This window comes from Vigna umbellata, chromosome 6 (assembly GCF_029865625.1).
Source record: "Vigna umbellata cultivar VRB3 chromosome 6, Vumbellata_1.0, whole genome shotgun sequence".
NCBI lineage: Eukaryota > Viridiplantae > Streptophyta > Magnoliopsida > Fabales > Fabaceae > Vigna > Vigna umbellata.
In genome coordinates this window covers 14,249,039-14,304,741 of record NC_142170.1, presented here as the reverse complement: position 1 = coordinate 14,304,741, position 55,703 = coordinate 14,249,039, and the positions used below count along the sequence as shown (strand labels likewise).

The 55,703-nt window shown below is 31.4% G+C and overlaps 5 protein-coding genes across 6 annotated transcripts; 4 read left to right on the top strand and 1 right to left on the bottom strand.

The window, feature by feature from the left end:
- Positions 1-9,858: 9,858 nt before the first annotated feature.
- On the top strand, positions 9,859-17,067 carry LOC124831627 (homeobox-leucine zipper protein ATHB-15). The gene is made up of 18 exons (XM_047305679.2): positions 9,859-10,794; positions 10,897-11,056; positions 11,212-11,312; positions 11,415-11,505; positions 11,737-11,832; positions 11,913-12,026; positions 12,103-12,186; positions 12,348-12,503; positions 12,576-12,650; positions 12,854-12,960; positions 13,041-13,233; positions 13,705-13,890; positions 13,978-14,058; positions 14,724-14,858; positions 14,958-15,283; positions 15,739-15,844; positions 16,335-16,484; positions 16,743-17,067. The coding sequence occupies exons 1-18, from the start codon at positions 10,589-10,591 to the stop codon at positions 16,887-16,889; spliced, it is 2,514 nt and encodes an 837-aa protein (XP_047161635.2). The 5' UTR covers positions 9,859-10,588; the 3' UTR covers positions 16,890-17,067.
- Positions 17,068-18,654: 1,587 nt separating this feature from the next.
- On the top strand, positions 18,655-19,734 carry LOC124831630 (uncharacterized). Its single transcript, XM_047305681.2, has one exon. The coding sequence runs from the start codon at positions 18,738-18,740 to the stop codon at positions 19,299-19,301; it is 564 nt and encodes a 187-aa protein (XP_047161637.1). The 5' UTR covers positions 18,655-18,737; the 3' UTR covers positions 19,302-19,734.
- Positions 19,735-22,717: 2,983 nt separating this feature from the next.
- On the top strand, positions 22,718-23,667 carry LOC124831629 (Avr9/Cf-9 rapidly elicited protein). The gene has a single exon (XM_047305680.2). It carries the CDS (start codon positions 22,973-22,975, stop codon positions 23,567-23,569), a length of 597 nt encoding a protein of 198 aa, XP_047161636.1. The 5' UTR covers positions 22,718-22,972; the 3' UTR covers positions 23,570-23,667.
- A 12,453-nt stretch (positions 23,668-36,120) lies between these two features.
- LOC124830969 (putative flavonol synthase 4) lies at positions 36,121-37,832 on the bottom strand. Of its 2 annotated transcripts, none has more exons than XM_047304848.2 (3): positions 37,274-37,832; positions 36,510-36,867; positions 36,121-36,378 (listed from the first exon to the last, which is right to left on the bottom strand). In XM_047304848.2, exons 1-3 carry the CDS (start codon positions 37,714-37,716, stop codon positions 36,142-36,144), a joined length of 1,038 nt encoding a protein of 345 aa, XP_047160804.2. In that variant the 5' UTR covers positions 37,717-37,832; the 3' UTR covers positions 36,121-36,141. The 2 variants fall into 2 exon arrangements, with proteins under 2 accessions (XP_047160804.2, XP_087949440.1); XM_088093314.1 differs by having other exon boundaries at positions 36,510-36,840.
- Positions 37,833-42,749: 4,917 nt separating this feature from the next.
- On the top strand, positions 42,750-51,422 carry ABCG29 (pleiotropic drug resistance 1). Its single transcript, XM_047304844.2, has 23 exons — positions 42,750-43,045; positions 43,219-43,593; positions 44,538-44,747; positions 44,891-44,975; positions 45,097-45,256; positions 45,349-45,425; positions 45,507-45,560; positions 45,718-45,808; positions 46,338-46,639; positions 46,934-47,532; positions 47,634-47,794; positions 47,880-47,986; positions 48,079-48,232; positions 48,335-48,487; positions 48,608-48,780; positions 48,868-49,200; positions 49,293-49,583; positions 49,674-49,757; positions 49,852-49,985; positions 50,070-50,297; positions 50,390-50,561; positions 50,653-50,907; positions 50,993-51,422. Exons 2-23 carry the CDS (start codon positions 43,238-43,240, stop codon positions 51,260-51,262), a joined length of 4,449 nt encoding a protein of 1,482 aa, XP_047160800.1. The 5' UTR covers positions 42,750-43,045; positions 43,219-43,237; the 3' UTR covers positions 51,263-51,422.
- Positions 51,423-55,703: the final 4,281 nt, after the last annotated feature.

Here is a 55,703-nt window from a genome sequence, read left to right as displayed (position 1 = left end):
GCTGATGCCTTAAGCAGAAAGTCAGTACATATTTCTGCATTGATGGTTAAAGAGTTGGAGTTAGTTGAGAGCTTCAGTGATCTAAAGCTGGATGTAGAATTTGAACCTGATGGCATTAGATGTTGCAAATTGGTTATATCAAGTAGTATCTTTGAAAGAATTAAAGAGGGACAACTAGTAGACCCCGAGCTTCAGAAGTCAAGGGCTTTAATTGGTAGAGAACAAGGAAGAGATTTTAACACTGGGACAGACGGTCTTCTACGATTCAGAGGAAGAACATGTATACCAAATGATGGAGAGCTGAAAAGAGTAATTTTAGAAGAAGGACATCGCAGTCGTTTTAGCATGCATCCCGACATGACTAAAATGTACCAAGACCTCAAGGAGTCATTTTGGTGGTCAGGAATGAAAGGTGATATAGCTAGATTTGTTTCCTCTTGCCTTACCTGTCAGAAGGCTAAGATAGAACACCAGAGGCCAGGTGGTATGTTACAACAACCTGATGTTCCTGAGTGGAAATGGGACAGCATTGCCATGGATTTCGTAACCCATTTGCCACACACTGTCAGAAAGCATGATGCCATCTGGGTAATAGTTGATAGGTTGACCAAGAGTGCCCACTTCTTGGCAATTAATTTGAAGATGTCTATGCAGAAGTTAGCTCAGTTGTACATCAAGGAAATAGTTAGATTGCATGGTGTGCCTTCCAGCATCATATCGGACAGAGACCCCCGCTTCACTTCGCGTTTCTGGCAGACTTTACAGAATGAGATGGGCAGTAAACTCCAGATGAGTTCTGCTTACCATCCTCAGACTGATGGTCAGTCAGAACGGACTATACAGTCATTGGAGGATTTGCTTAGGACGTGTGTACTTGATCATCTGGGAGTCTGGGATGAAGTGCTGCCATTGGTGGAGTTCACATATAATAACAGCTTTCAAACCAGTATTGGAATGGCACCGTTCGAAGCTCTGTATGGGAGGCGCTGCAGGACACCTTTATGCTGGTTCCAGGATGGGGAGTTTGTGTTGACTGGGCCAGAAATAGTGCAACAAACGACTGAGAAAGTGAGAGTAATTCAAGAGAGGATGAGAGCCTCACAGAGTAGGCAGAAATCATATGCTGACAGGAGACGCAGGCCTTTGGAGTTCGAGGCCGATGACCATGTGTTTATTCGTGTGACACCTACTACTGGAGTAGGGAGGGCTATCCGTGCTAAGAAGCTTTCTCCCAGATACCTTGGGCCATATCAGATTACTAGACGTATCGGACCGGTCGCATATGAGATAGCTATGCCGCCCCAGCTAGCTAATCTCCATCCAGTCTTTCATGTTTCTCAGCTTCGGAAGTATGTCCCCGACCCTTCTCACGTGTTGGAAGCTGACACTGTACAAGTCAAGGAAGATCTCTCTATAGAGATGCAACCGGTCAAAGTAGATGAGAGGCTATCCAAACGACCAGATGGGAAAGCTACCAGACTGATCAAAGTCATATGGGACAACAGAACCGGCGATTCTACCTGGGAGAAAGAGGAAGAGATGAAGAAGTCATATCCTCACTTGTTTTCTGGTAAGTCCTAATTTTCGAGGATGAAAATTTTTGTTGTTGGGGAGAATGTAAGGACTTGGATTTGAGTCAGCAAAAAGGGGATGACAAGTGGCAAAAGATGAGAGGTTGAGTACTTTAAAATAAAATTACATTAGTTTGGAAACAGTGGGTTTTAACTCATTCCTCTTGTCTGAGAAACCATTCCTCTTCCTGCAAGCTCTCTCCTCCTCCTGCATCTTCTCCCTTTCCATTCTTCACACTGAACCATTAAAATCTTGATTAGGTGCTGCCCCAACGATCACAAAGTAGCGGGTGTTGCTCTTAGTCGATCAATTTTCCCTAATTTGAACCGGTAAGAAAACCCCCTTTCTCATGTGCCCTAGGGTTGTAAGCATGTGATTGAACTTGTTGCATGCAACCCATTTCGTTTTCTTCCATAATCTAGCTTCTATTTGGTGCTAAGATTCGTTTTCTATCATCAATTGATGATTTATAGGTGATTCTAACCTTTTGAAAGTGCAAGCAAGTGGTCTAGGGTTCCTACTTGAGCTTGGTTGTCTACACTAGAGGTAAGGGGAGCGAGTTCTCTTTTTGATTTTACTGTATGACGTGATTACATGGTGATTTTCAAATTGGTATGTTGTTGGAAGCATAATTTTGAATTTTGCTAACTTGAAATGCATGTATGGAAGTGTGAGTGCTACGTGAATGTGGTGATTGATGGATATGAACTGTTTGGGATGATTTTGAGTGATGAATTATGTATGTTGGAACTGTTTTGGTGTGTAAAATTTGTTGTGGTGTTGATAGGAAGGAAAATCAAGTGTCTTAGGGTCACTTTTGGTCATTTTAGAGGAAGTGAGGTAGGGATTTTGAGTAAATGAAGGTTGCAGTGTTCCTGGACTGTTTGGGGAGTCTAGACAAATCCATTGTGACTTGTTAGAAGCATAACAGTAGTTGAAAACAGGTTCCAAGTAGTAGAATTGGATTTGGGTACCTAAGTTGTGAAAATTGGTATTTTAAGGTTGAATTTGAGTATGAATCACTTTAGAATGGAATTAGGAATGTTTATAATCAATTAGGTAAGTCCAATTACAGATAAAACAAGAATTAAGGGTGTTAGAAGTTGATAAAAGTGGTTAGAAATGGTCAAGAGAAGTTCTGATACAAGTCTGCAGAATTCTGAGAATTCTGCAGAATTAAATTCTGCAGAATGTGCAAATTGAGCGTCCGTCCATGTCGGAGTTGAACGCTCGGTCATGCCATGCGCTGAGTGACGTTCGGTCAAATGTGGGCTTGACTTAACGTTCGTCCTTGTCTAGGGAGCGTTCGGTCTTAGGGGATGATATTAATGGCGTTCGGTCATTGGTTTAAGTAACGATCGCTCAAGTTATGGTTTAGTAACGATCGCTCAGGTGTTGGTTAGTAGCGTTCGTTCATTCGCTGGTTTAGTAGCGTTCGGTCAGTTGAAGGTTTAGTAGCGTTCGATCAGTTGAAGGTTTAATTAGCGTTCGGTCAGGGGTTGGAATTAATAGCGAGCGTCCATAGGTAGTAGCGAGCGTCCATATTGGTGACGTTCGGCCTAGTGTTTGATCTCACAGCGTTCGTCCATGGAACGCTTGTTTTAACAGCGTTCGTCCATTGGAACGTGTAGGGATGTTAGCGTTCGTCCTAGTGATGTTAGCGTTCGGTCTGGATCATGTGTTAGTGATAATAGCGTTCGGTCTTATACCCTCATGTAGCAAGTGTTAGCGTTCGGTCATGAGGCTTGATATTGAAGCGTTCGTCCAAATGGGGTTCGTCCAAGGGGTTAGGACGTTCGTCCAAACAGTGTCCGTCCACAGTTTTGGACGTTCGTCCAAACAGTGTCCGTTCAAGGTTTTGGACGCTCGTCCAAACAGTGTTCGTCCAGTGGTGATATTTTCCTTTATGCTTTCTCTCATTCCAGTAAGCTTTGTTAATTAAATATTTCGGTTACGATTTATGAATGCATCTTCATGTGATCCAGATTGGTTGAAAGTGTATGATTATAAGTGGTTTATGATGTACATTGTTGATCCAAAAGGAATATTATGAGATTTAAAATGGTTGGATTGAATCGGAAATTTAGATCTCTCGGTGAGATCAGTTAGTGTATTGAATGAATGTAAGAGGCTTCCATATGGGGGGTTATCCCTAACACTCCAACGGTCTTTCATTCTCACTTAGAGAGGATTGACGCGTGTGGTGGGAGTAGTGGGAGGTCCTAGGGTAGACGCTATCACTGGAGGTCTATTCCGCGGTAACGGATTAGCCTTGTGTATGGTCGGGTGGAACCCCTCGGCAATGGCTTTGCAAAGCAGTAGAGGCCATCACAAGTGCACAACCCGCCCCAGCTCTACATACATTCTATGTCCGGACGTGTCTAGAGTCTTAACATGATAGTATGCTTGTCTTGATGAGTTTTAAGAAATAAATGCTTATGTTTATGATGACTAAGTTGTTTACAAGTGTATGGATATTCTAGTAAATGCTAGATTGATTGAAAATGAATTGTATGATTGTTTGAGACCTAGCTCACCCTTGCATTTGTGCGTGTTGCATGTGTTTGCTTTCCCTCTTGCGATGATCATCCAATCATTTGGATGTGAGCAGTAGGTGAGGATGTACCTTTGGAGCAAGCTTTGGAGGTTGCGGAAGACCCAGCTCCTAGTGCTTAGGATTTCTACTAGCTATTGTGTTAAATAGCTCTTTATTTTGAAAGACTTCTAGCCTTCATTTTAGCATGATCTGTATTTTGGAGAATTATGAACTTGTACTTAAGTTTTAAAACTTCCCAGCCAGACTTGGATAACTGTACTCCTTAATTCTATCTATTGTGTACTCTTAACTGCTTTCTATTATTATAATCGATGCATTCTACGTATATACTTTGTTATATATTTTGGGATGTCACACATAATATACTTAAAAACATTTTTAAAAAACGTTCTAATTAACTAAAGTTGTAATACACAATTCAAATTGATTTCAAATTTTTAGAAAAATTTTTATAATAGTTTTTGTACATTAATTGATTGTCACATCAGACAAGTTTTTCAAATGTTTTATAAACAATCAATTATTAACTATAATTAAATTCTTGAGTTTCTTAATCTAGTTTTCAAAAATAAGAGTCTATATATTTTATTTAAAACTAGTTTCAAAATTAACTTTTCTTTTAATTAAGGTAAAAAATTCTATATTGATGAAATGAATGTAAAATTTTTGAAATTGTAGTTAAACAACTAAAGGTTTTGATGCAAGAGATTATTAGCAAAAAAGAATTATTAATTAGAATTATTATATATATATATATATATATATATATATATATGTGTGTGTGTGTTTCAATCATAATCATTTGAGTTATACTTCTCCCCATCAAATCCATTTCAATTCTTTAATAAAAACAAAATCCAAAATATCACAAACACGTTTCTCTTAAATTTTTTTTTTTAAAAGTTTAATCAATTGAGTGAAAGACATTCCACCTGTTTAAGAACTAGCAGATAAAAAAAGTTTAAATTGATTGATGTTAGGACAGAATTAGGAGTTAAAACTTGAAGGACTAATTATATAAAGTAAATTTTATTAAATCAACATATAGATCTTAAAATCCAAAACTGTATTTTCTAAAATATTGTTGAATACATAATAAAAACATATTTTATTGTAAAAACATAATTGTATTTTCTAAACCCTATAATAGAAACATATTTTAAAAAATAGAAGAAAAATATCTTTTATAAGCACTCGTTATTACAAGGACTATTATTATTGGTTCACCTTATAAAGAACTACTGTGCATTTATAATACAAATTGCTATATAATAAACTTCACCATTTATTACTGTATAAAAACATATTAAATTAAAATAAAATATATTTCTCTTTGATTTATTATTGACAAAGGTTAATAAAAATGATGTAAGATGGCTTGCACAAGAGTGTGTTTCTACTAATTGAAAATAAAAGAAATAAGGAATCCAAGAGAATTATTTTTATTTATGAAAAAATGCATTTAGCGAGAATACATTTTTCCAATTTTATCCATATGTAAAAAAAAGAAAATAAAAGTGGGGGCAAACTTAAAAAGAATTACAGGTGAGCTAAAAGGTAATGATAATCCATATTTAGCAAGACTATCTGCTACTGAGTTGGTTTCTCTAAACACATGATTCCAAGTAATGTAATCGACCATTGCATCCATATGAATTATTGAGGAGACAAGAGCATAAAAAGGATGACCTTGTTGGAGGGATCTCCTGTTAATAAGTTGTATGGCTGTTAGACAATCACTTTCAACAATCATATTTTTGTATCCCATTGATATAGCTATTTCCATTCCAAGCTTAATCGCGAATAATTCAGCCTCTGCTGCTGAGTCAACTCTTAAGACACTAGAGAAGGCAAAAAGAAATTCACCATCAGAATTTCTAATAATACCTCCCGCAGCTGCCTTTTTTCCATTATGAGTGTAAGCTCCATCACAATTAATCTTTATAAATCCCTTTGGAGGCGGAATCCAACGTACTAATCTTGCCGTCCTTGATTTATTTATCTAGAAAAAGTTTTTGTAAAAACTGATGAGTAAACTATAATGTAAAATGATGTAAAAAACGAAATAAACATAAACTTTTAACATCTCACTACAAATGAAAATAAAATAAAAACACTAATAACAGAATAACAATTATAATAATAAAAATAGCTTTTATATTATTGAAAAATGATAAGAAAAGCATGCTATGAATGAATGCCTTTTCTTCATTAAAATAATACATATAATATAATTAATATTATACATGGATTGATAAACAATAGAAAATCATTTCGAAAGAGAGTATAGCAAGCTTCAAAACTGGAATCACTTCTTAATATATAAAAAAATGACAACGACAAGCGCAACGGATAGTCTTGGATTAAAATATGACTATTGATTTATAACGAAAAAATAATTACATTCATGCAAGAAAAAGAACTCACCTCGTTATTGTCAAAGTTGTTGGTGTCAATCCACCAATGTAAGTTTGGACATTTTTCACCTTTTGAACAATTTCCATTCATCCAATCCATACATGTTATTGGTGATGATCTTTGGAAAACTTTAGTTTCTACCTCCATTGTTTGTAAAAATGAATAATATTTCTGTAAGAAAATGGTTGTATGGATCATGAAACTTGAAAGAAATGATGATGTACAATAGTGATGGAATACATTTCCTTTTAAATAAGAAAGAATGAAAGATAAAGCACAAGAAACCAAAGATAAAGCCCAAACAAATAAAAAAAATATAATAATTTATTAAAATCTTAACTTCTTTATTTAATAAACCAAGCTAATTTTAGATCCTAACAATAAATTGATATTATATAAGATAATTCTAATCACAATCAAATCACAATTTCTATTATAATATTATTAGATAGTTTATATTTATCAATTTATATAATTTATATAATTATAGTTTGCAATTTTGTTTAGAATAATTATATGATAATATTAGGAATTTTTGCTAGAAAAATTATATTAGAAGATTTGTAATTTTTGTAAAAAGAAAATACAAAATTTACAGTTTTTGTTAATAATGGTTTCGTTGAATATTTGATGTATGATAAAAATCTAATACTAAGTAATAATATTTTTTTGTGTAGATTCACTTAGACATTGAGATAACGAAATACATTAAATTCCATCATACGTTCTGACGGAAGAATTTAATTTATATTACACAATATGTAAAATAAAATAAAATATTTTAATATTTATCATAACATCGTGAATATAGGATCTTCATAAAAATAAAACAAAATTATTTTGATATTTATTATGTTTTTGCGGGTCATAATTTTCTTAATTTAATGCAAACATGTATGAGCAATTGTATTAAATATAACTTCATTGAAATAGTTGTTTAATAAATAATAAATAGATTATGAAATGGTTGTATGGATCATGAAACTTGAAGAAAATGATGATTTACAACACTAGTGTAATACATTTCCTTTTAAATAAGAAAGAACGGAAGATAAAGCCGAAGGAACGAAAGATAAAACCCAAACAAATAAAAAAAATATAATAATTTATTAAAATATTAATTTCTTTAATTAATAATTCAAGCTAGTTTTAGATTTATTGATATTATATAAGATAATTCTAATCATAATCAAATAATCACAATTTCTATTATAATATTATTAGATAGTTTATATTTATCAATTTATTTATATATAATATTAATTATATTATATATTATCGTGTAATTATATATATATATATATATATAATATAACTAATATTATACATTGATAAATAGATAGTATAATATTATCATAGAAATTATGATTTGGTTGTATCGGATAAGACATGAAAGTAACTTGGTTTATTCACTACAGAAATTAAAATTTTAATAAATTATTACATTTTTATTTCTTTATTTTCTACCTTTAATTTCTTCTTATTTAAAGGAAATGTATTCATCATCATTTTTAAAATACAACCATTTCTTATAGAAATATTTTTCATTTTTAAAAACAATGAAAATAGAAATTAAAGGTTTTCAAAAAGCATCACCAACAAAGTGTATATATGGGATAAATGAAAATTATTCAAAAAGCTAAAAAATATCCAGATTTATATTGGTAAATTGACAAACAATAGAAAATAATTTCAAGAGAGTATAGCAAGTTTCAAAAATGGAACAACTTCTTAATATATATAAAAAAAATAACAACTGAATAAAATATAACTATTGATTTATAACAAAAAAAAAAAATAATTACATTCATGCAAGGAAAAGATTGTCAACCTGATACAAAATGTACATCCAGTTAGCATCTCTAGGATCAGGAACATGTTTCAAAATTTCACCACATTTTTCAAACTCCCTTAAAACCATGTTAGTATGGTGAAAACCTGCAGAAAAAGAACATATTGTTAAAAAAACGCATATGGCTATATATAAATACAAAATTAAACTCTGCAAAATTAAGAAAGAACATAACTGTATTTTCTAAACCCTATAACAAAAACATATTTTAAAAAAGATAAGAAAAATATATTTTATAAGCACTCGTTATTACAACGCGACTATTATTGGTTCACCTTATAAAGAACTGTCGTGTATTTATATTTTGATAAAAGAAAATGTAAATATGTTGTATGTAATATGTCACTCTACACACTTACCATTCCTCCCATGTCACGTGTCATATCGGTCACATTCACCAATCATTTCAACCGGACAATCGTATGTTGTTTTTTATTCATTTTGGAATCACCCTCTGTATTTATACGCCAGAGTACGGATACCAATACACGTCGCTGCACCATCTTATCCGTCCCACTGCTGTAGCCGTATAAATAAAATAAAACTTCAAAGTTTTTAAAAAAAGTGATAATAATCCATCTTAAATAATTAATTTTATAAATAAAAATATAAATATTAAAATGAAGACGCATGCAAAAAGGTCATGATGGTGTCCTGTGTGACCCACTCCACTTCTACGCAAACCTCTTCTTCCCATGCTTTTGTGTATTTTAAGGCTCTCATCACAATCTCATATTTCCCATTCTACCCTTTCCAAAAACCCTTGTGTTTCCGGTTTTTTACACATCTGCCATTATCACCACTCATTACACACCATCCTTTCATATTTCTCTTTTTGCCCCCACAAAATAAAAAAAAAAACTTTTTTTTAAAGGCAAAGACATATTAATTATAAATCTTAAGATGAAAATTAAATTAAGTTCTAAATAATTATGACTTTATCTTTTTTCCAATCAGTTTCAGTGAGTTAAAGTATAAACAATTATGGCTTTGATATTTACACCATTAATAGTTCTTCGCATTACTTGAAAAGGCAAAAAGAAGCATTTTACGATTAGGCAAGTGGGGCCTTCGATAAGTTGTAGTTACGAAATTAAAGTGTAAGATCTACGGCTTCTGTTGATATCTATTATCAAACCAATCACATGAAAAGCAAATCAAAGATAGAATCTTCTTTTCATATGTAAAAACTATTATACAGAAATGGATTTAAATATAAAATTGTTTGAAAGATTAAAATGGAAATCAATGAATGAGAGGAGTGGGGGTGATTATGAGATTGTGCAGACAATGATATGTGAGCGGCGGGACCTGCGTTCCAAAGCGGAAGTGTCAGAAGAGCCGCGGGAAAAAGGAGAGTTTGGTAAATTTCTATGCAGTTCTGTGCAATTTTTAAAATAGTAATTAATTAATTTATATGGAAATAAGAAAAAAGGAGGATGCTCCATTTTGAACCGAAAGTGAAAGAACCAATGAAAAGAATCACAGCGGAGCAAATCTGTGAAACACATGAATTGAGGAAGCAACAACATCTCCAAAAAGCAAAAGCCTGCTATTTCACCTAGCCATCCTAGGGTTTCAGTTCTTTAATCCCTCAACAAAAAAAACAAAAAAAGTAGTAATCAGTTGGCACATCACAGTTCACAGGGCAATTTTACAGTGCTTCAGAATCTCATAAAGAAAGAAAGGGAAGTCAAGAAATCATTCTTTCTGTGATCTATTTTTTCTCCCTTTGTCCCTCTCAATGGCCTTTGTTTGGTAGCTTCCTGAATAAGGTGCAAAGATCAGCTGGAATTCAACTAGATTTGATTATATCAGCAGAAAGTGTGTGTGTGGGGCTTCCAAGGATGAAGATCGGTGAAGTGGAGTCGTATGGGTTTGTTCTGAGGTTGCGGGAGATAACTCAACAAGTTTTGGTGGATGCTCTGTTTTGAGAATCGAATCGGTTGCTAAATAAGTTCCTTCCTGTTTTTAGTTTTATATCGAAGAACTGTGTTGATAGGGTGTTGGTGAGAGTCAGATCGTTGCTGTTCTTAGCATGAGGTTTGTGTTCGAGTTTCTGATCTCCAAGGATTTAATGTTTTATGGGTTTGTGTTAGTGACGGAGCAAAAGTAGCTAGCTCTGTGTTGAGCAACAAAAGTTGTTGTTGAGGTTTGATTGTGGGTGTGAGTGGTAGAGTTGTGTAGGTATGGCAATGTCCTGCAAGGATGGTAAACCAGGATTGGATAACGGGAAATATGTCCGTTACACACCTGAGCAGGTTGAGGCCCTTGAGAGACTTTATCATGACTGCCCCAAACCCAGTTCCATACGCCGCCAGCAGCTCATTCGCGAGTGCCCTATTCTCTCCAACATTGAGCCTAAGCAAATCAAAGTCTGGTTTCAGAACAGAAGGTGCACTTGCCTGCTTGGTTCTTTTGGGTCCTGGATTCTTTGCCCAATACTATTGTTATTTGGTATTATCTTCAATGCGTTGTGTTTTGTTGTGAATTCCAGGTGTAGAGAGAAGCAGAGAAAAGAGGCCTCGCGGTTGCAAGCTGTAAATAGGAAGCTCACAGCCATGAACAAGCTTCTCATGGAGGAGAATGATAGGTTGCAGAAGCAGGTGTCTCATTTGGTTTACGAAAATGGCTACTTTCGCCAACACACTCAGAATGTATCACCTTTCTCAACTTCGTTCTTTTTAAATAAGTTTATTCATTTATCTTTGTAGTATTTTAGCAACTTAGTCTTAGGGTAAATTGTTCTGCTTCTGCCCTTTACTTATTTTACGTGCATTAGAATAGAGTTGAAACGGTGTTCTCTCTGCAGACTGCGCTTCCAACCAAAGACACGAGCTGTGAGTCGGCGGTGACTAGTGGTCAACGCAGTTTGACAGCCCAGCATCCCCCCAGGGATGCAAGTCCTGCAGGGTTAGTGGGAATATGATTAATGGGCTTGGGTCCTCTTCTGTTGTTGTTGTCTGTAAAAACTTGGCTGTGTGGACTCATGGAATGACTTGTCATTTTTCCCAGGCTTATGTCCATTGCAGAAGAGACTTTAGCAGAGTTTCTTTCGAAGGCTACTGGAACTGCTGTTGAGTGGGTCCAAATGCCTGGAATGAAGGTGATCTAATAACTTCTAATTTTGGATGATTCAAATAATTGTTTTATTTTTTCAATTCCTTCATTGAGGCATTGGCATAATGGTTAAATGATGGCGAAACCAACACATTTGAGTGACGTCCCATTCTGACCGGTGCATTTCTTTTCTGATAAGGGTTTGTTTTTTGAAGAACGCCTGCTTGAACAACATATCTAAAATATTGTTTTCATTAATTTCTTTTTATATTTGCAGCCTGGTCCGGATTCCATTGGAATCGTTGCTATTTCTCATGGTTGCACTGGTGTGGCAGCAAGAGCCTGCGGCCTTGTCGGTTTAGAACCCACAAGGGTCAGTGCTCTGAAATTGTTGACTTCTCGTTAATTTATTGCTTCTATTCATAGATGGCATGATCAACTATATGTTTCCAGGTTGCAGAAATCCTCAAAGATCGGCCTTCATGGTTTCGTGATTGCCGAGCTGTGGATGTTCTGAATGTGCTGCCCACAGCAAATGGTGGAACCATAGAGCTGCTTTATATGCAGGTAAAGCACATGTATTTGAATGAATGGTGACGATGTAACAAACAGACTAAATCTTTTTTTCGTGTTTGATGATCAGCTATATGCACCAACCACGTTGGCACCTGCCCGTGACTTCTGGTTGTTGCGCTACACTTCTGTTTTAGAAGATGGGAGCCTAGTAGTAAGTGACACTTTTGAACTCTTGAGGTTCACGTTTGATTAAATATTGTAGCTAATAATAGAAACCTCATGTGTGCAATGCGTAGTCCTACATTTTTATTAAAGAGTCCTCTTGTTCCCCTGTAACATCTACACCATTCTTATGATGCTTCCCTGCTTCAGGTATGTGAGAGGTCCCTTAAAAATACACAAAATGGTCCAACCATGCCTCCCGTGCAGCATTTTGTTAGAGCAGAGATGCTTCCTAGTGGGTACCTTATAAGACCCTGTGAGGGAGGTGGTTCTATCATTCACATTGTTGATCACATGGATTTGGAGGTATATGAATTCCAATCAGCGACATTAATAATTTTTATTTGACAAAAGTAACTTTTTCATGGTTGTGTGTAGCCGTGGAGCGTTCCTGAAGTTCTGCGACCACTGTATGAATCATCAACAGTGTTGGCTCAGAAGACAACTATGGTGGTATGATTTGTATTTCATTGCTAATGAGGATACAATCGTACAACAGTTCAATAATTTATCATTTTCGGTCTCATTTCAATTATATTTATAATTGTATAAAATTGGACAATAATTATTATTTTAAGAGTACATGAATTTAGATCAAGGATGTAGTGGTTAACTAAAGGTTATGGCTTATTTACAATTCTCTCTTTTTCTTCCAGGCACTACGTCAACTAAGGCAGATTTCACATGAAGTTTCTCAGTCTAATGTGACCGGGTGGGGGAGACGACCTGCAGCTCTTCGAGCACTTGGCCAGAGACTCAGCCGGTTAACATTTAACTGCGCTTGATTTTTCTTGAATTTCATTGCATATATAAATTTATGTTCTCACATCCATTTCCTGACAGTGGCTTCAATGAAGCAATCAATGGGTTCACTGATGAGGGATGGTCAATGATCGGCAATGATGGTGTTGATGATGTTACAGTTCTAGTGAATTCATCACCTGACAAGTTAATGGGTTTGAATCTTTCCTTTGCCAATGGATTTCCATCTATCAGCAATGCAGTCTTGTGTGCCAAAGCTTCAATGCTATTACAGGTTCGGGGCCTGTCAAATTTCATTGAATTTTCCTAAATTAGAAAATAACATGAATAGTGAACCAATTTGTCCTTTATTGCTATAGAAATTTTAGAAGAGGATATAGATAAGGCTTTGATTATATACTGAACATAGTTTTTTATTGAGTTGGCTGCGTATTGTTATTTGTATGGCCGGTTAGCCCATGTTTAATTGAAGAAGAATCATGGAATACAAATGATTGTAATAATGATTACCTATTCCCCCGGTAATGAAACATTTCCCATCCACCGGGGTTATGAGACACATAAGAAGTTGTTTGATTGTGGCTGACCTTTCTAATCTGCAACTGCTCGACATGCCTTTTTTGTATTGTAATTGGCTAATTAGTTTATTAATGATTATTTCTTGTTTACTGCACTTATTCGTAATAAAAAAAATCGTGTAGACATTTCTTCTGACATTCTATAACCAAGTTTCATGTTTGTCCAGAATGTGCCTCCAGCCATATTACTCAGGTTCCTTCGGGAGCATAGATCAGAATGGGCAGACAACAACATGGATGCTTATTCGGCTGCTGCCGTTAAAGTCGGTCCTTGTGGTTTACCAGGAACTCGTGTTGGAAATTATGGGGGTCAAGTTATTCTTCCTCTAGCCCACACCATTGAGCATGAGGAGGTAATAAATTGGTAACAAATATTGAGTACACATATTACGAATTTAGAAATTGTGCAAGTTTTAACTTCTCTTGCCCATCTATTCTAGTTTCTTGAAGTTATTAAGTTGGAAGGAATTGCTCATTCTCCTGAAGATGCAATAATGCCCAGAGAAGTATTTCTTTTGCAAGTAAGTTTTCCCCTTGTATTGATTGCTCTATGCTTCTCTGGTCAGGGATGGTACGTCTTGCTTGATGTGGTGCTAACATACGGAAAACAATTATACGAACTTTTAAGCTCCCTGACTTTGATGTACTACTACTTTTATCACTTGATTTTACTTTCTTCACTTCTCGAATTTTTCTGTTCATACAATTTTGAATTATTTATGGATATAATCAATGTATAATACTCTTGCCTAAGTATAGCTTGCCGTTGGTGTGCTGTGCTACTAATTTATCTATAGCAATGTTTGAGAGTTGGATGCATGTTAGAGATCAAAAGTCAAACTTGTGTGTTGACTTGTTGCTTTTATTACTGACATTTCTGTAAGTGACACGCAATATAAAACTCAGTATATTGTTATTCACATTTTTTATAATTTAAAGCAAATGAATATATGAATGGTGCTCTCTACCCATTCGTACCAATTTATGACGAGGAAAATGTTTTATTATCCCCTAGTGTTTTGAAATTTTTTAGTAGAGCAAGTAACTTGCTTTAGCTCAGTATTATTTGAACTCTTGAGGCTTCCGAATGGTAGTCTTTTTATCATGCCAATCACCATTATTTTGGTTTCTAGCTTATACGTGTTTGTGTTTACTTTCTTATAGTTCATTTGTTTTGTTTTGATAGCTGTGCAGCGGAATGGATGAAAATGCTGTTGGAACCTGTGCAGAGCTTATATTTGCTCCAATTGATGCATCCTTTGCTGATGATGCCCCCCTTCTGCCTTCTGGATTTCGCATCATCCCTCTTGATTCTGCAAAGGTTAGCCTTAGTTATTCTCAAAGCAGTATGTATTTTTTGCAGTTTGGTACTTACCTTTTTACAGCGTTCATTTTGTTATTGCAATTATAATTTTTTCAGGAAGCATCCAATCCAAATCGCACACTTGACCTGGCATCTGCTCTAGACATTGGCCCAACTGGAAACAGAGCATCAAATGATTATTCTGGAAATTCTGGATCTATGAGATCTGTGATGACAATAGCGTTTGAATTTGCCTTTGAAAGTCATATGCAAGATCATGTAGCATCCATGGCACGCCAGTATGTTCGAAGCATTATATCATCTGTCCAAAGGGTAGCATTAGCACTCTCTCCTTCTCATTTAAGTTCACAAGCTGGGCTAAGAACACCACTGGGTACCCCTGAAGCGCAAACACTAGCTCGCTGGATCTGCAATAGTTATAGGTGTGTACACTGTATTTAGCCATAGTACTGGTTTACATATCCTGCACGATTTTCTTTTGACATGTGAAACCAATGTTCTTCAACATTGTCTTGGGGATGATAGATCACTTTGGTCTTACCTCATTTGGTATAGCTACATTTAGTTACATTTCTTTTTTGTGATAAGCACCTCAATTTTAACTGCAACTTTTCCAATTGGAAAAGGAATATTCTACACTAGTTGGCATAGGCTGACAAACTGTTGTAGTTACAACTGTTGACTGCTATTCCAATCCCTCTTGTTAATTCTTGTATCAGCTCAACAAAAATATTAATCGAAATGTTTCTACATTTGTAAACTGTATTGTCAGTTGCATATGAACGTATATTGATTTTTTTTGCTCCGACTGATGTTTCAGGGAGAGCATTGTATTTCAGACTCACCTGTTTGACTATTTTGACCATTTATTTTGTAGATGCTACTTGGGGGTCGAGCTACTTAAATCCAATAACGAAGGGAACGAATCTTTGCTCAAATCCTTGTGGCATCACTCAGATGCAATATTATGCTGCACTCTAAAGGTGTGCCCCCAATTTATTTCAATTTCAAAGTAGGTGCATCTACTGTGTGTCCATGTATCATGTATTTTCTTTGTCGACATGGTTTAACTCAGTTGTACTTGGATTCTTTATTCCTGATATATCTGACACGAGGGGGTCAAAGTATGTTCAATTATTCGAGCTGTAGTGCTTTACCCATATTTTATGTTTTTTTTCCCTATAGTAGTAGACCATTTTGTACATAGTACCAACTTCTAGGAATTATACCTGTAAGATTTGCGAATCAACTATCGACAGACTTGCAAGTAACTCATTACTTCTAGTTATTTTTGAAGTTGTAGTGAATTATGCATATTTTTGTTCCTTTTCCTCATGTGTTAATTTGTTTTGTGCGTAGTAACACTATAAGGGGGCTATACTTGTCAAATTTGCCAATCCACAATTTATTCCCTGATTAATAAATAAACCCTTCTAATAGTTTTGAAAAGCACTTTCGTTAAACTTGTTGCAGGCATTGCCTGTCTTCACTTTCGCCAACCAGGCAGGGCTTGACATGCTGGAGACCACCTTAGTTGCTTTGCAAGATATAACATTGGAGAAGATATTCGATGATCATGGCCGAAAGATTCTGTGCTCAGAGTTTCCCCAAATTATTCAACAGGTCTCGACCTAAACGTGCATTAGTTCCACTTAGACCGGGCTTTTATTGATTCGCGTTTTGCTTTAAGACGCGTGACAGGCATTATTTTTCTGGATAACTATGCTGCCGTCTCTTGTTAAGCCAATGTTGTAGCCTTTTGAGTGGGCTCTTCCCTTACTTTCCTCCCTCCTCCTAAATTGGGAAGCAGAAAGTAGAAGTAGTTGCATTTCCAAGCTTTATTGTGGTTTCTAATGAATTCCTTTCATTCTATTTTGGCAGGGTTTTGCATGCCTTCAAGGTGGTATTTGTCTCTCAAGCATGGGGCGACCCATCTCATATGAAAGAGTAGTAGCTTGGAAGGTGTTGAATGAAGAAGAGAGTGCTCATTGTATTTGCTTTATGTTTATGAACTGGTCTTTCGTTTGACCTATGATATGATAATTAGAGAATAGAAATCAAAGTGTTACATATGCAACACTCTTCTAAGACATGTTTTGTTTGCTATTTTGCTGTATTTGCTGCGAACTTGGATTGAATGTAAAGACTACGACTAATGTGTTAGCACATGTTTGCTTATTTACTTATCCAGCTCCGTTTTATGTTAGTCATTCTTGTAAATTACGCTCTGCATGTGAGAAGAACCGAGTTTTGGGCCATACACGCAATTTACAATTATTAAACGAACTTTATTATCACCAATTGCTAGTGATTTCTATAAAGATATATTAAGCCTTTTTGCAAGGAGAAATATTGTTTCGATCAAAATGAATATGCCTTGCATTTGATTGTTTAGACGCAGCTAATCGATATGGAAGGTGGTATCTAATAAGCAACAAGAAAACTAGGCGTGTGTGTGTGTGTGTGTATATATATATAATTAAATTTATTTGCGTGTGTATATATTCACAAATATATAGATATATTGATAATGTTACAATAAAAAAGAAAATGATTTTAAAAGTGAAAAAATATGATATTTATGTTGTTAGCATTACAGATTTTTATTTATTTTTATAAATAAATATTAAATGATTTTATATTAATATCTTTCATTCTTTATGATAAAGCGTGGTTTAACTTGATTCTTTATATATAATTGCAAAAACTGAACACAGATAAATAGATGACTGATATCCTTTTATGGATAAGTAAATTTAAAATTTAAAATATTTGGATACGTTTTTCAGTTTTAAAGGAAGAAAAAAAAATAATAAACGTTTCAATTAATTAAAACTAGTTTATATGTAAACTTTTGAAATATTAATACAAGATTAATTTAATAAACGAACTTACATCTTTATGTTCCGGACCTTACAATGCAGCACAGATCTAGTAAAGAAATCAGAGCATTTTCGTAAAAAATATACTTTTGAATTCATAACCAATATTTTGATGAGGACGGACGACTACATTTATGTGCTGTTGCATTGATTTGCATTTGCCTAAGTATCCGTCATATGTCATATTATGTTTCAGGTGCATAGAGAGCCAGACACTATATCAGACACTGACTGCAACTTTTTCTTTGATATCTAATCGAAACCTATGGCTTTCCTTCCTCCTTTCCAGCCCCTCGTGAAACAACAAAAAGTTAACGTTTGTGGAATGAGTTTTGTGTGACATATATAGATAGATGTAATTGTTCAACACAAAAGCAAAAGTTTAGGCAAATATGTGTGGTTTTACCATGCCACCATGTGAATGCCCCACAAGCTGTATTGCTCCTCGTCTCTGCTTCCATTGGATGACAACATCCAACCCTTTTGCTAAAAGCAATACCTTTTTATCAATGCCAACCAACTTTCTCACTGTATGCTTATATTACACAGATGTTCAAAACATATTCTAAGGAAAAAGCTGACTTTTCCTCCTTTCGTTTTTTCAGTTACCTTTGAAAATATTTTAGAGACGGAAATGGTGCACGTGAACCTTGTAGAATTTCATCACCATATTCTAGCTCACAACCACCAAGAGTGGAAACTCACTTGGAAGTAAAATGTATATATATTATCAGACTTGGAAAAGCTACAATTGGCATTAAATGATCTAGATCTTTCTTGAAAAATCTAGCAAGTTCACGGACACTGAAACTGACATTTGCGTTTCTAAGATCCACACATGTTTACAATGTCAGATTCTCGGGAACCACAAGAACACTTATAAATAGAATCCTTCGAGCTACACAGCTGAGGTACATGCATATGAATATCAATTCTTGAACCACGTTTAGCACAGTCGAGTTCAAACAGATATCTTTGAGTAGCAGTTAGCAATATGGCACCGAATGGAGAGTGTTTGCCTAGTTCATTCTCTAGAAACAGCAACATGTGCAAGCCTCCGAGGCTTTCATCTGATCAAATTCAAAGAACGATCTCAGACATCTCGTTTGAGCTAACGAAGGAAGGGATTGATCTGTCACTGGCACCTATAACTGAGGTTATGGATGCCAAGTGTGAGTGCTGTGGAATGTGCGAGGAGTTCACTCCAGAGTACATAGAGCGTGTGCGTGAGAAGTTTTTGGGGAAGTGGGTGTGTGGTTTGTGTGGTGAGGCAGTGAAGGAAGAGCTTGAGAAAAATGGTGGGAAGAAGGAAGAGGCATTGAGTTCACACATGAATGCATGTGTGAGGTTCAACAAATATGGAAGGGCTTTTCCAGTTTTGTTCCAAGCTGAGGCCATGAAAGAGATGCTGAAAAAGAACAAAATGGAAGGCAGAAGAAGGGCCAAGTCCTTCAACCCAAGGGAGACAGGAGGACAAAACAAAGGAGGGATTGCTAGAAGTTCAAGCTGCATTCCAGCAATCACAAGAGAGATCAATGGTCTCACAATGGCCAATTAGTTCCTAATAACCCCTTATTAGTACTCTTCTAAACATTCAGTGTTCATTACTATATTCCTATCTGTCTGAAGGGAACATGGTTTTGTATCTGTCATTGTTTTTTCTACTGACTAGTGACTGTTCCAAGTTCTGGGGGAAGAACATGGCCCTATGTTTTGATGCAGAAGATTGAAGGCCAAGTTGTCTTGTTTTGTGTCCAAGGTTTTTTGGGTAACCTCTCACAGCATTCTGGTTTTTGGAAGCAGGTTCTTCTCACTTGACTTCTTGTCTGTGTTTTTTTTTCAGCTGTCAGGTTGTGCCTGGTTTTTGGTCAGTGGCTTTTCTTGTTTGAATCAATTCAGTCTAATGTATTCCACTGTTTTCAGGATCGTTTATGAATAAAATTTACTCGATGAATTAATTGAATTAAATATAAAATTTACTTGTTTCATAATCATGATTTCATTTATCATTGAATCCCTCTCAGATCATTCATAATGTGTAATTTCATATTCAATATATATACCGCTATTAAATTATTATACACATTTTAACTGTGTTTGCAAATTTAACGTATAGTTTTGTCTCTTATTTTAAAAAAGTAACGGTAAGATAAAATACATTTTAATTTATTTGATACCCGTAACAAAGATAAAATAATTATAAAAAAATAATTTTTATAACTTTTCAAAAAAGAAAAAAATAAAAAATAAAAAAGATAATATTAAATGAATATAAAAAAATTATGTGAATGAAAGTATAATATCTTCGTTAAAAAACTTGATGGCGGGAGAAAATGGTGAAAAAGTGAAAAGTCAATAATTTTTTTCGTAGCTTAAAAAAAATCGAAATATCAAATGAATAAAGACATACATAATATAATAAAATTAAATTTGTATTTATGGTATCATATCATTATAAACCGTTGTACACGATAATAAATAACTTTAATAACTTTTATAATAATTATTTTCCTCTTCGAAGGAGTTGAAAATAATAAGAAAACTTTTTCGTAATTCATGCACCCGGTAACCAATTGAGTTGCATTTGATTAAAATTAAATATTATTCTTGAAAGGGTAAATAGATAAAATAAAGGGTTAAATATGCTTTTAGTCCCTAAACTATTGGCTTCGTCCCTCTTTCAAAGTAAAGTACAATTTGGTCCTCATTCTTTTCGAAACGTTCGTTTTAGTCCTCGAAAACTAAACACTGTTTAAAAATTTGGTCCTCATTTAGCAACAAATGAGGAATAAAACCAAAATTCCGAGAACTAAAATGAACGTGAGGACCAAATTGTACCTTACTTTGAAAGAGGACGAAAACCAAAAACGGCCAATAGTTTAGAGACTAAAAACATATTTAACCCTAAAATAAATATACGTTTATTTCAGTTTTAGTATAATAAAAAAATTACAACCTTAATAATTTTTTTTAATTATGTTAATGTTTGAACTCCTCTAATAAGTGAAATAATTGAATAAGGTTTGATATTTAATAGCGGTCGTATTCATCTATTAGAAAAATTAACTTAAATAACATGCGATGAACTTTAAAAAAATCTTTAAGGGTTTTAAATTAATAAGTAAGACAACAAAGGGGGAAAGACTTCCTTCAATATATGTTAACATTAATTTTTCTTTTAATAAACACAAGATAATTATTACACCGAATTTATATTTAATTACACTGATAGTTAATAAAGTTTAAATAAAATTAACGGAATTATTTTTCTTTATCAAATATAATATTTTTTATTGTATTAAAAATAAAATATATTAAAATGAATAAATTATTCTTTTATAAATGGTCTCAAAATAACATAGTAACTCATTTTAAATAAGGTTTTCAGTTCTGGATCCTTTTAATTATGTAACACCTAGCAAAGACTTAGTTACTGATTGTGCATAAAAAAAATAAGAAAACTAAATTGAATAATTAAAACAAAAATTAGAATAAAAAAAGGATTTTAACCTTTTATTTACAAATATAAATTTCTCATCAGTACAGAAATTTAAAACATCTAACTGTCCTTAAATGATTATATTATAATTTCCTCAAATATTTCATAACTTCATTTGTTACTTGGCTTTGGGCAAGTTTAATCTCTATAGTTAACCTTAATTTAAGAGAGAGAAAATACGAAAATGACGAAGACAAATCAAACTTCTATGACTCAGTTATTAAAGTAAACTAATCTGACTTTAGGAGGTGAATTTTTTGTCTGTGTATATTTTAAAGTCATTTTCAATCATTTCATTTACATAATTAAAAGCCAATGATTGATTTTAATACCAATTAACTTTAGGTGGGTGTTCCCTTCTTCAACCCTATTTTTTTCTTGTAGTTTCTTTTTTCAAAAACTCATACTTCAAAAAGTCACCTTTAATGTTTTTTTTTTAAATAGTTGTATTATCATTATTTATTTAAATATTTTATAATTTTTTAGGAGGTAGTTTTGAAGAAAGAATGTTAGACTTCACCACAAAAAAAAAGGAAAAAGTTGAACCGGTAATAAGGATGACAATCGGACATGAAGGTTAAGAGTTTAACTAGTTTTTAAAATACAATTCATTTTCATACCTATGTGTAAAAGGTACGAAAATTTTGTTTCATCTAATATATCAAAAAATCGTGCATAAAACTGATGGATCCGAACAAAACCAAAACATCAATCCTAAAAATTAATTAATTCAAAACTAAAGAAGATTATTTTTGGTCGAATTTTAGCTAGAAATCAACTACAAAATCTATAAATAAAAGTTTAAGATAAAAGATTATTATTAATTACAACATTCATTGCTATTTATCTAAGTTGATTTAATTTTTGTGTCGAAGTGTCTTCTCTATATACCATTTAAAAAGTTTAAAAACTTCTCACCAAATATAATTTGGATCTTGAAAGACACATCAAGATAAGATGTTAATCTCACACCCAAAACATATAATATTAGGAGAGATTCAATATTATTTTCTCAAAAGTTAAATGTTAAAAACGAAATTATAATTTATAGTATACAAATTAAATAATTATAAAAATATGAACGTGTGTTTTAAAATAAATTACAAAATTAATGAAAAAAAAATAATATAAATTTTTGTATTCATCTATAAGGAATATTGAGATGTGTACAAGTTTCTATACTTAATTAAAAGATTAAACATTATTTATGCTGAATCTAAAGATTTAATGAGATCGAAATAGTAAGCGTGATTTATTTGGCATCCTAATTGGCATAACTAATTCCAGCATAGATAGATTAGTGAGATAAATAAAGTTATGTTGGAAGAAAGATATTTATGGTCGAAAAAAGAAGATGGAAGCACAATCCGAAACGTGAAGAGGTTGTGTAGGATGGAGGCTGTACAATGTGGGACTTTTCTATACCTAAAAAGCTCCACTTCATAGTACTCCTTTCGTCCTCTTCCCTCCAATAATCATACCCTCCAAATATAATAAAATAACCACATAACATAAAGTAACACAAAACATGCATGCACCCATTGGTCATTCTAATTCTAAACTGCTTTCAATAATCAACACACGTTTTCCTTCTTCCCTCTATTTCTCCACCACTATATAAAGACATCCATCCTCCTACCGTCTTCTCTCAAACAATTTCTTCTCTTCTCTAACTCTCTCTCTCGAATTATTTCAAACAACACAAACGAATTTCTACCTTACATATACAAATGAAACCTATAGAAATGGAAACCAAAGCACCGATAGTAGCCAAGAAAGTCTGGGACATGGTACGTGTGATGTTCTTCATGATGAGAAAAGGTATATCCAAGGGCAAACTCATGATGGACCTCAACGTCATGCTAAAGCGCCGCAGCAAGCTCGCCGGAAAAGCCATTGCAAACCTCATGTCCCACCACCACCACCACCACGCCGCCTCCCACGACTCCCACCTTCAATTCTCTGCCCCGAGGGAGTACGAGTTCAGCTGCAGCAACACTCCCAGTGCCTTCTCCTTCCCCGCAATAGGGAAGCGCCACCGCCACTTTTTCGCCTGTGTCCACGCGCCCCCCACACAGGACGACGACTCCGTCACTATGAACGCGGTGAAGACGGTGTTGGAGATGCTGAACAACGACGTCAAGGTCGAGACGACGTCGTCCCCTGCTCTGCCGGGGTTCGGGCGGAGCCCCATGGTGAGGCAACTGAGGGTGACGGACTCACCGTTCCCTCTGCGAGATTCCGACCAAGACAACGACCACCAGGTCGATAAGGCGGCGGAAGAGTTCATCAAGAGGTTTTACAAGGAGCTCAAGAAGCAGGATTGATTAATTACTTCACCTTGTCTACCTTGTGTTTATTTTCCTTCTGTTCATAATAAATGTTCCATTGTTGTTCATTATCAATTTTTGGATATTTTCCATCACATATATACCCCACCACACATAATATCGATGCATGCATGTCTTTAATTTCATTACTGCTTCCATACAATAAAACGGAAAATTGCAGACTGTATTATTTGTTTCTGGCAAACTAAATCATTTTATTTATTTTTTCTCTCTTAACTAAATCATTGTTAATTAATTTCGTTAAAATTATTATTAGTTTTTTTCTCTCTCTTTGAATTGTTACTCTAACTAGCCATCACTTTTCCTTTTCCTTTTGTTTGTCCATGGAGTTGATAGTCGTGCAAGCTCAACTAAACCTCCTTTATGAAAAGCAGAATTAATGATTGAAGGTGAGCAGATAAGAGTGATGATATTTTATAAGACAATTTGGCGAAAAATACGAACAGAAAAAAAAAAAACATAACCGAGGATGTTGGAAAAAATTGAACAAGATCGAACCTTAGAAAAACACTCTTTTGAAGATCAGAGGATAATTGAACTTATAAAATATACGAATTCTTCAATTAAATATTCTGATTTCTGACAAACTTGGAAACAATTATTAGAATCTATCTTTGGTATCCTTCCTTCGTACCCCTTTTTGTACCCAAATAAGTATATATTGAATCTTTAGATTAGATTTAATACCAGCACTACCTTGCAGAAATAAAGCCTTGTCTCCTCTTATACTTGTCCTGGTTAACTCTTACACATGAAGCATAATCATATTTTTTATTTTATGTAATACAAAGATCAATCGAATGGACTAAATTATACGAATATTTGAATATTTTTGAAATATGATCCGTGTGTGATATGATATATATGTATAAACTGGAGAGTACTTGACATAGACAATATTTGGTAAGAAATTATTGCATTATAAGTTTGTAGGAAAACGTTGAAAGATTTTGACCTATGGCATTTTGGTTGGTGTGATTGGTGAAGGTGGTTTGGTTTGAAGTGAAATTGGCTTTTACTGCAACAGAGACACTCCCACTTCCTTGTCCTACTGTCTCCATAAATGATTCCACTGACACGTCCAAGTTAAACTATTAACTATACCTTCCTCTCAACTTTTGCTTTTCTTCTTTAACTTCACCTTTTTTCACTCGCATTAACCACTTACGCAAACTTTCTAAAATACCACTTTTTTTTTTTGGGTTGCTTAAGCTGGTTATTGGCTATGAAAAAAGTGTCCACGCCTCCACAGGAAGATGACCCACACATAAAGAATAGGGCGACTGAATTGACATTGTTTGATAAATAATGCTTTTGATGTTCCCATTACCATGTACTTGCCTTTAAAGAAAATAAGATATGGAAGTTCGTATTATAAATATATTTATTTTTATATTATTTTTATAATAATTTGCTGCAATAACAAAGTGAGGTGGCTGATTTAATTTGTTGTTTCTTGCGGGCAAAGAAGAAACGGTGGAAAGAACTGACCCAGTCGTTTTAACTTTTGCAATCACAATGAAAGGTGGCAGCGTAAAGCCAAAAGTTTAGGTGAAGTGTGTGCTGAAACTATGAAATTAAAGATGTGTGAGAGATTCGAATGGGGACACGTGTAGATTTTATAACTTATTTTTTTTATATAGATATACCTTTCACGTGTAATAATTGTTTCACACTATATATATCACAGTCTTCTGTATATATTACCATTTCAAGCTCATTTCAGAATTTTACATCAGAAATAAGTTGAAAGACAATATACATGTATACATTTTGTTGATGTTTAATTACATGTTATTATTGTACAAAAATAAATATATGAGTAAGTAATAGTGTGCTTCTATTCCTTTACATGCATCAAAGCAATTAACCGTATATGTTTTTTTTTACTTTTTAGCTGTCTACCAACAAAATTTTGAGCATAAAATTATGTAGTATATGTCTGGTTTTACTTTTGAGCCCTGCTTTTTGGTCCATAATAGCTCCCTTTATTTAGCACCATTGAAAAGCTTGAGTTATGGAGTTCAAGTTTCAACGGTTGACCCTGACTAAATTCCACATGATACCTTGTTTTCTACGACCTTTGGTTAAAGCTAATGCATAGGTTCTCCTCAACTCAAATTTTGCTTCTATATACTTTTTACGACAATGAAAACATAAATTTAACAGACATTTTAATCCAGTATATGTGTTATTTTTTTATTAAGTTTATATAAATATAATAATAAATCGATAAAAAAATTAACACGTATATTATATTAAAATATTGTTATATTTCAAAGAGTTGAGGTTCATAGAAAACCTCTTGTTCATAAAACTATAAGAGCATTCTTAATTTATTCAGAAGAATTAGAAACATGAAACAATCAGAATAATAATTAGTCCTTAAAATGAGTTTATGTGGCGTAATTGTATCCACGTATATCGCAATTATGTTATATGTTTGAATGGCGATTTTATTTTTTTATTTTTTATTCAATGCATGTTACCTTCTTGTATGAGATATTTATGTAACAATCTGAATCTAGCAAAGGATTACAATTCAATTATTGAACTTAAGTGTATTATTATTGTACTCTATTTCCCCTTTTAACACGTTCAAACGTAAAATAAATACATTCATACCCTTTTTGTAATGGAATGTTTGTTTTTACATTGTTTTGTCTTCTATGGTTGGAAGTGGTTGGTAAGTCGAAATCATTATAATGCATGAGGACATGGATCATGGAGCAATCGGGGCATTCATGATTTAGCCTTCATTAAATTTTTAATTAAATAATCAAGATGATGATTTTGAAGTCTATGATTTGATATTATAACCCTGTCATTTTGTACACCCAACTTTGAGATGAATCTTTGTTCCAAAAATTACAATCATATAAATATTTTTGTCTATATATTAGACAGTTAATTCTAAATGGGAAATTTAAAATATATAATATAGTATGTTTTTTTATTTAATTTTTTGTTGGAAGAATGTTGCAGATTACATGAGTATAGGTTTTTCTTATAACTTAATTCTTAGTTAGAGATGTAAATATATAGTATGTAAAAGTGTAAAAGAAAGTTGTATATAACCTCCTACACCTACCCCGGTTAAGAAGAAAAAATTGGTCAAATTCGTGATCAAATAATAAAATTCGAATAATTACATAGTAAAAGAAAGACAACTAATTATAATGAACAGTAATAAACAAAAGTCATATGTTTATTACATCAATAATTACATTAATATTTTTTTTTACCTCATCAATAATTTCAATAGGTGTAAGAGTTAATTACATTAATTGAAATCAACGTATTTAGAAAAACTAACTCAATAATATATAGTTTTGCTAAATATGAATTATTATTCACATGTAGTTTTTTTTCAAGCTTTTACTAACTTTTATGTATGGATAATGAAACTTTTAGAAGGAAATGATTATTTAGGGTGATGGAATATATTTCCTTCAAATAAGAAGAAATGAAAGATAAAACACAAAAATATAAAAGAATATAATAATTTATTGAAATCTTAACATCTTTAATTAATAAACCAAGCTATTTTTAGATACTACCAATTAATTGATATTATATAGGATATTCTAATTACAATCAAATCACAAATTATATAAATATTATTGGATAGTATCTATTTATCAATTTATCTATATATGATATTAATTATATTATATGTATTATCCTGTAATTATATATATATATATATATATATATATATATATATATATATATATAAATAATTTGTATACTTTTTTATTGTTTAAATATTTTTTATAAAAAAAATTATTTTAGTTTAAAATACTTTTTGAAAGGATAAATGTAAGGGCCTGTAAAATTAATAAAGGGGCCTTTGGACTTTATGTGGGGCACAGCCAGGACCATCAGATCAAAGACACCTGACCTTAGCAGGGTCTTTCTCCTAAGTCAGCTTTCCACTCTACCAACTTTTTCTTCTCTCTCTAAAAACTTATCTTCTAAATATTGCTTTGCCTTCTCTCTAAAATATCACCCTGTTGAACAGTTCAATTTTTGAATAGGTGGTGCTCAAACGTTCACCGCGTCAAGGGCTCTGTAACGGACCAAACGGGTTCTTGTTCCAACCGGTAAGTCACTTTCTCCTTCTCTCCACCCTTTCTAGCACCTACGACATTGCTATTTTACTGAATGCAGGCCAGTAGAAGTTTTCTACTTCAAATTTGTGGTAATTTCTAGCCTAAAAAGCTAATTCTATCAACCATTGGGTGATTTATAGGGTGTCTTTGAATTTTGCTGTGAGGAGCACTATTTAGATCATCCCTGTCAAGTAAACTGTGAAGTTTTTCAGGTAAGTGGTGTGTTCTGGTGAAGTTGTTCTAGGATGTTAAATTTTTATTGGATAATTATAATTGAGACTGTGAAATTGTGCTTAAATAATTTATGCTTTGGTGTTGAACTGATACATGTGGCAATTATGTTTGTAAGTGTTTAGGTTGAAATTAACCTGTTTTGGTTGAAATTGTTCTGGTTGGAGGGTTTGGAGTAAGGGCTCTGTGATAGCATGTATATGGGCAGGTACCGTTTAAGGTTACTGTGAGGGGAAGAGTGATATATATAATTGGATATTTAATGTCTAGAACACTGTAGGACAGTTTTAATAACTTAGATAATTAAATCATAACTTGTTAAAAGCCTTTCTTTGTTGGTAGGATAGAGGGGACTTAAAAACCTGAGTTGGCACATCCTGATCATAGAGCAGCCCTGACCTGGTCCAAGTCACATGTGCTAGCACCGAAGGTGAGTCTGATGCGTTCAGACATCTGAACCCTCTCCGGTGACCAATTGGGAGAAAGTAAAATCTCTACTATGATGAAAATTAGACAAGTAGTTTATATATATATATATATATATATATATATATATATATATATATATATATATATATATATATATATATATATAGTATATTAACATATGAAACGTATGATATAAATTGTTATCATAATATATATATATATGTATGTATATTATTAAATGTTATGGAAATATAAGTTAGGAAAGCATGATATATATATTATATTAAATATGAAAAATATGATATAAATTGTTATCATAATATATATCTGTATGTATATTATTAAATGTTATGAAAATATAAGTTAGGAAAACATGATATATATACTATATTAACATATGAAACGTATGATATAAATTGTTATCATAATATATATGTGTATGTATATTATTAAATGTTATGAAAATATAAGTTAGGAAAGCATGATATATATACTATATTAACATATGAAACGTATGATATAAATTGTTATCATAATATATATATATATATATATATATATATATATATATATATATGTATGTATGTATATATACATGAACGTAAACTGGTGCATGGAGGGGATCTTTGTGACACCCGGGCACGGAGACGAGGGCGGGGAGTGACGCCGGTGCAAGAAGCATGGTGTAGGGGGCACAGACAAGGAGCGGCTCCTGGCAGCTTCGGGTGGAAGGGGTACATGGACGAATCGAACATACACCGGAATGAGAGGGATCTGGAGACTGTGTAGGTATGGGACTATACGGTTGAAGGATAGCTTAAAGGAATTGATTTGACTACTCATATCACCAAAATGCATTTGCTTTTCGGTAGCCTGACTCATAAGAACTCCATGGTTAAGCGTGCTTAGCCTGGAGCAATTCTGGGATGGGTGACCTTCCGGAAGTTTTCCCTTTTGAACATTTTCCATTTATCCAATACTTACATGTTGTTGGTGATGATCTTTGAAAAACTTTAGTTTCTATCTCCATTGCAAAAATAAATAATATTCTTGTAAGAAAATGATTGTACGGATAATGAAACTTTTAGAAGGAAATGATTATTTAGGGTGATGGAATATATTTCCTTTAAATAAGAAGAAATGAAAGATAAAACACAAAAATATAAAAGAATATAATAATTTATTGAAATCTTAACATCTTTAATTAATAAACCAATCTATTTTTACATCCTACCAATAAATTGATATTATATAGGATAATTCTAATCACAATCAAATCACAATTTATATAATAATATTATTGGATAGTATCTATTTATCAATTTATCTCTATATGATATTAATTATATTATATGTATTATCATGTAATTATATTTATATATATATATATATATATAAATAAATAATTTGTATACTTTTTTTATTGTTTAAATATTTTTTATAAAAAATTTATTTTAATTTAAAATACTTTTTGAAAATAAAATTGAAAACTAATCATTTTATTATGAGGTATTATTTATGTTTAAAAAAATGGTTATAAAGAATAAAACTGAAAAGGAAAATGTGAACACCCAAATATAAATCCTTCTTATATAATAGTATAGATGATATTACTTTTCACCAAAATTTTAATTCGTATATATAAGATAAAATAAATATTTTGTAAATATCTTATTAAAATAAAAAAATATTATATTTATGATTTAACACCGTAACATTAAAAGTAAGATAAAAAGGAGCAAATATATTACATTTATGTTTCGAATTAAAAATATTTATTCCTACCACGGCAATTACGAAAAAAAAAATAATGTATCATTGATCTCGTCAAACGAAAATTAATTTATAATAAAATATTCTCTCAAAAATATTATATAAACTGGAATGGAGAAATATATACTATTATACAAGACATAAATATTTATCTTATTAATTTTTAATATTTATTACTTTTGTAGAAATAGTAATTAATGTCGTTTATTAAAATATCTTATAAAATGGGCAAATGTTTTTCTATCATTTATAGACAATATAATAGATTAAGTAAAATTTGTAGATGTGATTTGCATGAACTAAAATCATTTATATTTTTTGAAAACCATATTACTTATATTTACGTTTTAAACCGAAATAATAAATTTGTTTAAAAAATTAAACTAGTCACTTAATGAATGGGTTATGGATAACAGACTTATAATTAATTATGAAGAACTGGATTTTATTTAACAGTGTTGGTTTGAGAAATATGATGAGAAACCAAAATTACACTTGATCACAACACATTAAAAGAGAACTATTTAAAATAAATAAATAAATAAATAAAATAAAGAAAAAGGTGGAAAGTAGCATAATGGTTCCAGAATCTAGGGGTAAAAGTGGAGTTAGGAAAAAAGGTGGGTGAAGGAAAAAAAAGCTCATTTTCTTTGAAGTTAAGCTTTCTCCCATTCCCTTTCCACTACAAATTTTCCCACTAAGTTGTCAACCATATTTCGATACAGAACTCAACTACGTTCCTCCATAATATAACTTCTGCAATCATAGTTTTAGCAATAAAAATATTATTAAGTCTGTATATAACTAATAATTATGAATAGTTACGAAAAATAATTATGAATATTTTAAAATCTAAAAATATACGTAGATACATGAATATTTAAAAGAAAATATTTTATAAACTTTTAAAATAAAATTTAAATAATATATAAAATAAAATGTAAATAATATATAAAATTTTAATTTTAAATTTTTATAGGTAATAAATATTTATGAATATAAAAATGATATTCATGTTTAACCTAAATGAATATTAAAAAATATACAAATATTACTTATATCACAAATTTTATCTACCAATACTAACAAACATAAATATTTTTATTATCCCGATGAGACAATGTATGAAATTGAAGAAAAAAAGGGAAGAGGAATAAAATGTGTGCTGAGAATAAATCTTTGTTTTATCAGTTAATTTAATTTTGTTAAACTTACCAGTACATGCCTCTTTTGAATTTTGGGTTCTTATAAAAAGTGGTTTTAAAATAACGTTAAAGTGAGGCGTCTAAGTGCACAATTATTGAAGTGGAAATCTTGAGTTGCCATTATAAAATCCCTCTTTATTTGTCCCGTGGGGCAACAATATTTATAATACCTAGCAAACCACTTTTTCAGGTGGAGTAATTGACCCTTATATATTTAATTTCTAGATTAATCTTATCACTCTATAATGCTCCTTACACACTAACTTATAAAATTATACTTTCAGTTCATTTTAATATTCGTCACACCTGTATGGCATACACATATATTTACCTAATAAATTACAAATTTAGGCAATTAACATTCATAGTAGATTTTGCTATCAAAAATTTACCGGTTGTAGTCTTTAATAATTTTTAAAAAAATGGATAAATTTTGAAAAGTTTATACATACAAGTGAGTCGTAAAAAATATATCTTCGTACTAAGATATGTTTCATAGTTAGATTTTATATTGTTTTGGATGTGTGTTAAGAATCATAATTAATACTTCTTCATATTTTTTCATCAATCCTTATAAAGTCAATTTCAGTCTTTCGTTTTCAGTCTTCTAACTAACTAAACATGTCAGTATTTATCAAAGACACTCTAACGCTTAAATTACTTATGTATATTTGATTGGTTAATACAGTAAAATCTCAAATTTATAAGAAATGCAATCACATATCCCCTTACCTTACATATATATTTATAGATTTCTAAATAAATTTTTAATTAGAATTAACCGCCGAAAAATTAATAAGTGTGTTTTACTTATAATGTGTTGGATTTGTACTACTAGTGCCTAATAATGATTATACTAATCGGTTTACTGAAAAACCCTTTAGTTTACATAAATTTGGTGTTAAAAACGATCTTTTTAATGTTTTTAAAAACATTAACCGAAGGTTCAAAGAATAAATCAGACAATCATATAATACATATGTTATTAAAAAGACATAAACATAACTAATTTTGTTAAATTCATAATTAATATTACCTTTGAAATAACTAAAACATAATCTATTTAACTCTATCAAAGTAGCATTTAGGAGCAATATTTGAGTACCTTAAAGAAATTATCGTTTTGTTTTGAAAAAAACAAATGAAGAGCATACATGTGTCATATCTAAGTGTGTAACAAAGAAAATTTTAAATTTGATATAAATCCCTGATTTTATTGACAAACAATCTCACAACTAAATTAAATAGTTGATGATATTTATAGTCTATAAACCATTTATAATGTTCTTGAAGTTTAATTTTTATTTAATTTAAGATGGTGATTTTTTATTTTATCTATTGAAATTTCATTCTGAAAACATATACATAGAGAAAACAATCTCCAAGACCAATTAATATTTGTATTCAAAATAAATAAATAAATAAAACAAATTTAAAATAAGTAAAATAATATTCTTATTATTAGAACAAAAGTCACAATAGAAAAAATTATATATAAAAATAAATTCGATTCCTACCCATTTTACTTTTTTTTAGTTGTGCAACAACATTCTTTCCTCATTTTTTTATTATTTTCTTAAAATCCAATCAATTCATAACAAAACATAAATCATTAAAAGAGTTAAAGACACCTAATAATTTACCACATAAACAGTATTATATACATAAAATATATTAAACTTCTGAATGGAAGAACAAATCACAACTTACTCATACACATAAAATTTTCAAAATCTATCTATTTCTATAATCTTGATTAAAAACTACAGTTGTATGATAAATTTTCGTTTACTAGAGGTGTAGCATTTGAGATTTAAAAGTCACATAAGGGAAAATCACGTGCAATAGTGAAAAAATTAAACTCGTAATTTGATTTTGGGTTAAATATGTTTTTAGTCCCTAAACTATTGACCGTTTTTTGTTTTCATCCCTCTTTCAAAATAAGGTACAATTTGGTCTTCATTCTTTTCAAAATTTTGGTTTTAGTCCTTCAAAACTAACACCGTTAAAAATGTGGTAATTTTCGAGATTAGTTTTCGAGGACTAAAACTAGAGTTTCGAAAAGAATGAGGATCAAATTTTACCTTATTTTAAAAGAGGGACGAAAACCAGAAACGGCCAATAGTTTAGGGACTAAAAACATATTTAACCCTTTGATTTTCTAAATTGATTAAATTGATCTTATGTTTTAAGTAAGTTTGAGAAGGATATAAAAAGGAAAGAGGGTATAATTAATGGATACGAAAGTGAGGCTCCCAAAAAGCTTATACAATGCATGTCGAAAGTGCTTTTGGCCAATTTTAAATTTTTACTCAAACAGATAAAGCATATATAGTTGCCAGAAACTAGCAATCATTCAGAAGACGAAGACTATTAGACTAAGCAAAACCATGTTTTTGTTATTGAATTAAGCTGCTGGACATGCAGATGGCAAATTCCAACCGAGTCGCCGCGTTCCAAATTCAGTTTAATCTAAATACGTTTCTTTTGCTTTTACAATAGTTATCCCTCTTCTTTTTCTTTTCTCTTTTAAGGCAAATTATTGGTCATAATCCATTCATCAAAAGTCGACTCTGATACAATTTAACAAAATCTCTTTGTATACTTATTCATAGTGATATGTATTATTACGATTCCAAAACGTAGAATGATATTATTAGAATTAATTATCATATATTCATATTTATTGAGTGATACTATTAAGATTAATTTCCAGATGTATTGTTCGTTTTATTATATTTTAATTTACAAGATTATTAGATGTAAAATGGTATAAACTTAAAGGATAAAATTTAATAGAATAAATAATTGATTTAATATAATAAGTATTGAAATATTTTGTTTTTAGCGGAATATGAAAATAACAGCATCTTGATAAAATAATTTTAATTTTATTATTTTTGTTGGAAATCTATTAATATTTAATTATAAAAATTAATATTAATATAAAATTAACATGAATTCTTTTAAAATTTAACTTAATTTTGAAAAATTAATTTATAAAATGAAATTTGTATTTATTTATTATGAACTAACCTTATTTCCATGGAAACGGTACTTCCCAACAATTGTTCAATTATTATATTAAGTTTAAACAAAATTAATAAAATTAAAGGCCTTTTTATAAAAAAAAATCACAATATTTTCTTTATTAAACAAAAACGAAATGTGTGAATATTTATTGTATTATTTCCTTCCATTGATATTTATAAACAGTATATTTTAGCATATTGAAGTTTTCTTATTAATTTACATCTTTTGTTATTTTAGAGCTTAAAATGGTAAGGGTTTAGTATGCTTTTCTTTTTGGGTTATGACAGAGGATTCATGGATCATCTGAGAATCCAGAAATAAAGGTTTGGATAACATGAAGTCTTATCCACTTGGCGGAATACATTTTTCTCAGAATCGCTTTTCTCATAAGAAAATAAAGATTATGATTCTCTTCAGAATCTAGATTAACTCTTCCTTAAGAATGTGTCTCCGTTGGTGAGTGGCAAACACACCATAATTGTTAGTAGAAAAATTAGGTTATCCAATGGGATGCTTAAAAGTGCATAATGAAGCCAACATCTACGTCTCAATATGAAATTGGAAAGAAGATGCTTATTTAGTTGCTTTGTTTTCTTCTCCAGTATTATAATTGCACTACTTTTTCACATGTGATTTCTTTTTCTGGTAACAATAATCGTGATTCATTCTTATTAACTTGTTTATCTATAATGGCAAACACAAGATTTACAGAGAAAAGCAAAGCCAAAAGGCTTCACTCTTCCATTTACTTTTTGGAAATTTATTCGTAATGAACATTTTACAACCATGATATCCATAAAAAGTAATATGTTTTGAGATGCTGTTCATCATAAAGCATTACTTTGATTAACTTTACTTAATTTTGGTTAGGATTCTGTTTTTCTTTTATCTTCCCATACATTACTCTTTTGTTTATGTTTAAAGTGTTTCTTCACGTAGTTTCTCGTTTTTCTCTCACAGTTTTTTAAAATTTCAAAAATATTTCTTGCATTTCAAAACATTTTAGGTTTCACTTCTTTTCCGTTTTTATTTAAAAATTTGTTGAAGAAAAAATCTTTTAATAAATTTTAAAATTCGTTCAAAGATTTTCCAAGTTTTTAACTGATTTTGAAATTCTTTAAAAAAATTTTCAATAAATTTTGAAATTTGTTGAAGTTATTGAAAAAAGTTTTAACGAATTTTAAAATTTATTGAAGAATTTTTTTTAACAAATTTTTGAAATTCAGTCAACATTTATTAAATAATTTTTTTTAAAACTTTAATAATTATTAAAATCTGATACTTTTAAAATGTGGAGATGTAAAATATGTGAATATCTTTTATTGGAAGCTTTATTTTATCTTCATATCTGTCTCACTGGACAGCTCCTTCATATTTCCTCTTTTTTTCTAATTATTTTCCATTATCAATTTTCTTAATTGTCTATGTTGTGCAACCTCATTGTTTATTTTTTCCTAAAGCATCACCGATATGATCGAACTTTCGAAACAGATTTTCATTGAATATCTTGATAAAATGAACTTCTGTTGAGTGTCTCGAAAATAATTCTAAAAGAATTAAAAAAAGGGGTGTCAATATCACGGTTAACGGGTACAATTCTGGTCTGGACTTTGCGCATGTTTGCCCAGCAGACTATGGACAGACTTCTTTGGTGCTAAAATTTTGGGTCATACAGAGTCAGTTTGAGGTTCAACTTTCTGCATTGTATAAAAATCTTCACTCATCTCCTTTCAAATCGGAATATAACAATTATATTTTGCATTCAATAACAAGGACAACATAAAGAAAATTTTAGACAAATCAGGACATGACACACAAGGGTCAAAATCATGGCCAATAGGACTTGCAAGCCCAGTGAAATAGTTCTTTCCCCACTGTTTTGAAAATTGCTCTTGTTGTTTGGCGGTGAATAGAGGAAAGCCATTGAAATGCAGTCCTCTTTCTCCCCTTTAAATATTGGCCTTCCAATCACGTGCTTGTACTGCCCATCACTCAACATCTGAAACAAAGCAATGCAAAGCTGCTTAATTGGAGGTCAACTACAAAAAAGCAAAAGTTATCACTGTTTTATAAATTAATTTCATTTTCTTTGTTCGAATATAATGTTCAGAAACCAGAAATTGAGAGAACCTGAGTTTGGTCTCCGGCGGTGATTACAAGGGCTCCTTTTTCTGGAAAGAAAGAGAGCCAACCTTTCTTAGAGTAAACCTGAAACTCAGAAGACCCGCCACATAGATGCAAGCACAGGCAATGAGAGTATCGGTTTCCCCTCATCACCATTCTAATCACATCATAGTTTATAGAGTTGGCACATTGTCCTGACGTCTTATCAGAGCAGTGCTTATAAACAGAACAAACTGTCCCACGTTCATGCCCACCAATCATTTTCACAGAGTCTGCAACTTTTGGGGGAGAATCTTCGAATATCACTTGCAAAATTTTCTCGGCCACCTTCTCTATCCTGGCCACAAGATTCTCCATCTTCTTACTGAACGTTGAAGAAATTTAAAATCAGACTAATTTAAATTCACGTCTTTAGCGTCATTTGATTTAACTAAATCTATTTGTTCTTGTGTAACATTAACCTAATTAGATGACAATTATATATGGACATCTGTTCTTTCAAAATTTAACTCCTTGACCACTTTTTTTTATTATTAATAAAATAATAATAAATATAAAATTTAGACAGTTTTGTTATTATTATATTAATAAAAAAATTGTTACATGATTGTATTTTGAAAAGAAAGTGTCAAACATATTTTTCAAAATTACTAGAAAATGATTGTATATGACTAATATTTCATATATTGGTAGTGAAATACCCTGCAACTTAGCTAGTAGCAACTGAAATGAAATGCATGCTAAATAAATTAATTAATTAACTAGTTTACTTGAAATTGGAATATCCGGCTGCCGAAACTTGCTGCATTCTGAGGTTGAACTCCTTATCTCTTCCCCAGACGAACTCGTCATCTTCCTCGAAACCCCACGGGCTCTCCGCCGACCTCGTCACGCCGCCTCGCTTCTCCGGCGGCACCTGGAAAATTGAGATGGAAGCTTCCGCCGGCGACGCGATCACGTCCGGTGGAATCCCATGGTTGAGCAGCTGAAAGCATCCGACAGTTGCGAAAGAGTCCGAAATGACGTGACGAAGAGCATCGTCGGAACCTAAGGAGGGGAAGTCCACCTTTGGAAGCGGCTTTTGGTGGTTGTAGTTAATGTTGGGGAGACGGAGAGAGGTCTCCAAGAATCGGCGGAAAACGTCGTCGTTGGAGAGCGATGACGTTCGCCTGGCAGTGGCCACAGGAGATGGCGGCGGGGCATGGAAATCCATTGCAGTCCGGCAGAGAAGAGAACGAATCAACTTTTTTCATTCATTTGTGAGTGTTGTTTTTTGTTATTAAAAGAAGAGAAATAACAGTGAAGCACCATTCCTGTCTATAATCACCATGTCCCACCTTGCTTACACTTTACACTATGACAGACACGTTTCTTCAACTATAAAATTATTTATATTAGTGCTTTCGTACTTAATTAACCTTTTAATTAAAATTAATCTCCATTTAAATATAAAACTAGAACTGAAAATATCCTGGTTTCGTTGGCTTTGTTCCCCAGCTTTTTTTTTTTTAATTTATAAACGTACTTTAATATGCGACTTTATTAGCTGGGAACTTATAATGGTAAAAATAAGAAATCTTTTCAAATAAACCTAAAAGAAATTAATTTTTTTTCTTTTTGAATGGATGTATCATCTTAAAGAAACGTATATGAAGTAAGTTTGATTTAAATTTTTCCATGGTATCGTAGAAAATATGAATGTTTTACGAAGAGTTGAGAGATAAATGGAAGAGGGGGAGGGTGCTAACTTTCTTAGGATGAGCGGCTTGAATAGCATATTCGGAGTGGCACTAGCAGTTGTCAAAAAAAATTCGTGGAAGTTCAATAGCCCAACAAAAGTAATCGGCCCAGTTTTTCAAGCCCAAATTTGAACTTCGAAACCGAAGATTAGCCCCAAGAAATAATGGGCACACTCAAGGAAGAAGCTTCCTGCATCTCCATATGTTTCTTTCTGCATCCTTAAATAAAACACTTTTTTTTTCTAAATATACTATTAAAAAATATTTTTTTGAAAAAGAAATAATTTTTTAATTACATAATTTTTAACTTTCAAATTTTATGATAAAAAAAAGAGCACGATAGAAAAAAAATATCATGGAAATGCAGAGAAAAACATATGAAAGAGCATGAGAAACGCACCCTCAAGGAAATACACACAGTGAACCCGGGTAGGAGAGTGAAAGTAAGAATTCCATCAAATCAAACTAAATTTAAAACATTCAAAAGTCGCAAATCAGATTTAGCTTACGTTTTTAGTAAATAGTTTGGTCAATCAGCATTGAATTTAAGTTAATATTAATTTTCCAATATTCAATTGTATAATCGATTGAAAACTAGTTCAAAAATCGATTTTAAATTTTTCCACCAACAGGTTTTGTAAATGAGAATAGTGAAATTTCAAATTTCAATTCGTATAATTTGTTTCAAATTATATTTTTTTTCCTTGACAAATACAATCAATATAATTCAATCCTATGAAATATTGTTTTAAAAAATGTTTTTCATCTATTTATATAATATAATTTATTCATATATTATAATTTCTTCATGAATAAATCAAACTATAGACGTTTTTCTAGGAAATTAGAAATGAAAATGAAATTGATTTTAAAGAAACTGAAAAGGAAATTCGTATTCTTTCAGAGATATTAAATATAAAAAAATGAAATAAGGTGTCATAAAGTTGAATAAAGATTATACCAAATCAATTATATAGTATAAATTCAATGCCCACAAGAAGCACAAACACAGAAAAGCTGTTCCATAGATTTTATTTCAAACCATAACCTTGGTTTTGGAGAAAAAATGTATAACTTTTGACTAAATGGTTGTGAAGCATTATGAAATAGTAGAACGTGGAAGTTGAATGTTATTAGTCATAAATTGGAAAAACAATGCCTCTTTACTTTAGTTTGTCTATCATTCCATTAAGCATTTCCATGTCAAGTGACTTCCACAGTTGAAGAAAATTATTATTAAAACTATTTAATTTACTTTTTGCGATCTCATTTACATATGACATGCTAATATTCATATAAAAAAATGTTTAGAACCCAAACTAACTAATAAATCAAATCTATGAATGAAGTGGAAAATTCTTACTATGAGTCCAAAGTAACATTTAACATTTTTAATAGTATATGCACTATTATCCACCCGATTATAAATTGATTTCTTGTTATATTTAACTTTTTTGAAAATGATAAAAGAAGAAGATAAATTACTAAAAAATTCTTTGCTAGTCATATAATCAATTAATAGACATCATTGTACAAATAAGATATCCAACCAAAAATTTCAAATCAGATTGATGTAACGGCTTCTAGAAACAAAGAAGAAAACATTCACATTAGTTATACGTGCATCACTTATTTATCTACTTGGAAAATAGTATTGACAAAAAATATCTTCTTAAAACTAGTTAACTGAGAAAAATAATATGATTGGAAAAACAATTATTACTACGTGAAATTCAAATATAAATAAGTAATTTTTTTTAAAAGCGAGTATAGATTTAAGTGAGTATTATTTTTTATTGTGATAAGAAGATTTTTTCTAGGATTAAATTATGATGTAAATATTTCTATATTGTATGATTATCTGGTTAACTCGGAATTCATTTAAACGATTAATTATAGGACGAAATCAATGGCATTTCATTTTTATGTTAATGTGGTAACATCTTAGAAATTATGTCATTTGTAAGAATATTAATCTTAATATTAATTAATTTAAAAAAATATAATTATCATCAGTTGGGTAATGATTAAATTGTCACCAATTAAAGATACAATTCAATATTTATAAATATAAGTTTAAGATAAAAAGATAAATTAATTGTTTAAATTTCTAAATTTTTACAGTAATTTCCTAAACTATCAAAGGGTTTTATTAGTTAAGAACAAAATTGGGAGTTAGACATTATTCCTATATCATTAAATTTGATTTCACATCGGAAACCATATCTATTAGAAAGAATTTTATATATATATATATATGAAATGTTGTGTTGTGTGCCAGCATATCGGGTAAAAGACAGATGAAAGCGTGTGAGTGATGAATCATGAGTCGTAGAACTGCATATCACAACGTACATACATATAGATACAAATTAACATTATAATAATTAATATTATAAAGGTAACATAATAGAGTTCTACCATTCTTATATTTCCATGTTATTTAATCTCCCGTAACAATTGTAAGCAAACACTAACAATGGGATTAGCTTTCTTTAATAGTGTTTTGGTGTACATGTTATAGTTTTAACATTTTCTATTTTTTTTTCATTATTTCATTTTTTAAATTTCATGGTTTAAAAAAAAAGAACTATCTAATAAATGGTATTGATGAAAAACCGAAAACTATCAATAAGAATTAAAATATTTTGATGATTATTTTTCATTATAATAATATTCATAGTAAGTTTTTCGAACATAATAAAATAAAATTTACACCGTCAATGGTTGATTTTGATTGACACGGTCTAAAGAGGGTGACAACCAAGTCAATCCCCTTAAATTAAACACCTTTTTTTTGTCTTTTCATTAAAAAAAATTAACTTAAAGAATAAAACATAAGTTAAAGTGTAGGCAAACTCTATGTTGATAATTTAAAATGATAAATCCAAATTTATTTTCGATTAGTCTAATTAGAATGTATTGAGTTAGTGAGTTCTCAGCTTCATTGACTCGACCTAACTATATATTATATTATATAAAAAAAATATTATCGAAACATGTACTTTCTCTTACGATGGGTGAATTTATATAGTTGGACTATATTTTAAATAATTAACAGTTTGAAGATTCTAAGATAAAATCATTCCTGCTTTATGATTGCTTTTCTAATTTTTAATACATATAATTATTTTAATAACTTAACCCCACTATTTAATTAAAAAAAGTTAATTAAAATTGGATTTGATGTATGAATAATTCTTTACGTATAATATAAATATTTATCAACACTCGTGAATGTTGTTTCTATTTATCTTTTTATTATCATATGTTTATCTCTGTAGATACCATATAGTATATAGTCTCTGTATTATTTTCCTTTAGAAACAACATTAATTCCAGTGGTCAACTGGTTAAATTTCTTTGTCGGGTAACAATAGGTCTCCTAGTAAAGAAAAACAACATAGGCATAAAAATTATTAGGATAATTTTATGTAATTATAAGTAATGCAATAACGTTTATTGATATATTTTCAAATGACATTTGAATCCATCAAAGTAACACTATTTTTATCTAAAAACATTAAAAATAAACTTAAACTCATACTTAAATTTTGAAAAAAATACTTTAAAAAATGAGTGCTTAGGATTGATGTTAATGTAATTTTCTTTTTATATGGGTTTAGCTGTCTGCAGAGAAAATCCGAAAACGGCATAATAACTTAGTCAAACTTTAGGTTCCGTGAAGATAAACTCAAACTTCATTGTGAATAATTTTCTATTGCATAAAAAAATGTTAATTGACACAAGGCAGTGAATCTTTCAGAAGTAATACTTTATATATTGAATAGTTCAGTTTATAGAATTAATCGATTTTTTTCCTGACCAGGTCCTCAAAGGCCATTCAGAGTCTTAAACAGATGTCAAATTACGAGAAAATCGTTCGTTCCATTACTTATCTTCATAATAATTTTTTATATCATGTTTTCTTATCTAATATTCATCTCAATAATCTTGCTGCATTTTATTCTTGATAGGATTATACTTGACCAAGTTATTAGTCATGTTTCATGACGCTTTATTTTTTGCTACAAATTACATATACTAACTTTTTATTTTTTATTTTCAAAGATAGATTAATATTTATAAGATAATGATATTTGACAACATTTTAACATCATTTACGTGTCATTTTATAATTGATCCAAAATTACTTCACAATTAATAATAATAATCATAAATACTAATACAAATCAATCACATAACATACGTAATCTTAAAAATGTGTTATAAAAAAATGTTAGTGAGAAATATCATTATAATTATAAAGTGCATCAATAATGTGATTAATTAATTGGAAGAATATTTTCCAATATTTTTCATAGTAACGAATATTTTCCGTACAAAAACAGTGTGGGGATATACTGTTCACTGTTCAACGTTCATGTTTGGATGATCCGTCTTTCTTGCATTTAGCACACTACACACATAATAAGTCGTTAATTAATTATTCATCAAGTGTTTCATTTGAATAAAGGATTAAGACAAACGACAATTCTGCCACCGAACCAATCTCTCTCTTGGTCTTCTCTCTCCATTCTCTCACTCATCTATCACATATACATCTATATATGCATAATATTCTTTCCATCATTAGACTATATACAATACTTTCTTCATACCAGAAACATTTTACTGGTTTATCAGTTCCAAATCTTCTCTCATGAGTGGAAAACATGTAAAAGAGAGAAGAAAATATGAGGGAAAGATATCCACAAACTAATCTTTTAGTTTCAACCCCCCAACAACCAAACTTTCTTTGCTGAGCAGAGAAGTTGAAGTTCTATAATCCAATACATTCATGTAAGTACTATATTTGCACAATACACTTCATAAATCTTTTATGTTTGATCAGTTTGAAATATGGAACCAGAAAACTGGTATTCTCATCTTTTATCTTTCTTTTTTATGTTTTTTCTTTCATGGTTGAAACATCCTTGTTGTAATTATGTTGTCATGTCATGTCTGAAATCCAGAACTGCAGAGAGATATAAAATGGAGGGTAGCAATTTAAGCAGAAGCATAAGTAGGAGCTTGAGCAGGTCAAGTTGGAGAATGGAGGGTGTGTTTGCGAGTGGGAGATATTCGCGAAGGACATCAAATATTGACGAGGACGAAGAGGCTCTCAAGTGGGCAGCCATAGAGAGATTACCAACCTACGACAGACTAAGAACAAGTATCCTTCAAACTTTTGCAGAGGGTGATCATGCTCGTCCCAATTTGCAACACAGAGAAGTCGATGTTAGAAAGTTAGATGTCAACGAAAGGCAAGAGTTTATTGACAGAATCTTCAAGGTTGCCGAAGAAGACAATGAAAAGTACTTGAGCAAGTTCAGAAACAGACTAGAAAAGTGAGTTCTTTCTATCTTTCGTCTTCGCCCTTCTGCACCAGAATCTGAGAAACTTCAGCCATAGTTTGTTTCTTATAAGTTATATTATATATTCACGAACGACTTTGCTTTCTTCCATTTACTTCTGACTTACTCAATCATGTTTTGAGTGGACATTTTGCTTTCCATTGAATTCCTTTACATACGTTAAAAGAAACAAAAACGAAGGTTAAGGTTATGTATGATACAGCTTTGACTTCGTTTGAGGCTGCCGGCAAGGTAAGTTTTTTATTTAAGCGTGCACATGACGTAACCACTCATTTGTAATATTAAACGGCGTGTCTTTGTCATTTATCAAAACCAACATAAAGAAAATTATAAAAAGATCAAATTCAAAAATTAAAGAGTCTGATTTTAAGGAGATGGGGATTAGTAACCCACAAGAGAAATATTCCCAATGCATTATTGAAGAGAGATGGTGACCAGGGGGGAATGAATCATGAACAATAGTGAGCACAGAGATCTATACAAAGAACTTATTCATGTGATTGAATTTTTTGACTTTTCTCCATGCTTCAAAGTTGTTTATTGTCTCACTACATTTAATTATTTGTGGTTATGAGAGGGGTTAAAGAAGGCAAAGGGTAATTCAATACATATGAACAAGTAGAGTGTCAATGTCTGAAATGATACGTTACCTTCTGGTGTAGAAATAGAAAATGACCCTTTCACGAAATTCAACTACAGGTGAATACTATGTCTAGAGATCTTTGATTTGCTATCTTTTTTCCCCTTATATTGTCGTTTTCACTTTTTTCTATTCTGTGGACAAGTCATTGCTTCAAAATCATGTCACACTCACACATGTTTATGGATACACTTTTTTCTAAGAAATTGGTACCACGTTCAATACTTTATGCAGAACAATTAATATGAACTTGTTTTTCCAATTGTTGCAATTGCAGGGTTGGTATCCGACTCCCAACAGTAGAAGTGAGGTTTCAAAATTTGACAGTTGAGGCTGATTCCTACGTTGGCAGCAGAGCTCTGCCAACCCTACCAAACGTTGCATTGAACATTGCTGAATCAGCTCTTGGATTGTGTGGGATTAGTACTGCAAAGAGAACAAAGCTCACAATTCTTAAAGATGTCTCCGGCATTATTAAACCTTCTAGGTACCACCTCGAGATTTTCATCATTAATTACTCTGAACCTATCTAACTAAAATCTTTCAAGCCTAGTTCATCTAGGTTTACTTGTTCATTATTATAATTCGGGTTGGTGTACTGTAACCATTCCTATTGTTCTATCTATATAGAATGGCCCTTCTGCTTGGTCCTCCATCTTCAGGGAAAACGACCCTTTTGCTGGCGTTGGCTGGAAAATTGGACAATGATTTGAGGGTAGATTCCAGCCCTTTCATTTTCTTGACTAAGCTATAATAGGAAAGAAAATCAAAATTCATAATTTATACTTTTCTAGCACGTGGAGTTGAATAAAAGGAGTTTTGTTTGAATGAAACAGGTTCGAGGAGAAATCTCCTACAACGGGTACAAGCTCAATGAGTTTGTCCCTAGAAAGACTTCAGCCTACATTAGCCAGAATGATGTGCATATTGGAGAAATGACAGTAAAAGAAACCTTCGATTTCTCAGCTAGATGTCAAGGAGTTGGAACACGATATGGTAATAAAAAATCACTGTAAAATCCTTAACTAATTTTCCAGTTCAAGTATCTATAACTAGTTGAAACTTATCCGACAAATATGTTACTCTAGACCTATTAGCCGAGCTTGCTCGAAGGGAAAAAGAAGCTGGAATATTTCCAGAGGCAGAACTTGATCTTTTCATGAAGGTATTGATTAGATTAAACAACCCAGAACTTTCACAGGTTTGTTAATTTATATAATTGTTCTGACATTTTCAACACTTTTAGGCCACTGCAATGGAGGGAACCGAAAGCAGTCTCATCACTGACTATACTCTCAAAGTGAGTGATTTTTCTTACACAACATTTATTATGTTTACGGTTTATGATTATTCATTCCCACCCAGAAAAATCCAAACCATGATCTCAGAACTTACCTATCTATCTTTTCAATGAGCAATGAAAGATAATAACTTGTTAGTGTTTGATGTATGGATAGATATTGGGGCTTGATATTTGCAAAGATACGATCGTGGGTGATGAAATGCACAGAGGAGTGTCTGGTGGCCAAAAGAAGCGTGTGACAACAGGTAATAACTCAAATCAAATTCTCATTTCTTAAATTCCTCTGTTCTCTGTTCTTCTGTCATACTTTTCTACTTCATTATTTTTTCTGTCTAATATCTTTTCATATAACAAATACTCACTATTTTCTCTATAACCGTGACTCATGAGTGTGAAGAGAAAAAAAAAATGTTTCTTAATAAAATAAATGGTGTGATTACAGAGATAAAATAATATTTACCATTTTTTTTCTTGGACTTGGTCCTTCTTTTCTACATTTTAGATACTGATTTTTAAAAGAATCTTGCTGATTACATACATAACTGTCCTTACCTAAACTTTGCTAAGTTTAAATACTAAAAAAATAATTTTTTATCTTCAGTTCAATTCATAAATTATTAATATCCCTTTCAAATCGATTAAAAAAAAATACACATTTAAATAAAATCCAAGAAGGTTGAAACTCAAGCAATGGTTTACCAATTCAAAGTGACAGTGATATGTATATTATTATATTAATTGAGTTTTGAATGACATGTTATATTATATATATAGGAGAAATGATTGTTGGGCCCACAAAAACATTGCTGATGGATGAGATATCAACGGGTCTTGATAGCTCCACGACATATCAAATAGTGAAATGCTTCCAACAGATTGTGCACCTTACGGAAGCAACCATATTCATGTCTCTACTCCAACCTGCTCCGGAGACGTTCGATCTGTTTGATGATATCATCTTGATATCGGAGGGTCAGATTGTTTATCAGGGCCCACGTGAGCACATCATCGAGTTCTTTGAATCATGTGGATTTAGATGTCCTGAAAGAAAGGGAACCGCAGATTTCTTACAGGAGGTATACCTGCTGAATCACCTATTCCTTTTCAATTACTTAAAAAACAATATCCGGATAAACATAACAATTCAACCATAAATCCTCATTTAAAAATTATATTTTCAATTAAAAAAGTCAAACTGACACATGTACAAGAAAAGACTATTTGATTTAACTTGTGGAGCATAAACTTTTTATATGATTAAAAAAAATTATTGTCTTATAAAAATTATATTATAATATATTGATATTATTTTTTTTCGAATTTAAAAAGATGAAAAGGGAAAGTAAATGATAGTTGTTAATTTTGTATAGGTTACTTCAAGGAAAGACCAAGAACAATATTGGATAAATCGAAACATACCATATCATTACATCACAGTGAGCGAGTTTGCAAATAGATTCAAGCAATTCCATGTTGGAATGCAACTTGAGAATGAACTCTCTGTGGCATTTGACAGATCAAAGGGACATAGAGCAGCTCTTGTTTTCAAGAAATATACAGTGCCCACAATGGGACTTCTTAAGGCATGTTGGGATAAGGAATTGCTACTGATCAAGAGGAACTCTTTCGTCTATATATTTAAGACAGGTCAAATATGCATCATTGGTATCATAGCTGCAACTGTGTTCTTTAGGACCAAAATGCATCAAAGGGATGAGTCTGATGCAGCAGTTTACATAGGTGCCATTTTGTTTACCATGATCATGAACATGTTCAATGGTTTTTCTGAATTACCACTCACCATTGCAAGACTTCCTGTTTTCTACAAGCACAGAGACCACCTTTTCCATCCTCCTTGGACTTATACCCTCCCTAATTTCTTACTAAGGATCCCCATCTCTATCTTTGAAGCTACTGTTTGGGTACTTCTCACATACTACCCAATAGGATTTGCACCTGAAGCTAGCAGGTAACCTTAATTATCTGTTTCACTTCATATTTTATGTTTTTACGCCTACCCATGATGCAAACTAGTACAAGTGTCACATTGTATCCTTATCAAACTTCCAGGTTTTTCAAGCACTTGTTGTTAGTTTTTCTTGTCCAACAAATGGCAGCTGGGATGTTTAGGCTCATATCTGGAGTTTGTAGAACAATGATTATTGCTAACACTGGTGGAGCCCTCATGCTGCTTCTTGTTTTTCTACTTGGAGGTTTTATCCTTCCTAAACGTAAGTGACTGATCCTCTTAATGAATCGTGTAAAGTTTTCAAAGAATGTGTTCACCTTGATGTTTAAGCTTAATGTTATTAATAGGTGACATTCGAGATTGGTGGATATGGGGTTACTGGATTTCACCATTAACATATGCGTACAATGGTTTGACAGTGAACGAATTATTTGCTCCAAGGTGGAACAAACCGGTAAGCAGCATAAGTTTTCAGTAGTAGATGAAAGTGTTGATTCAATGGCTTAACATGAAGTTATTTTTCACTTGAATTTTCATATTTTGTAGTCTACAGATGGTGTCACCCCAATCGGTTTGGCTACGTTAAATAACTTTGACGTTTTCGCTGAGAAAGGATGGTACTGGATAGGTGTGGCGGTTCTCTTGGGCTTCACTGTTCTGTACAATGTTCTCTTCACCTTTGCACTCATGTACCTTAATCGTAAGAACTCATAAAATAACGAAATTTCGATGGATTACTTCCTTCACTGGTTGTTTAGTGCTAATACTGCTTTATTGTATCTTTTGTAATTTGATTCGCTAGCCATTGGGAAAAAACAAGCAATAATATCTGAAGAAGATGCAACCGAAATGGAAACTGGAGGAAACTCTAGGGAAGAGCCTAGACTTGTAAGGCCAGAGCCCAACAGAGAGATAAATCCTCAGCCATTATATTCTACTGATGGAAACAACACACGTAAATATCAAACTAGTTAACTTTGATATTAAGGGCTTTTTCCTTAGCCATAAGGGTAACTTCTGTTAATATAACTGGTGAAACTTCTCAATAGCATTGTCTTGTACATCATAATTTCAGGAGAAGTGGCAATGCAACAAATGAGTGGCCGAGGTCATCCTAGTGGAATGAGAAATGTTGATTCAATGCGTGATTCAACCCTTGGTGTTTCCCCGAAGAAGGGAATGGTTCTACCTTTTCAACCACTTGCAATGTCTTTTGACAGTGTTAATTATTATGTGGACATGCCTGCTGTAAGAATCCTATCACACCCTTTTAACATAACTTTATTATCATTCATACGTAATGGTAAATATGAATGAAACTTTAACTTGTAATAGGAAATGAAAGAGCAAGGAGTGACAGAAGATAGACTACAGTTACTGAGGGAAGTAACTGGTGCCTTTAGGCCAGGAGTTTTGACCGCTTTAATGGGAGTGAGTGGAGCTGGAAAGACAACTTTGATGGATGTTTTAGCTGGGAGAAAAACAGGTGGCTACATTGAAGGAGATGTTAGAATATCAGGCTACCCAAAGAATCAAGAAACATTTGCAAGAATTTCTGGCTACTGTGAGCAGACTGATATCCATTCACCCCAAGTTACTATTCGAGAGTCTTTGATCTATTCTGCTTTCCTTCGTTTACCCAGAGAGGTCAATAATGAGGAGAAAATGGTTAGCACTAAATATTATATCTTTTTTTTTGCCTTTTCTGTGAAGTTACATAGAAGAATGATTCTTATATTCCTTTTTCTTACTCCTCATAGAAATTTGTCGATGAAGTAATGGACTTGGTTGAGCTAGACAATCTCAAGGATGCTATAGTTGGGCTTCCAGGTGTTACGGGGTTGTCTACCGAACAAAGAAAAAGACTAACAATTGCTGTCGAACTTGTTGCCAATCCTTCAATCATTTTCATGGACGAACCCACTTCAGGTCTCGATGCAAGAGCAGCAGCCATTGTGATGAGGACTGTGAGAAACACTGTTGACACTGGAAGAACAGTTGTATGCACAATTCACCAACCTAGCATTGATATCTTTGAGGCTTTTGACGAGGTACCAACAAACTCACAATTTGTATGTTTCATGTGTTTTCTCTCTTTATCTCCATACTCTTTGGTAGATAAACTTTTTCTTGTGCACCAGTTGTTGTTGATGAAGAGAGGAGGCCAAGTGATATACTCAGGACCATTAGGAAGGAATTCGCACAAGATCATAGAATATTTTGAGGTATTACAACAAAATAATTATGAATTTTTTTTACCAAATCATGTGATAAGGGATTCAAGTTTAGCATCAAACTTAATGTTCGTTCCTTGATCAGGCAATCCCAGGGGTCCCAAAAATTAAGGATAAGTACAATCCAGCCACATGGATGTTAGAGGTAAGCTCTATGGCAGCTGAAGTTCGACTTGGAATGGATTTTGCAGAGTACTACAAAACATCATCTTTATACCAGTAAGTCTAAAAACATCTAGGATACTAAACTAATGTTGTCAAGTTAGTTTGATTAAGCTGACATGTATACATACTTATGAGTAGGCGAAACAAAGCTCTTATAAGGGAATTAAGCACACCTCCACCGGGAGCAAAAGATTTGTACTTCCCCACTCAGTATTCTCAATCCACTTGGGAACAATTCAAATCTTGTTTATGGAAGCAATGGTTGACTTATTGGAGAAGTCCAGATTATAACCTTGTCAGATTTTTCTTCACCTTAGCTGTAGCTTTCGTGGTGGGGACAGTATTTTGGAGGGTTGGCAAAAAAAGGTTTAAAGTTGCTACCTTAATTGAACAGATATCTATATTTATTCTCTAAGCATTTTGTTATTACAACTATTTCTTCTGTCATATTTTTGCAGGGGAAGCTCAAGCGACTTGAACACTATTATAGGAGCTCTATATGGATCTATATTTTTCGTTGGTGTTAACAATTGTCAAACTGTTCAACCAGTAGTGGCAGTTGAAAGAACAGTGTTTTATCGAGAAAGAGCTGCTGGAATGTATTCTGCTTTGCCTTATGCCATTGCACAGGTTAAAGGATGCATTTTTTTCAAACAAACATAAAATTTTCTGCATCTTGTACTTGTTGCTTATTATGCTAGCTTTGTTGGTTCATTTGCAGGTTATCTCTGAAATACCGTATGTATTTGTTCAAACTATTTATTTTGCATTCATAGTGTATGCTATGGTGAGCTTTGAATGGAAAGTGGAAAAGGTCCTCTGGTTTTTCTTTGTTAGTTTTTTCTCCTTCTTGTACTTCACATATTATGGGATGATGACTGTTTCCATTACACCAAACCACCAAGTGGCATCAATCTTTGGAGCAGCCTTCTATGGACTCTTCAATCTCTTTTCTGGTTTCTTCATCCCAAGACCAGTAAGTACAGTTCAAGTTTGGTTTTTTTTATAATACTCTTGTGATTTTCTCTAACATAACTGCTTTATCAACCTTGGCATTTCAGAAAATTCCAAAATGGTGGGTTTGGTATTATTGGATTTGCCCAGTAGCATGGACGGTGTATGGGTTGATTGTCTCACAGTATAGAGATGTAGAGATAACCATTTTTGTGCCTGGTGAGAATAATCAAACAATCAAGCACTATATTGAAGATCATTATGGCTTTAAACCCGACTTCATGGGACCGGTTGCTATTGTTTTGGTCGCTTTTCCAGTCTTCTTTGCCTTTATATTTGCCTTCTCCATCAAAACACTAAACTTCCAAACCAGATAAAAAAATGTATACCAGTAAGGAAGTTATGCTCTTGCAGGTTTTACCAGTCAATTTACCTTATGTATGTTCGGAGATAGCAAATGTATACACAAATTTAGAAAACCATGATAACATTTTGAGGTTGTTTGTTTGGGAAATATAAATTATATTGATTCTGTAATTTCTATGCTATTGTGATCTAAACTATGTTGTCAACTTGTTGCGACATGTATTACTATACTTGCAACACGTAAAAAACTGTTTTTACTTTTCTATTGACATGTAAATGTGTTACTCCGCGCAATAAGATTATCTTTTCTCAAATAGCTTTTCTTACACGTACCAATATGTATTCTATGTATTTTTTTGGTGTAAATTTTGTTGGGCCCGTATGAACAATATTAGAAAGAGGACAATAATACTATGAGATTTTGTTTTATATACTAAAGTTGGGCGTTCCTCCCTTTCTCCTTCCTGCACCTTCTTTTTTTCTTCCTGCACCTTTCTTTTTTTAGCACCCTTATTCATAAACCCAAGTTATGTATCATTAAAATTATAATATAAAAGTAAGTAAAAATTATCTCAGCTACCTTCATCTTTTAACTTATTCCAAATTGATAATCCAAAATACATTTAAAAAATATATTTTAAATTATGTAATTAAAAAATACTTTCAAATCTAAAAATATCTTCAGGTTGAATGATCCAACATCCAAAATATCTTTTAGAATAAGTATTTTACAATATATTTTTTAATATATTCTAGAACGTCTATTCCAAAATATATTTTCAAATCAAAAAATACTTCCCAAAATAAATACCAGAAAAAATTTACAACTAACTACAATACTAATAGGCTATCTTTTTAAGGCTCGGGAGCTTTTAAAGAACGAAATAGGAAACAAGAAATTATTGCAATAGTAACATTTTGTTTTATATAGTTTATACAGCCATATTTGTTTTCTGGAAAATAAAGATAATCATTCAAACCAACTGAAAAAACTGGATTTACAATGAAAATTTTTTCTACCAAATAAATGAGAAATTGTAGTATTGATAAAACCTTATCTTATAAATTTTATCTCCATTAAAAATAAAATCAATTTAAAATATATAAATGAATACAAATTTCATTCTATAAATAAATCTTACAAGATTGAATTAAGCTTATAATTCACTCTTTAACATTATTCTTTTTTTCATTTAACGATCTCACATTTTTTCTAAAGTAATTGTTCATAATTTGTTTTCACACATATACATATTGGAACGTATTTTAGGTACGATCCAAAAATTATTTGGGTCTATGCCATCAAATTTGCAAAGAACATTATTTTGCAAAGAACATTATTGAGGTCGTCGAAGAGCATATTTTTCTTTAATTAGTGGGAATTGAACCAATTGGCCACAAATAAAATTATATTTGGATTTTTTTATCAGAAGTTTGCAGCTTAAACATGTGAAAGGTGAGTGATTGATTGGGCTGCTGAAAAAACCAAAAGTAGTATTAATTTGTGTACATAAATACAAAAGATAGTCATGATCTCGAATGATGAGCTAGAATTGTCTATATCAAACCATTGAAATTGACATGTTTGGGTTTTTTGTGTGACAATTATAAACGATGGAAACAAAAAGGCCCAATTGCCCAACATTAGCACAAAGAGACATGAAGGTCAAATTTTGGTTCTAGGAATATGAGTTTGGATTATTTTTATTTTATATAATTATTTAAACAAAAGAAAACGCAGGGTGAATAAAATATTTATAGAAAAAGCATCGAATTGAATAGAACGTTGATTATGGGAAAGCGTGTGGGCGCAATTGGCAGGTTTCAGTGGTCCTCCTTTCTTTTCTGACCTTCTTTTAAAGGACGCGGCGACCTGAACGTGGTTTATCACTGCCCACAAAACCACAACTTTTTCTTAACTACTCTCAAAATGCTCATCATATTCGTGTATTTTAATTACTTTAATCTTTTACTGCACACAATACAAATTATAAAATATCACAATTTTATTTGTAAGAATTTTTAACATAGAAGGGAAATAGTTTCAATTTGTACTCTCTAATCAATTCTGTTTCCCTTGTTATATTTCACTTAACAATATTTATGATCAGAGTTAAGTTGTTTAAAGTTTATTTAAATATTGAAGATAATGATAAATAGATTATTTAAGTTTTAATAAGTCCGTTGAAAATTTAATATATTCAATTGAGTGTTTATTAATTTTTTAATTATAGTGATACTTAAATTTTATATTTTTAATTATTTTTTTCTGTTTAATTTTTTATGTGATGTGATTGTTATCATGTCATTTTGTTTGGTTATTATACATATTACTTGAAAATTTGTAATTAATATAAAATGAATTATCATTAATATAAAATAAGTGATATAGTTATGTTTCTTAGTTACTCTTCGTTATCACTTACATTAATCAATGATTTGTCATTATTACTACTATTAATATATGATGATTATTATAGAACATGTTTTCATTAAAATAATAAAAATTATTTGAATAACATTATATAAATTCAAGTAGTATGGTTAACAGAAAAAGTTAATAAGAGATAATCAATTAAAAAGACATAAAAATAATAAATACTTAATACATAAAAGAAATTAATAATTTTTTATTAAAAATTCTCATATTTATTATATAATTAAATTTTAATTAAACTTAATAAAAGATATATAACAGTCAAATTTTTTTTTTTACTAAAATAACTATATTCTATTAATAAATACTTACTTTCATCTAACATTAACTTTTGAAATCAATTAGAAATAAAAATTAGTGCTATATTAAAAGTTGAGAATTATTAATTTGAATTTCTGTTTAAACATTAATTTTTGGATAATTTTTGTTTATATTTATTTATCCTTTACAACTTTTAAAATCATCTTAATTATTGTTTAATTAATTTTACTCTCGGTGAATTTTTATTTTTTAAATAATTTAAACATATATTTATTACATCAAATAATTAGATAAAATAAGAATTGTGTAGATATTTTATTAAAAAATATATTTTGTTCCTTAATTTTTCAAAATAATTTTAAAATAAAATACTAAATTAAAATTAAGAGAAAAAGTGAAGTTAATTTAAGAATATTGTAGAAGAAACTATATCATTATTAAAAATTAGAAGTTAAATATGTTTTTAGTCCATAAATTTAGACATTAAATTAAAATTTATTTATATTCTAAATTTTGATATATTTAATCCATAAATTTTAAAATAAAATAAGATATTTAAAATGATAAATATTTTAAAGAATGAGAGAAGTAATAATTTTTCACAGTGGTTGTTTATTTGTAGGTTATTTCTTTAATAATTTTAAGTATAAACTATTAATTTTAGTTATTCAATTGAGTAGACTGATAGTTCTTTAGATGAAAAATTTAATTTAAGTAAAAGATTTTAGTGTGTTTATTTGATCCAGGTTACAAATTTGAAGTTTTTAATTGACCTCTTCAAATGGTTTTCCATTATAATTAACATGGTTAAATATTTGTTTACTTTTAGTTTGTATTCAAATTGACACCGTAAAACTTTAGTATCTTAAGATTATTAATTTAAAAATAATAAAATCACCTTAAAGACCAAAATAATATATTATAAATTATGAAATACAAAAATCTTAAAAACATGTAATGATACCAACTTTAATCTGCACAAATCTGAAAATACCAAAATCTTATTTAAATTTCTTTATTATTGTTTTAAATTTAAATTTCAATACATTTATTACAAAAATTATAAAAGAAATAAAAGTCTGAAATGTACATTAATAAGAAGAAGATATAAAGTTTTTTAGGTGGAAGAAGCCTCCACCAGATGCATCTTAAGAAACAGTGACGCATTAAAGTTCTTTGGAATCATCGCATTGCTAAAAGGAAGAGCAAATAGGGTTGGTGAACGTCTTATTGTGATAGCTTCATATGACAAATGGTCATGCCAGCCTAAATAGCTTGAGATTTTAGTTGGACGTTGAAACCCAAAACAATTAATATAATGACACCAATTAAATTAAAATCTCAATTTTTCCACGAAACCCACCTCTATATCCACCACTTAGAAATTCTGAGGATGTTAAGAGTTAAATATTTTCAGTAGTTCTAATAAAATCTAAAACTACCCTCCATCCACCACTTAGAAATTTTATCTATTTATTTATTTTAGGCAAATATATTTTGTGATTGATGTAAAATTAAAAGTAATCTTTTCTTTAAGAGATAAATAAATTTTTATCACTTAAGTATTATATAAAATTGAAAATGATTATTAAGTGAAACTTTGATGTGGTTTGATTTATGTGCTTTTAACTGTATTGGTTTTGATTTTTATTTTTCAATGACATTAAAGTGTATTTTGTGTGACAAATAACGTTTTAATTCAACATATGAATATTAATGCATGGATCACATTAATAAGTTTGTTTTTTTTTTAA

Bases quoted from the DNA above. Each gene is read 5' to 3' on its own strand.
- LOC124831627 (XM_047305679.2), top strand. From the start codon at position 10,589: ATGGCAATGTCCTGCAAGGATGGTAAACCAGGATTGGATAACGGGAAA. The intron at 12,187-12,347 runs GTAAGTGACACT...TCCCTGCTTCAG, and splicing joins TAGAAGATGGGAGCCTAGTA to GTATGTGAGAGGTCCCTTAA. The intron at 15,845-16,334 runs GTGTGCCCCCAA...AACTTGTTGCAG, and splicing joins TATTATGCTGCACTCTAAAG to GCATTGCCTGTCTTCACTTT.
- LOC124831630 (XM_047305681.2), top strand. From the start codon at position 18,738: ATGGCACCGAATGGAGAGTGTTTGCCTAGTTCATTCTCTAGAAACAGC.
- LOC124831629 (XM_047305680.2), top strand. From the start codon at position 22,973: ATGAAACCTATAGAAATGGAAACCAAAGCACCGATAGTAGCCAAGAAA.
- LOC124830969 (XM_047304848.2), bottom strand. From the start codon at position 37,716: ATGGATTTCCATGCCCCGCCGCCATCTCCTGTGGCCACTGCCAGGCGA. The intron at 36,868-37,273 runs GTAAACTAGTTA...TTCAACGTTCAG, and splicing joins GCCGGATATTCCAATTTCAA to TAAGAAGATGGAGAATCTTG. The intron at 36,379-36,509 runs GTTCTCTCAATT...GCTTTGTTTCAG, and splicing joins CCGCCGGAGACCAAACTCAG to ATGTTGAGTGATGGGCAGTA.
- ABCG29 (XM_047304844.2), top strand. From the start codon at position 43,238: ATGGAGGGTAGCAATTTAAGCAGAAGCATAAGTAGGAGCTTGAGCAGG. The intron at 47,987-48,078 runs GTAAGCAGCATA...CATATTTTGTAG, and splicing joins CTCCAAGGTGGAACAAACCG to TCTACAGATGGTGTCACCCC. The intron at 48,488-48,607 runs GTAAATATCAAA...TCATAATTTCAG, and splicing joins TACTGATGGAAACAACACAC to GAGAAGTGGCAATGCAACAA.